The sequence below is a fragment of the Aphelocoma coerulescens genome, chromosome 4 (genome assembly GCF_041296385.1).
Source record: "Aphelocoma coerulescens isolate FSJ_1873_10779 chromosome 4, UR_Acoe_1.0, whole genome shotgun sequence".
Lineage (NCBI taxonomy): Eukaryota > Metazoa > Chordata > Aves > Passeriformes > Corvidae > Aphelocoma > Aphelocoma coerulescens.
Genome location: NC_091017.1, coordinates 15,381,909 through 15,453,997, shown reverse-complemented (window position 1 = coordinate 15,453,997; position 72,089 = coordinate 15,381,909).

Genomic DNA, 72,089 nt, shown 5'->3' with positions numbered 1-72,089 from the left:
CCTGCAGCATTGCAGTAGGTTGTTATATCAGATGAAATCATACAGACAGCTACACCCCATCATGTCAGGAGCAGGTTATCATCTGCTGTGAAGAATTTTAGCTCATTAAACCACATGGTGCAGTATTAATTTATTCAAGAATAGTTCTGAACATTTGAACCGTGGATCAGCACCTGAATTATTCAGCTGAGCTCACTCTTTTTCTCGTCCATAAAAGTGACAGAAGTCAAAAATGGTGCTTTTTGAAATAGGTCAAAATTGTAGCTCAATGCCAACTCAGTGTATTGGTTTTGATTTTTTAATTTTTTTGGGTGTGTGTGGGTTTTTAAAACATGAATAATATAGAACCACAAAGATCTAGCAGAATAAACAAAATAAAGTTGGAGGTTTTTTAGTAGAAAATTTCGTAGTGACGATTAGCAGGCTGTGGAACTTTTACTTTACAAAGGGACACTATAAAGGAAGTGGCTGTTTATTCAGTTCCTGGGAAAATAACTAAATGCTGGCTGGTATTTATTCAGCTGAATTATTAGAATAGCATTTGCTCCTATGCTTAAAGTTGTGTCAGCATTTCCATTATGAAGCTTAGCACTTAAGAAAATCAACCCAGAAGCAAATTGGTTAATAAATAAAAATAACCCAAATAAATCAAATTAGCTTTTTGTAAAGTTAAATTGCTTTTTAAAATTCTGACTATTTAAAAAAGATGTTGAAAAGAACAAAGAGAAGCTAGGAGCAAGCTGTACCAGAAAGCCTTCAGGATGGTTTCATTGTGCTAAATATATAAAATGTCCTTGGAGAAGCAATTAAATTTTCTCAGTACATATCAGAATAAAGACAAAATTGGGAACTATTTCATTAATAACTTTGTACATTTGAAGTTGTTTTCCTACGTAAGGACAGAAATTTACTTTTATTTTGAATTTCAGATAATTTCTGTATTTTTCATTATTTTAAAATTAGAGGCTGATTTCCCTTTTCAGAATTTCAGTGAACTGAATATATTGATAAGGATTTTGACTAATATGGTTAAAAAGCCTTTTTTCAATAATTAGAAAAGGACGGATTCACTTGAAAGATATTGACACTCTTCCAAATATTTAAAAAATCATAATTTTCAGTCACTATAAAAAATTGCAGGATGTTTCTACTCTGGCAATATGTGTGCAATCAGACTTTCAGTACTATTAAACTGAAGCTACTCTGGTGTGCAAAGTTACACACTTGAACAGGTTTTTGAAAAATTTTTGTCGATTTTGTTTTTTTTCAGGAAGCAACAGCTACAAATTCCGTGTACTGAAATTGCTAAATCTCAGTGTTCAGAAGGACCTTTGACAAGAGTTATACCCACAAAACAACTGCACCCCAACTAATCTGGGGCAGAAGGCTCAGCTTTACAAGTTGTAGAATTTTGTGGGAAGCAGAGCCCTGATAATTTGGTTCTTTTTTGGGATGCCAGTTTGTTCACTCCAGGCATCATCAACTAATCATGACATCTTCCCTCTCTTCCTCAGCCCCATGTCCCAGCACCTCATCCTCCTTAGTGGGAGGCACTGTCTTCTTTTCTAGTAATTAGTTAACTTGTAATACCCCTTATCATGAAATTCTTTCTATTATTGATGCCAGCACTCCTGCTCGGTCTGAACCGCCCAGAGGATGAGAGAGACAACCCATGGAGGTCCCTGTGTCAGCATTCCCCATCACTAGCTCCAAACAGAAATGTGGAAACCCTAACACTTGTACTTACAGCAAGGTTCACCCCCAGGACCAACTCATTGAGCTGCCACAATATACACCCTGTTATTATTGATAACATTATTATATTGCCTCAAGCAAAGCTCTCCCTCACCGCTCACAAAGCCGCCGTAACAAAAACGTCTGTGGCATTGGTCCTGACGTGCTCGGGATTGCATTTAATGTCTCTGCGACCTGAAGTAACCCCCTGATACCTGATCATGATGCTAAGCTGTTTATTTATTTATTCTTCCTTATTTCCGATGGTGAAGATGATTAATGCCGCTCCCTTTGCTGCGTTCACCTCTGCTTTCTGGGGGCTGTCCTTGAAGGACATCCGCTCACAGAAAACGCTGATAAATCTAATCTTTCCTTGTCAGGCTATGCAAATGATGACTTTATTGGAACCTGGGAACACCTACTTCATAAGCAAGAAAAGCCACTGGAAGAAACTCCAGTGGACAGCAATAATCCTTACAAGAGAAAGAAAAAAGAAAGGACTCCTATGGCCAGCACTAGTGATGTAAACCACTGCACCTTTGAAGAATACGGCACAGTTCAGATCATGTAATACAGAAGTAAAGCAAGCACAAGTGGGAACCTGGAAGTTTCAGGACATCGTCTTTAGGATGAGAGAGCATTTCTGGGGAATATTAGCAAGCACACACATTTTACACTGGCAGCCACTCCATATTTGGTAGTTGTTACTGCAAGATCCAGGAGAGCATTTTGTGTTAAACAAATGAGTCGGATTACCCCATTTCCTACCCCCACCCTCCAGTTCTCAAAGAGATTACGATTTTTCTTGGAGACTATTAATCCATCAGAATAATACAACACACAGTTCCTGTGAACAACCCCTGGTCTCTACAGATCTTCTCAGAAGCTTGGTTAAAGACAGTCTTGACTATACCCCATTTAAACGTTTGTGGAGAGCATGTCTGAACTTTCCCTTGGGATATTTTCTATCTTTACCAGCACCGTCTGCTCCAGACTCTGAACACACTTTCTGCAAAATCATATGCCAGCTGCAAAAGCACCCAGATCTTTACCAAATATCCATTTGCGAAATCATAATTTCGCTCTCAGTAAATTAATGGGATTGTATTTCAAGAAACTTGTATTAATTTCTGTTTTCCACATATGCCCACGTGGCTGAGCTTAGAGGAAAAATTTCCCTACAGTGTGCTGTCATTTTTATTTTGGGAAGGCTGTTTCAAATGAAGGAATTCAGTATAATCTCAAAAAGGGAACCGAGTAGATGAATTTGGTCATCTCTGGTAAACAGCAGCATGTGGTAAAGGCTATGGCAATACTATTGGCACCATGGTGGCACAAGCACATGAATGAGGTGAAGATAGCAAAATGCAATATCTTTTACAAGTATGACTGAAATTTGTCACTGTTTTTCAAGTGTGTCTGTTGTTCTCAGGAAAGAATCAAAAATAATCTCCCTATTGCAAGTCATGTGCTGCTTGTGGGGGAGACCACTCCTTGTACAGACAGGACATAAAATGCCTCATGCCTTTATTTCTCTCTGCAGAGAGCAAAGGGAATGGTGGGAAAGATGGGGCACAAGTTAATTGCTCCTCATCCACTGGCTCATGGTTACCTCTAATATATACTGTAGCTTAATCCAGCATACCAGTTAGGATACAATATAGAAGGAGCTAGAACTGCTAGCTGAATTTGTTCCAACCCAAACAAATTTGATGCTGGGTTGCATATTTGGTCAGCTAAATTGTGTCTGAGTTTAATTTTCACATGTCTGTGTGTTTCTCTGAGTCAGCTGGACTAAGAAGTGAGATTTTATAAGAAAACCTGCTCTTGTGGTATTGCCAGCTGAGGCAAGAGGTAGCATCCAGACCTTCAGAAAAATCCACTGGGTGAGATCTCCCACTCAATTTCTTTTGAGACTGTGAAGGTTCCAGATTTGTAGATCTTTAGGTGGAATGAGAAAGAGAACCTGACACCTGAGCAGAAAGTTCACTGACCCACAGGGAGGTAGTGGAGGTGACCCTAAGATACATGCCCACCTTCTCAGAAAGGACCTCTGCACAGGGCTGGATATCACCTTTCAACCCCTGTGACTCCTGTCAGAGACACTCACCAGCCTCCAGAGCAAGTGCTCTGCCTCTCTGTCCCTTACAGACATAGTTTCTGAGCAGCGGATTTCATGCATTTGGGGCTTTGACTTGTTATTTCAAAGAATGAAATTACCTGTCAGGGACATTTGCTATACAGTTTTACCACCACAGCAGAACCATTTTAAATACTACTAGATTATTAAAGTTCTCCTTCAGGAATACTTTACAAATAATTTTGCTGCCCTCTAGCCTACTGTTGAAATCTCTAGCACGCCAGCATTATCCTTCAGGAATGCTTCTGAAATAGCTTTACTCTTCTCTTTACTGTCCTTTTCATTACTATTGAAATCCTTCCAGAATGCTAAAGTTAACCTTCAGCGAGACGCCAGAATAACTTTCACATTCTGGAAGGGTTTCAATACTGATTTAAAGGATATCAAAATGCAGTTTTATGTCTTTTTTTGTTTTGTTTTGTTCCAGACTAAGGAATGTGGTGGCAAAAGATAGGTGTGTGAACTTCACTATGTTGTGTTTTGTGTTTATATAGACATGTATAACCACTGAGGCTGCAGTAATAGTGGTCCTGGAATCCAGAGAAAGTTATTTTTAAAAAAGAGCTTCTAAAAATTGCCAAAGCATGAACTGAGGTGACAGCAGGGAATGTGGTTTTGTTTGCTTAATGGACCTGCAAGTGAATTCTGCTGATCTTACTCTGACAATGAAAGTTTTGAGGGTGTGAGCCAACTCCTTTGATTAAAATGAGAAAGATCACAAACCTTTGCCCCAAACTCTGACTGAACCCAAATTAAATCTATTTTGAGGTGTGAAAAGTTCCTTTTGTTTTTTGTTGCTGTGCACGTCTGGTTTCAGCAGGGGGAAACATTCAGATACTGCAACAAAGACAGGGTCTGTAATGTTTTCCAGCTCAACAGAATCAGAAAATCCCAGTGTCTGGGAGACATTTTTAACAAACACATGAGCACCTGAGATAATTTAGCATTTCCCATGTACCTGATGCATAGCACTTTCCCTTCTTATTCATGCCCTTGATTCAAATCTCTGTATTAAATCTGACAAAAATATACAGCAACCTGGTTCTCATGGCTGACCTACAAGCAGAAAGCAAAATTTTATTGCTTTTGCAGTTAAAGGACTTCTACTGGTGTTTGGTGGGGTGAGTGAACCAAGAACCCACTACCCGTGCCATTTGAATTGAGAGCTAGTGAAACAAGGAGAGGATGAAATTCCAAATGGCCCTCAGGAAACTGAGGGGCATAAAGGCATCACACACTTCGGCACCTCCTCCTGGGTAGCATGCTGGTGCCTGACTCAGCCTTCTGTCTTTTATGAGACCTCTGCTCAGGCTCATCCCCTTACCCAGGCATTTTGGCCCGAGAGAGTGCCCTGTGGAAGCCTGAAAGGCAAAAGGCAGTTCGGCGCTCCTCCTGAATCCAGCAGGCTCCACAATAGAGTCATTATTTAGGAGCAAATAATTCTGATGGTTGCTGGCACTTTCATGCTTTGGCATGCAATCCTGGCCTGGCTCAAGTCTAGAGCTCTGACCAGAATCAACAGAATAAAAATTAAATTATTAATGCCTAAGCACTCACTTAGTGCCTCCTTCTCTCCATCACTGGATTTTTCCATTTCTGCCTGCAATTGCATCCACAACTAGTGGAGATCAGCTAGGACTGTAGGAGTCACTTACACTTCTCAGCAAGAAGCCCAAAGAGTTTTGATCTAAAAGAAAATCTTCTGAAAAGATTTCCTACTGTGTCAACAAGAAGTCTTATTAAACTTTCATAAGATATCCAATGATGTTTTTTAAATGGTTTGTCATGAATAGAAGCCTGTAGCTAAAGCAATATACAAATGCATTGATGTCATTTTTTGTGAACACCTTATATGAATATTTGTAACAATGCTACTATGTAGCTTAGAAATACAAATTTGAGGAACCTGATCACGTTTCTTCTTTCTGTCTTAGAATGAAACCAAGAGTGTACATTCTGCACAGAAGAGCTGACATGCTTTTGCCCTTCTAGAAACCTAAGGGCAACAAGGTTATACCCTTGTTTAAAGGTCAATCCCATGCACAAGGTTGCCTGCTGAACAGCCAAGCTGCTCTGGAAAAAAACCCCAACCAGCTGTGCAAATCTCCACCATGATTGTACTTCGAGGCGGTGAGCTCATTTTAACTGAGAGCATATCTGCACACGGGCAAAGGAAGAACCTACAGCAATGTCCGATAGCAGACGTTTCAGTACAGCTAACAAGGTCCTGCTCCTGCAAAACCCCTGAACAGGAGCTGAATTTCAAGCACATGACTGAGACCTGGGGATTAAAGTGAGAAAAAGTCTTATCATCATACAAATGCTTTGCAGGATTAAGGAACACTCAAACGATGTAACATGACATGTTATCATGACATGTTCTCCTCTTCAGATTGTGAAACTGCCTCTTGGATGCAAGCAGGACTTGGAACTGTTTGCTTTATTTCACTACAAGCTCATTTAAATACAGGAGGCAAAAGCATTTAACCTTTCCATTGTTCAGTATTGCATCCCTGATTTGGTTTTGGGCAGCACTATTGCTGGAAGACGTAGACTACAGTGGTAAAAGCAGTCTTGATCATATTCCCCACCCCACCACATATTTACACTCTCTCCCAAATTTCAAGTTGTGAACACCAGCTATTCCTCATCACAAGGGGACCTTTACTACAACAAAATATTATTTTAAAGCCATACTAACAGTAATTGGAGGCAATTGAGTTTTATCAACTAACACAAACTGTGGGATTTCAGAGTTGGATTTCAGCTGGTATTTTAATGAAGTGTGCGCTAACAGCACAAAATCTTCTGTCACTCCAGCAGCTGAGTTTCATATACAGACCTTTGATAGGGTGACCATGTGTTAACACTCACATGGTTCCAGCACATGAGTGTACACACCAGCAGTCCACAGATCCATCACCCAGGTCAATTTTCTCCCCTCCTCCCCCTTCCCCATCCCAGCAAATATTCCAATATGGTGGGTACAAGCTCTTGCTCAGGCACCGGAAAAGCCGATTGCAAAGCCCGAGCGTTCCTGCTTCACACCACAGGTCTGCATTCCTGGTGTGGCACCCAGTACTTCCTGCTAGTCTGTGCACCTTGCAAATGCTGTCCTTTGCTGGGGACATCAGTCCTGCTGGGGTCAGTCCTGTGTCCATCACAACAGAGGAAGGTTTTTCTGCTAACTGAAGTGGGGGACTGGATCTGTCCCTCATGTTGGCACTGCAGAGGAGACCAAGTTATGGACCTTCATCAGCCTTCAGTGTCTTTTAGATTTCAAGCTACTTGGACCAAATCTGTGAGTCAATCTGATTTTGGTCTCCTACATGTTTCATAACAAATTTAATACTGGCTATGAATATTTCATTAAATCTTTCAAAGCATGTAGACACCTTCATGGGAAGTGGATATTTAAACTCAAAGTACTTAGAGGAAAGGGTCACGAGCAGACCTGTTCTCTCAGTTCTCTCAGTTCTCTCAGTTCCCTCAGTTCTCTCAGTTCTCTCAGAAGGTTCTGGCACTGGCACTGCAGATGAAAAGAAAACATTCAAGGCTTCTGTGAAGACTATCTAGAATTTTGCACAAACATTTAAAGTTATACTCATGATGACTTTCCCTCCCTTTGATGATGATTTCACATCATGGTTTATACATTCACACAAAAATTCAGAGCATGTGTGATCATGTAACTTTTTTTTACTGGTTGGCAAAACAGCTGGTTAATATATTTAGTCTGGAAAGAATAATAGTAGAAGTATATTTCACTATAGCAAAAAGTTTATCTGAAGGTATCAGAAAGCACACAGGCTCCTTTAAATGGATCTTTTTTTCAGTCAGAATAAATTTTATCATTCTACTTTTAATTTCTGTGAGTTTCTCTCCTCCAAACTTCATCTTGACATATCACAAAAAACAGCTAGACTACAATTTTGATGAAGAGAAGACTTTCCTTTTTAAGCAGCTAACCATAAATGATCTTATGAACTTGAAACTGAAGATGAACTACCAAGCTCATCGGTACAACAATTTGATTAACTTGGAATTCATTATCTGTAGTATTGCTCTTTGGATAACTCTTTGGAAATTAAGCCAGAGAAAAGCAGTATGCCTTTGCTCAAGTTTAAGCTTTGCTCATTATAAATGTGAGAATGCTGTTCAAGATGAGCTACTCAATTGAACTATATTGTAACCTGATTAGTTTAGAACATACACCTACTATATCAGATTTCTGAATAAGCATAAATGAAACAAGAATTCCCATTAGTTTGTTTTGATGCCTACTGTCCCAACCAGCTTTACGCTGAAACATCTTTCTCTTACCTTTCATGAGAACAAAAATGAAAACAGACAAACCAGTAAAGACCAACAAAGTAAGTTTTCTAAGGCTGGAAGAACTTTTGACTTGGACACAAGAAATCTTGAGAATGCTTCAGGTATCAATTTATAGAAGTTGCAATCAAATATATTTTGAACCTTGCTAGTATGACATCTGTGCAGTAAGAGAACATTTCTAAGTCATTCCCCTGCTTTCTTTTCCAAATATACATAGGAAGAAGGAAAGTTATTCTCATGCAAATGCAGACATGTACAGGTCAAATCGGATGTCTGCTGTCCTACAAGAAGAATTTGGAAGATCAAAGAATTCAGATCAGTTTTTCCCAGGGAGAGGGAGATGTCCAAAGTTAAGTGGGTGGATAGAAAAATGAGGAAGCATGAACTTTTGCTCAGAAAATTTAACAGCTGAGGAATGGGTGGAGATATGGACATACAAATAGACTGAAAAACACAAATACTTGATGCAAACAAGCATTTCCGGCTGGAGGCTTGACTAGAGCACCACAATAGTCTCTTTTTGTATAGTAATCTGCAAGCTGTGTATATTCATGCAAATACAGGATTTGCATGTTGAAAGATGGTTACAGGACTACATAACAAATCATATAACAGCACATATTTTAGCACACTTAATTACAGCAAGTTGATTTCTAATGTTTCTATTTCCTATGTGGCCTTCACAAAAATATGACATGTGGCTAAATATTTCAGAAGTAGCCAGATGAAATTATTTTTGGACTATATGTTGGTCTTCTTAATACCTCTTATCCCACTAACCAGGAATCATTCAGGTTTGGTTATCTCAGTGGGATACAGCAGTCAGCTGTCCTCAGCTTTTTTCACTGTGACCGTATTCGCACCCAGAGGAACATATTAGATGATACTGAAATGATGACAATTATTACAGATCAAATCATCTCTTCTAGTAACTTGGTTTTCTTTGTCTTGTGATGAGTTTTTATAATTGGTCAAAATCAGTTGATGAAATTATTTCCTGAACATCAGTGACTATAATGAGGCATACAAGCAGCACTGGTAAAATGCAGTCAGCACTTTAAATCATGTCATCTCGTTTCTAGTCTTTTTCTGAACCACTGTAGCAGTTTTCAGTAGGATCTCCTGTGAGTTAGAGCCACCAGAAGAAAGGAAAATACTTCAGAAGGATTTCAAGATAACTGATTTTTCTTTTTGTTCTGAACTGGAAAGAATGACAAAATATTTCTAAGGTTCCACATAGGAAAACAGTAACTGAGAATCAGTTTAGGTCTGGCCAATGGGATTGTTATATTAAGTAAGCTACATTAACTTAATTTACTTCCTAAGCATGAAAAAATTAAACTTTTGTTCAGACTCATCCTCATCTGAAGAACAACAGGAGCAATACAGGAAGGATATTAGCTAGAACCTGCATGTGTCGCTCCAAATGAGTAAAATGCAAGAGATTTGATTTTAACAGAGATAAGCAAGGGACAGATACATATTAGAGACTGTCCTGCAAGAGGTACAGGTCAAAATAAGTCGACAGCAAGAAAATATTTTAAATTACAAGCTGTCCATGTTATTTCACATGGTGCAGCTTTTTGTTGCCTGGCTTTCTGCACAACAGCATCAGAAGCATGTAACATCTGTCAGCTGTAGGATGTGCTTCTTGGTGGTCTGCAGAAAGGCCTTTCAAACAAAAAGCAAACATGTTTCTCCATGGCTTCGAAACCTCTCCATTTCTTTTAGAAAATCATGCTATTCATTAATCACATGCTGAATTTTTATGGGAGGACACAAGTACCTGAACACAGGTGATAAATTTCTTAAAGGAACACTCTGAAAGATTGACAAGAGGAAAGGTTACAATGATTAGTGTCTCTGTAACTTCTTAGGTAGATATTATCTCCCAGTCTTTCTGAAGCAAATTACTACAGGACTTTACTCATAAAACAACTAAAGTCTCCAACAATAAATTGAGCAAGAGAAGAAAAGCAGAAGCAGGGAACAATTCTGTAAATATATATTATCAACTCTTACCCATAGGACATTTGGAAGATTTATAACAGCAAGAGCATCAAGTTCCTAATATCTTATTTGAGGTAATGGTAAGAAAGGGACAATAAGAGGAAAACCATGCATTTAGAAAATAAAATTATTTTGTAAAAATAAAGGAATAGTTTTGTTGTAAAAAAGAGGCAGAACTTAAGGAAACTAAAACAAAAAATACACTTAAAAGCAAAGATCATGATAAAAAGAAATATTCTACAGAATAGGCACAAAATGGTTATGATTGGTAGCCAATAAGCGTATGACAAAGTCATTCTTTTCCGTTGCAGAAGAAAATATTTGTTAATGAAGAATAATGCTTTGAAAATGTGATGTAAGTGCAGAAAAGCGGTGTTTATCTTTAGCTTGTGATGCTGACATCAACAATAGAGTGCTCATATTAACCCACTGCCCTTAAAAATAAACAGCAGTGCACTTTAATCTTGGTGTTTCTACTTTTATCTGAGATTAGTCCCTCTGCTTTGTCGAACTACAATTAAAGGGGGAGAAAACATGTAGAAATTAAGCAAAAATTATGAGTACTTTTTAGAGCACAAGAACTTTATTAAATCCTCATTTAGGCTGTTATGTCAAAACATTTCGAAGATGCATGAAGCCCTTGTGCCATTCCAGCTTTATGACCACAATCATTTATGTTAAACACTTAAAGAGTATTTATGTTCTCAGTGTTAAATATTAGTCCTTGCAAACACAGCTCTGGGTGCTTGCTCCTCTGCATTCCCTCTATATTTGCCCTTGTAGTTTCAAAGTGGGGCAGCCCCCAGAAATGCTGGCTTCTCCAGGCCTCCGTCCAGCACTATGGAAATTGGTTCGAGTCAGGACTTTGATTTCAACTGGAAGCAGACCAAGACCTGAATTTGGTGATTAGATGAGTGCTCAGTTTTTACAGAGCTCCCCCCAGAGTGAATTTCCCTGCAGGGCAAAGGGTCACAGGGAGGTCTGAGTGTGGCGGTGCAGGTTCCACACCAGCTCTCCCAGCAGCGCTTACGGGCTGTGTGAGGTGGCATTCCCATTTGGCACTGAGCAGTTCACATCTCAAAGGAAAAAATGCCTTCTTTCCTCTCGTGGCTCTCTTTTCTGAGCACCCACCTATGCTCTTGGTAGTCTCAAAGTTCCCCTCCTTCAACAGAAGCCAAGGAGACATTAGGTGGAGACTGAGATGACCCCCACATGTGGCATTGATGGAAACAAAGGAAAGCTGCAACACGGGCACCAGGCCTGGGCTACAAGGAGGATGACACAAACTCCTGGCTTGTCATTATTTCGCTGGCAGGCCTGAATCAAGTGGTTTGCTCATCTGCTTGTTCTGCCTGTGCGTGGTGCTTAGCATCTCTGCCTGTTGCAACAGAGGTTTACCCTGCCTGCCTGGCTGGTATGTGCTTTTCCCTGAGTGATGGTGGACAGAAGTTTGCTGTAAAAGGGTGCTGTGAGTCCTTCAGTTTAAGCACTTATAATTGCTTTTCTCTAACAAGACTCCTATGGAAGAAAGATCATTTTTTTGTGCAGAGCTGCTCAAGCACTAAATACATCACACACAGCACTAAAACACAAACAAGTCCCAATAAGTAAGAGTGAATTGATCAAGAAGGGATGACAATGTTGTGAAAAGTTTAAGACTGACATCTCCATTTAACACTCTAACTTCTATAAAAATGCTCCGCTGATATCTCTACTTATTGAAATGTTAAAAAAGGGAGAACAAAATGAAAGTATGATTTCTTTGGTTACACTCAACATTAATTAAAAAACCCCAACCCTTTCAATCTACAGAAAGGAATCTGAAAAACACGCATTTCAGTTAACAATCTGTTCATATCTGTTCACAACTTTTGGACCACCTTAAATGGAGCCTTTTCAAGCAAAAGTTTGTTCCTGTGCATCTGCTGCACTTTGGAGTGTCTAGGTGCTTTTGTAAAACAGTCTGCGCACCAGTTTGTGTGGAAGCAAGCAGTGAAAAAGAGAAGATGACCAATTTCTATCCTGCCAGATCATTATAACTGAAGACAGTCCCTTTCCTTTTTATCAAGTGCTCAGAACCTTTTTAAAAACCACTCTGCTTTCTTTTGCCAGAACACAAATGCCAAAACTCAGAATGACTGCTGTACCTGGGAGGCTTCGGAGCTGAGTGAGCAGTGAGCTGAACATTGGTTTGAAAGCATGTTGATTCTCTTTAGAGGACCAGGGTGGCAGAGAACACAGAAAGGAAAAAATCCTCTTAGCAGCGTGTGTGTCAAACCTAGAAGCATCTTTCTGGGATGCTCTGCCTTAACACAGATCAATTCATGGGGTAAGTTGCAATTTAAGAAAGTCAAGGACCAACTAAGAACACCATGTGCTCATCACAGTAACACAACCAGTAGGATGGAAATCAGAGATTAAATAACAAATGAGATGCTGAATGCAGACGACTATTTTAAGCCACCTGTTGGAAGAAAGGAAGAGAGAGAAAGAAAACGGAGGAAAAATTGTCTTTTCCCAGGTGCAGTGCAAATCTGGGACGTACCCAAAGGGAGAGACCTGCCATATATTATTGGGACTTCTCTTGAGGACTGGAATAAAAAGGTGCGATCTTCAACATCAAAAATCCAACTTATTTTTAGATGGATTTAACTGAATAATAGCCCAGATGTTTGTACTGTTATTGTACTCAGAATATCAAGAAAATTTGAGCAATATCCTCCCCCCAGACAAGGGTTGTGCATTGATCACTTTAAAGAGCTTCCTTCATTTTCTTCTGCTCTGCAAGACAAGCAGAGCAGAAGAAAATGCATGTTGTGCAGCACACATCAAACTCAGGCTTTTTGCAACCTGCAGCTTGTAAGCTCACTCCAGGACCCACCCTGGCAGGTCTGAGGAGCTGTGCTATATCCCTGCCCTGGGAAGCTGGCAGTCACCTGGGATCCACTTCTCTGGCTGTTCTAACATACCATCATTATATTTCCTTTCATTTGGCTGGCTTTACAGAAAAGGGTCTGGATTGTGTGAGGAGCACATTCCACACTCCTTGCTGGATGTGTCAGGAACCTTTCTTCACTGCTGGGCCGCCCATATCCTGGCAGGATTGTACGTCACTCCCTCACGTGGCATTAGCTCATGGGGGCTGTACAGAGATATATTATTCCCCAGATAGATGAGTTCGTGGCACACACTTATTTTTGGTAATTTCCTACTCCTCTTTGCATTTATCAGGAAACAGGTGAGGAGTGGGGCACCCTCTAAAAGACCTGTCTTTTCCTGTAAGCCTGAAAAACTCTTTGGAAGTGAAAATACAACAGAGAAAAATGTTTCATCTCCCATCAGCTAAAGCAGGAGGTTTACAGCTCACTAGTCATCTCCTGAGAGATCAGAAAGCTGTGCATGAATATGTAGGTATGAGCAAGACAACCAAAGCAGATGTTGTAGTAATCTCTGCTGGGGCATCTTAGATCACAGAAGATAACCTATGGCATCTTTTCCAGCTGCCAGTTTAACTGTACCCTCCTCCCCTTGAAAACACAGAGCTGCTGCAAGATTGAACTGCTTGAGCCTGAGGAGTGAGGTGTGCTGATAGGACCCAATGCTGTGGCTCTCCAGATATCTGTGCAATGGGCTCTGGACGTGCAGTTCTACATCCCCAGCCCGCCACAGACATCACCTGAGCATTCCCACCTCCAGAGCTCCAAAGCACATTCCTTCATCCATGAGCCTCTCAAATGAGCCTGCTACTACTAAGCCAGGTACCTTACTTGCCCCACACTTACTTTTCCAGTTAATTCTATGTACAGAGCATGGGGGAATCACAAGGGGCCAAAACCTTCTAAATTAATGAGTTACAGCTGTGAGACTTTCCCACTGCCAGACCCATACCTCTCTACCCACCACATCAGCGAGATTTCAGGAAATAGCTAACCCTTTCATATGCCTTTTTTGCTGGTAGGGAAGAGCCATCAGCTTTCCATGTTGGGTGCGGCAGAATGTGGCCACATTTCATATCAGCTCCCTCCCTGGCTTGATTACTAAGTGGGCAAGGCCAGGGCAGCTCAGAAGGGAACTACACAGTTGTGCTGGCAGGAAGAAACTGCTGTCAGAAGATTCCCTCAGCTTTCTACTGCTAGGGAAAATGCAGCTGAAGAAGGAAAGGATAGAAGTTGCTGGCTACAGAAAAGTCAACTCATGTCCCTGTCAGCTCCTACAGGTAGCATCCACTTCCCTGTAAAAACAGATTACATACTGTCAAAGCCAGAAGACACCTCAGTTTTTAATAAAATAGTTTCTCACAATACATCACTCCTTCCTCATTCCTGTTAATAAAAGCAGAAATACTTGCAATCAAACCAAAGCACAAATAGCCCATTGAAAGTGAGAAGCAATACTTAATGTCAGAAAGAACCACTGAGGTTGCACTGGGAAGGCAATGAGAATACAGCCTGATGAGGTCCTGCTTTATATTTAGCATCTTTTTAAGCTCTGAAATGAGGAGAATGACTCTGACACTTTGCTCCATAACACACACGCACGCACACACACAGAGCGTGTCTTTGATAGCGCAGTGAAGAAAAAGGTTTCATTCTTCTGTAATTAGGACAGTAAAAAGTCTGACAGCAGACAGCTGCTTGTGCAAACTGCTGCCCTGACTCTGTTCTCTGACTGATGATTCTGGCTAATGATAGCAGAGGAACTTAGGAAGGAGGAAATCTGTCAAGATGTAGAAACAACTGGAAACAAAATGAAAGGACAATAAGGGCTTTCACATATTTTTAATGTTTGTGTGAACATTATGTCCACTACACAACATGAATGAGCTCATGAGGGAAAGCATAGAGAATCAGACCTGGAAAACACTGGGAGTTAGCTGCAAATCCCTCCTGCTCAGAAGTGAGTGCTCAGCCCCCTCTGGCTCCTCTGAAAATCTCAGCTTTCATTTAGATATGTGCCAGGTTTCTGTTCTGTTTAACCAGCGTTACTAAGGAGATCATGTTTTAGGTTTCAGCCTAAGCTTTAGAAAAAAAGAACAGAATAAATGGAGAATGATATTATCTTGTTTCAGCACACAACACCAAGCAAACAGTTGAGTATCTTCAGCTAGCACAGTTTCCTCTGGCTCCTCCTTTGGGGACGTTCTTGCAGCAGAGATGACTGACCACATACAGCTATGCCAGACATTGTGGGTTTGTTCTTTTCTGCCTGGTTCATGTAAGAGCTTACAAATCTGTAGCTGATGACAAGCTAAGAGAAGCCATGGGAGCTCAAGATGGAAGACTTACATTTCCCAACGCAGAAGTCCCAGAGTTACTTCCCAAGAGTTATCAACATTACAAAACTACAACAGTCCCAACTGACATTATAGTAACCAGTGAAAAAGTCAGCACGCCACAACAATGCTTCCTCCTGTGCTTGCTCCTAATGGAAAGTTGAAGACTCTCAACATTTCTCTCTGCTGCACCTGCACAAACTCCATTGCTACTGCCCTGTGGCATTCAGTGAGCTTCCTCCAGGATGAGACTGTGAGGCTTCCTAGCTCCATCCTCCGGCCTGCCCTCACACCCTGCCAGCAGGATTCTTATCAAAGGAAACTGTGTGTCTACCTCCAGATCTGGCTGGCCTATGCAGTGCAGACACTGTACCCCCAGCTCTTTAAAAATACAATAAAATGTATTCCATTTCAGGCATAGCCCATGACCTGAGTGAGAGCTTTACTGCAATTATTTGCTGTGCTGTTGCTGGGATTTGACCAGAAGCCTCTCCTGCTCCCCTATGTCCCACGAACACAAGATGGTAAAAACTGCTTGAAATTTAATGTTGGTGAAATAAGAAGGAAGAACTCCAACAGCTTCAGCGCAGCAGACCATCTGCTCAGAAAAGTACCCACAGAAATAATTGCTTGCATGATTATGTTTTTCTTTGTAAAAAATACAGCAAGAGTCACAAGGCTGGGTTTCTCCACACAAAAAAAACCACATCAGTGTATCTGCAAGGACACGTCTGTTTGAGTCTGCAGTGTTTCTCTTGTGTCCAGAGTGTCCACTGAGAGTAACAAATAGATTATTCTGGCTTTCTTCTCCACCAGGACTAAGTCAGAGAAACTAATAATTTGAGATGCCGGCATTTTGTGACTCACTTAGCCCCACCGAGGCAAGCATAAACTGTCCACTAATGCAGAAGTTTGAAGGGGGAAAGAGCTGTATTTTCTCTGGAAGAGAACATGGAAGTGACAGCCATTGAGATTTAAATGACAGTGCATGGCATTAGGAGCCATAATTAAAACTCATTACAGGTTTCGCAGTAACAAATTATCATTGCACGCTACTTCATCAGAAAAACAGTTACAAATTACCACGTTGACCAGTGGCTAAGGTCTGGAAGGAGAAAAGACCAGAAGGAAGAAAAAATAAAACAAGACACAAACAACTCTCTGATCCTAAGAGATTTGACAACAAAGGAAAAGAAGAATCCTAGACATCTGACAAGTGCTACTTGGATATTGCTAATGTACCTAATCCAGTGCAGGCAGCTCCTGGCTGAGGAGGGGGCAAGTTCATCTGACATTCCATGCTCTTCTCCTAAGGCAAATTTGAGTTTGAAGCAGGAAGGCTGCCCTTTCTTTTGTGTCCTTCCCCCCGTTTTACAAACGGTGGATCACCTATGGTAGATCCTTTACAGCACCTTCCAGTACCTAAAGGGGTTACAAGAGTCCTGGAGAGGGACTATTTACAAGGGCCTGTAGTGACAGGAGAAGGGGCAATGGCTTCAAACTGACAGAGGATAAATTAGATGACAGGTTAGAAATTCTTTACAGTGAGGGTGGTGAGACACTGGCACAGGTTGCCCAGAGAAGTTGTGGATTCCCTGTCCCTGGGAGTGTTCAAGGCCAGGTTGGATGGGGCTTTGAGTAGTGGGAGATGTCCCTGCCTTTGACAGGGGCTTGGAACTAGAGGATTTTTAAGATCCCTTCCAACCCAAACCATATGAGTCAATGATTCTTTGATTCTACCTCCCTGTGTATCAAAACTTACTGCATCTGATCCATATTCATGGAAAACTTCTCCCCAAAACCTTCTTTCAAGGCATTTATACTGTAAAATTGATCAGGTCTGGGAGACAGCCTTGAGCTACTTCACTGTTTTTTGTACATGCGCTCTAGAGTGACTTTGTGCAAGGGCTTTACAGAAAACTCTGTGCAGCTCTGACCAGGGCAAAGCACCAAGAGACAGGTCACCGAATGTGGAAGATGTAGTTCTGGATATATTGATAGGTGTATTATAAAGCTCATAATAATGTAATTTAGCTAAGTGCTGTTCTCTCACATTGTGTTGTTTCCAGGTCTGGAAGCAAGTAATTCCAGAGAGAGAGAGCTCTCACTCCTTTACATGTGTCCAGCTACTTGACATAAAATATAATGAGAATGATACTAAAAATGATCATCAAGGCTCTGAGTAATTTAGTAATGAGTCATACTGGTTCCATATCCTTGTGAGGTTCCTAAAGGTGATCATGAGTTATTTTTACTGTCTGAAAATTACCCTTTAGTGAACAAGAAGAACACAGGTATGTCCCTGTAATGCTGGAGACGGAGACTGTGAGTCCCTGGATGGCTGACACCAGCCTATCATTCAATTCCATGTACACTGATCTGAAAGTTTGCACCTAGAATTCATGGCAAGTTACTCCTACTGTTGGCTGAGCTACATGGGTGGGCTTTGCTCAGTTCCTAAGTCTCTACTAATTCCCCCTGTGGACAGGGGAATAAATTAAAAAAATTGAAGGACTGAGCACATTCAGAGACTGAATGTCACCAAGACTAGGGCTATTCCATAAGGGCTGTGTCTGAATAGAGGCTCTCTTCATATATGGAGGTGGAAATCTTTTCCCCAGAGAGCAAAGAATGGTTTCAAAAGGAAAAGACAGAGTAGAAGAGCAGATAGAGTTTCTTGCTAATGGCTGGCATCCAATCTTTTTTCTTCTGCCAGTTGTTATGCACTCTTCTCCTCCACTGATCAATCTGAGTTAAGGCACTGTTAAAAACTGCTAAAAATGCTGCTTCAGAACCTGACACAAACTCCTCATGTGCCTTAAACAACTGCTGATACAAAGCATGATCCATATTTGTAAACAGACAAAAGCATGGATTAATCTGTTTCAAAATTAGAGATTTGAATTATTATTTTATATACCTGAAGATCTCCCAGCAGCTCCTTAAGAAAGTGGAGCTCTTTCACGACAGATGAGGCTGGATTCTCTCATCCAAATTTAAGAAGATTAAAGGTTTGATGTACAAAGAAGAGCTAACTGCAGTAGGTCACATTTCTATTCAGAACTGGAATTTCTAGGGAGCATGTTTATTATAGGACACTGAAAATAGGCCAGATGAACTTTACCCTGGAAAAGCCCAATTCTTTGTGTGCGCTGCCTATAAGCAAGACTCAAACAGCCACCTCAGGTGTAAAATAGCTCTGTGGCAGATGTCAGAAATCATCCAACCATATAGTCATGCAGCGCAATTCTTCTCTGAAGAATTCCTCCTTTACTAACACACATCCTCAGAATGAGAAAAGGAGCACTGTGCTTAGTCCAACCCACACACAACTGCCCTGCTCTGGTTCTCCAGGCCAAGCATCATGCCTGGGACCATACTTTTTAAACCATTGATGTGCCATCAACTAACTTGTCAGTAGGTAACCACACTGCAAAACCTTCCTTGGGAGAAAAAAACTCCAACAAACAAAAATCCTACTGGTCAAGATGCTAAGGAGCACATCCTTGAATTTCTCATGACTTAATGTACAAAAATCTTTCATTACATCCAGAATGGATGCTCAGAAGACTTCTTAGAAGAAAATGAACTCACAGCACTCACCATCCTTTCATACTCACATAACACTTGTCAAACAAGCATGTGCAAAAAATGGCAAAACATTGTTATGAGTGGCTCCTAATTTTTCTTCCATTTTTTTCCTACTGTTTGGCTGTTGTATTAATTGTGTCTTGCTTAAAAAAATCCTCGTGGCACCAAATCTATTCCACAGAACCAAGAGTTACTGTTTTCTTCAATATAAAATTAAAAACAATAAAGGTAATAAAAATGTATTGGTCTAACATGATACTTGTGTCATGATTGGGAAACAGAAATTTTAATAGAAAGGTAATTAAGTGTATTAAAAGGCATGAAGAAAATGAAAAGGACCTTAAAGCCAGATGACAGCAGCCGATATAATCAGAAATAATTATTAAAACATGGTTACATGATGCTTATAACATCTCCTAAAATCAGTAGAAAGAGACCAACCTAATGATGGGTGTTTTACCAGCAGGAGTAGCAAAAGTCCTGTATTGACTGAAAAGTGAGCTACAACATTATCAAAACAGGGTGTGCCGGTTTGGACAAGTTTGGAGGAAAATATCCTCTGAGAGAAGGCAGGTTACAACCAGCCCTCCTCCACCAGATTCGGGAAAAAAGAATTTTTTCCTTGGAGGAAAGTGAAAGAGATAAAACTATTTATTTAATAAACACACAGGAAAAGTATAATAATGCTAAATAATAAAACCTCTCGCTGTAGAGAGAAAACCTGGGAAAGTTTTAGAGTCCTTCCATAGGTAGTCTCTCCCCTCCTCCTCGGAGCTGGGATGGGGTGGGCCCTCCTCTGGGGCCTTGATGGAAAAAAATCCTCCTGATGTGTTCTGATGTTGAAACAGTCCAGAAAAAAGAAGGGAAAAAACCAAAGTCCCAGGAAAACAAAGTTCAACTCTCCATCTCCCTCCAGAGAAAAGTAGCAGAAAGCTGGCTGAAAAGCAAGGAGGGTGCTTCCCTCCGCTCTCGCTCTGCTGCTGCAGCTGAACGCAGAGAGCCGTCTCTATCTCTGTGTCCTTGAAACAAACTACTTTGAAAAGTTGTGCTCAGTTTTTTTCTCCTCTTCCCTCTCTCAGGCTCAGTTTAAAGGCACAGAAAGGCACAAATTAATTTCTGAGCATAGAGCGGCGATAGGGGATACACATCATAAAGTCACCTCAAGACAAAGGGAAATGATTAATCAAATTAAAATCATTAACTTCGTGTAGGGGAACACCTTTGCACATCACAGGGATGCAATCAACTTCATTTCTCTGATTAATGCATACCTTGCTTTTTTTATACTTCTTGTATTTATCAGACATAGACGGATGCAGAATGGTTGACTCATTTTCTGGGATCTAGCCTGCTTCTACAGAGGCAGCAGTGTCTTTGCACACAAGCAATTACATGTTCATACCACTGACATTCTTGTCTTTATTCATCTTGTCCTCACTGGAATAAAACAAGGTGTGCAGAGACCAAATGTAGCTTAGCAAAATGCTAAATAAGCTGGGCAAGGTTTGAGAAAAGCTGGCAGCTAGAACCTCATGATTTTCTGAGCTCTACTGCTGGATTTTGTACCTATGGGAACCTGAAGTACCTCCCCTTGTTAACTCATTTGTGAATGTACCATGAGCAGAATTCCTCCCATTCCCCCAGAGAATTTATGCTGCTGTTCGGTGTGAGAATATCTTCTCTCTCCCAGCTCAGGCAGTAAAACATAGTCTCCAAATCAGGGGGAAAGCCTCCAGCATAGCAACATCTGGAGAAGAAAAATAAATAAATAAAAATAATATCCCCCCCAGCCCCTGTGCCCTTGAAAGTTGTTTCATTCTCAGAAAACCAAACCTGGCAAAAACTCCTGTCCTCATCCCCTCTGAGTTTCTCCCCCTAGCTTCCATCATTCACACCCAATGTATTTATTCATTTTATCAGATCAGAGGGCAGCATTTGGATTATTTCAAACAGCTAACATTAATCATTAAGACAGAACCTGTAGTTTTACATGGTGGGTCTGTGCTGAGCTGTGAAGCCCTGCTGCAGGCTTCCAGTGGGAGCAAGAGGCTGAGTGAAAGCGAGATCATCAAAGTCCAGGCTAAGTGTCACAGAAACTGCTGCTCAGCCTGAGACTCCTATGGCCCTTCCTTTTCATCTTTGTTTAAAACAGAGATGCTGAGACAGAAACATCTCTCTTGACCCATTCAACACATCTTCAATCACACAATGGAATGTCAGTAAACACAAAATATATGTCCCTGCTATTCAAATGAAACCATTGCATTATAGTGACTACAGTTATGGATGCATCAGGCTATTTTCTGCATGCACATCTTTAACTGTAAACTTTGTCCTTTGGTAAGGGGCATTCCCTTTGTCAGTTTGAGATGGCTTTTCATTACTGAGTTATTCAGATATAGTGTGATCTCCTACAAAAACATTCCTCTCCCTTCCTTATTTTAAAAATAAAGGTTATGCTGACTGAAAGAGCATTTGTTTCCCGAGGAAAAAAAAACAACACAAACTGAAATCGGGCTCCCAGATAGAACTTCCCCTGACATGGAGCCAATTCATTTGCTCTTTGCAATACACACATCATTATATCTCCCTGTCTTTCAAGCTACTCTTCATTTTGAGCAGCTATCATTCAGAATCAAGCTTCAGAGCACCAGGTGGTCTGATATAATATTTATGGGTTTCAACCTTTTCACTAGCTGCTCTTCTATACCAAACTATATATAATAAATACAAGTTTGCTCAGGAAAACAAATTGAAACTTTAAACAAATGTAGCCTACATTATACAGGGGGTCAGAGGAGGTGTGCATAATAGTCCCTTCTGGCCTGAAAAATCTAGAAATCTATGAATTTTGAAATAACTGCATAAAATACTACACTCCTACCCTAAATTTTGCAGTAAACCTTTTCAAATATTAATGAGAAGCTGTGCAGCTGAAAGAGGATGATGCCCTTGGATCCTTGGCTAAGGGATGTTTGCCAATCTGTCCTGAAAAGGAACCCCTTGTAGTTTCTGAATGAAGAGAAGTAATTGCCTTACATGTTGGCGTAGTGAGTAATGAATGTATTAGCTCATTAAAAGATCACCATTATCATCATCTACAACACCGCCACAAAACCACAAGGACATGTTATGGTCTGAGTTACCTACAAGGAAATTAATTAAAAGGGATAGGTGAGACCTCTGTGGTTGCTGATGCCACTGGTTCTTTACTGTCCCAGTGTTTTTCCAGGTGTCAAGTGGATTGAAGATCTGTACCTTGGTAGCAGCAATGGTCCTCTTTTTTGCAAAACTCCAGGTTTTACTCGTAGTAAGAAGCCACATCAGCCCTGCTCTTACTGTCCAGCAGGCCTGGCAAAATACCTCCAGCAAAGACCAACAAAAGAACAGTCCAGCCATTCCTCTCAACTTTAAAGCCCTCCCCTAGACGTGCATGGATTGGAGTTGGGGATGCCGCCACAAGCAGGGAAGGCTGTAAGTCCTGCCTTGGTTGTGGTTGTGCTGGCCAAAGAAGGTACTGTTCCTCCACTGCATCTTCCCTAAGATGATAATATTTTGTCTCTAATCAGGCTTCTGTTAGTTAATTCACATCTTTGAGAAGTGCTGAAATGCTTCTGTTCTGTCTCCCAATATTCCTTGAAATTGAAACATGAAGAAAAACTCCCAGGCTGGCATGTGCATGTAGCTTAGGCACATCCTTCTCTTCAGAGCAGTCACAGAAACCTTTCAGACTGCATTCATTTTCTTTTCATTCTCAGATTTGAGGCCTCGTTCACTCATGGGGAATGACAAAAAGTCCTTTCACTGCCAGATATCAGTATCATAATGTTGGTATTAAATCCTGAAGAGTCAATTTGAAGAAGAATCCAGGAAAAAACATATGGTAATCTTCCTAGCCTAATTCAGGGCACCAAGTGGTTTAAAACATCGAGGGGAGCCAGAAACTGTATCATTGCCTAAGTGACAGTGGTGACTTGCTCTCAAGAAGGGAGAAGGAAGGAGGGACAGATGGTGAGAGCTTGCAGAGTAGCTTTTTCCTGCAACCCATGAACATCCCTCCTTCTAACCACAAGTGAAGGTGTCCATGACAGCAAACTGACAGGACCACGAGGAAGTAGACCGAGGTACATGCCACTCCTCAGGCCGCCTACTCTGCTGGGCTCTTTGTTCTAAAACAGCATGTTGTCCAGTTCCTACAGCTCAGCCAAGAGTGCACACGTGACAGATCTACACATGGCAATCTGTGCTTCCTCTCTGAAACACACCAGGGTGGTTTGTCATTGCACAAGTGGAGTCCGGGCAAATAAAATCTGCTGAGCTAAATTACACCTCTGGTCCCTCTGGCGACATGCTGGAGAGACTTGACTCGCTGGGGTTTGCTGAGGTTCTTTGTTCTTGGAGAGAAGGTTCGCTTTAGAAGTTGAGCATAAACAAACCAAAATTACAAAAATAGCAGCAGCAGCTGCCCCATCTAGAAGTTCCTTTGCGTTTGGCTCGACCACATTTGAGCCAGGCAAACATGGAGCAAAGTTTTGTAACATAAACCACCAAGAGAGCAACTCAGTCCGCTGAAGTTTACATGGTGGATTTGCTGAGCAGCTCCCAGAGAAGAAGGAAGGAATCCTGAAGGAGCCTGCCAATGTCAGAGAATCCCTGCCAGCTCAGAGAAGGCTGACCCAGGTAATTCCCTTTCGTAGAGACAAGGAGGTGTCTGCCTGGAGGGCTCCCAACTCAGGCACAGCCAGATCCAACAAGCGAAGTCCTTCCCCAGCTGCTCCTGCGCATTTGTTTTGTAGCCATGTACAAAGTGATGTGAGCTGTCAGACTGCTTGAGTGGGCTTGCTATTAAAAAGGCTTTAAAGAGGATAGCCAAGAAGCACGGGAACCTTAAAGGACTTTTACAATAAAGCCCTCCCACTTTCCTTTACTTTTGGCTAACACTCTCAGCTACAGAGAAAGAAGTACATCACATTTCTTGGTAAACACATCTTAGTAACTTTAAAATGTTAGGGAACAATGCCTCCCACTTCCTTGAAACAGTTAAGCACAAAAGTGAGATTAACATTTCTGAAGTGTGTGTGTATGCGGAACGAGATAAGGCCTTTAAAAATTGTATAACAATGGGGAAGCAATATCCCCCACAGTGAGCCTGAAACTGTCTTTATACTATGAAAGAATAGAAACTCTCCACAGATGAATCTCCAGAGCCTGGTTCTTCTTCCCACAGTTTGTCCCGTCGGGGTAGGGGCCACACACATCCAAGCTGCTGTGTCATCTGGGACAGAGCTGCTGCCACAGCCTTGCACTTCGGAAACCTCTGTGTACTCAATGTGTGGACTTAAAACTTCCTTGGGATTTTTCAAAGCAGCGAGCATTCACCTGTGTATTTCCACAAGATATTTTGGAAACTTTCTCAGCTAGTGGGGGAACCCCCTCACTCCCCAAACAAAAATGTTGCTGCAGGCAGATACTTTTACCTGCAAATCACATATTCAATCCTCAAGGCTTAATAAAGAGCAGTAGTGGATTATAGAAGGAAATAATCGTTTCACTTTGGCAGAAGTTGCAGAAAAAAGGTTTTTTCTCCTCTGTCAAGTCATCAGGTTATTCTCAGTGTGTTCAACCCACTTGTCCTTCTTCAGCACCATTTAGAAACAGAGAGAAGTCTCAGCTAACAGCAGTGACAAAGATCTTGCTGGCTTCACTGAGAAGAGAATTTTATCTACTCTTCTGGCAAACGACCATGGAAGCCCTCCCCACGCCACTCCAGCTCTGTCAATGAAAATGTGTTGCCTGAAGTTCTGGAAAGAAAGGAAGCAGCAAGAAGAAAGCTTGAGGTGACGCAGCACAGCCTTAGGAAATACAGAGATAGCATTGCTAGTAGCAGTCTCACCCTCCTCTTGTGAAAAATCATTTAAATGACAGAAAAATAAGATAAGAGCTGTCTGGACATAGTGCAAGCAAAGAGTGTTCACTGTAACAAAAAGTTACTTGAAGAGTGCTGAATGGTACTAAATGTGTGGAATGAATGTGTGTGAACAGCTGGAGGACTCCGTAATAAGTCAATAGCCTCCCCACCCCCCTACTCACCTGCCTGCAGGGATGGCTCCACCTAAAATGTCTGCGTTGTAATTAACAATTCTCAGAGGCTTTTGAGGACTCCAGTATTTTCACTATTATTTTTTCTTTGCATTGCCTAGTGCCCAGTACCCACCATAAGAGTTACCGTACAAATGCAGAAAAACCTTCACTGCCAAATGGCTCATAGCAGAACAGAGTTAACAATAATTTAAGCCCAGAAACCATCACAGACCAGTAGCTTCTATACTCAGAGTCTGAGGTGTTCTCAGGTTTGTAGAAGCAAAGCAATTTACTTGCTTAGAGCACCACTTAGAAATGTTTTTTTTCAATGCTTCCAGATTTCTGGAGAAAATCATTATCAAAACATTTCTCTTTTAAAATTCTGCATGAAAAATTTCAAAACAAGAGGCCTGCAATGGGATCTACCACAGTCAGATAGGTGCTAGAAACTGTATATGCTGAGACATAGAAAAGTACAAAATGATTGCTCATTTCTGAAAGGACAGAGTAAAAAGCCAAATCTTAGAACTTCAAAATAACAAGGAGGTGGGACAGTCATAGAATTTATTGGTTTAGAAGGGACATTAAAGATTATTTAGTTCCAACCCCCCCTGCCATGGGCAGGGACACCTTCCACTAGGTCAGGTTGCTAAAATCCCAACCAACCTGGCCTTGAATACTCCCAGGGATGTGGCAGCCGAAACTTTCCAGGGCAACCTGTGCCAATGCATCATCATGCTCACAGGGAAGATTTTCTTCCTAACACCTGATCAAAACTTATCTTCTTTCCATTTGAATCCATTCCCCTTTGTCCTGTCACTACCTGCTCTTGTAAATAGTCTCTCTCCATCCTTCCCGTGGCTCCCTTCAGGTACTGGACGGCTGCAATTAGGACACCCCAAAATCTTCTCTCCTCCAGGCTGAACAATCTCAATTCTCTCAACTTTTCCTCATAGGAGAGGTACTCCATTCCTCTGATCATCTTGGTGGTCCTCTAGACTCACTCCAACAGGTCCATGTCCTTCCTGTGCTGGACCCCCAGAGCTGGAGGCAGCCCTGCAGGTGGGGTCTCACCAGAGAGGAGCAGCGGGTCAGAATCCCCTCCCTCCCCTGCTGCCCACAGGGCTTTGGATGAGCCCAGGACACATGGCTGGGTCATGTCCAGCCTCTCCTCCACCAGCACCCCCAAGTCCTTTTGGGCAGGGCTGCTCTCCACCTGTTCATCCCCAGCTGACACCAGGAACTACCCTGATCCAGGTGCAGCACCTTGTACCAGATCTTGTTACACCTCTTGAGATCCCCATGGGCCACTTCTTGAGCTTGTCCAGGTCCCTCTGGATGCATCCCGTTCTTCAGGAGTGTCCACAGCACGACTCAGCTTGCAGATGTGCTGAGGGTGCCCTCGATCCCTCTGTCAGTGTCACTAATGAAGACACTAAATAACACTGGTCCCAGTACAGACCCCTGAGGGACAGCACTTGTCACTGATGTCCTCTGGGACTCTGAACCCTTGACCCTCTGCATGCGACCATCCAACCAATTCCTAATCCACCTAACAGTCCACCCACTGAACCCATCTCTCTCCAATTTGGAGAAAAGGATGTTGTGAGGGACCATGTCAAAGGCTTTACAGCAGTCCAGATAAATGACATGTGTAAGCCTTTCCTTGTCCACTGATAGAGTCACCCCATCACAGAAGGCCTCTGGGTTGGTCAGGCATGACTTACCCTTGGTGAAGCTGTGCTGGCTGTCCTGAATCACCTCCCTGTTCTCCATGTGCCTTAGCAGAGCTTCTGGGAGGGTCTGTTCCATGATCTCTCCAGGCACAGAGGAGAGGGTGTCAGGTCGGTAGTTCCCAGGGCCATCCTTTCTTCCCTATTTAAAGATGGGTGCAGTATTTCCCTTTTTGCAGTCATCCATGACTGCCATGACTTTCAAATATCATGGAGAGAGGCTTGGCAACTACATCCACCAATTCCTTCAGGACTCTGGGAAGCATCTCATTGGATCCCATAGACTTGGGTATGTTCAGCTTCCTCAGGTGGTCATGAACCTGATCTTTATTTACAGCCCCAATCCTGCTGTCCATTCACTTGAGAGGTGTAGGAAGAGAGGTTGCCATTGAAGACTGAGGCAAAAAGTTGTTGAGTACCTCAGCCTTCTCCTCATCTGTTATCAGTTTTCCATCACCTTTTTTTCAGTGGGGGAATATACTTTCTTTGACCTTCCTTTTCTGTATACCTGTAGAAGCCCTTCTTGTTATTATTTGCATCTATGTTCCCAAATGCATTAAAAAACCCCACAAAACCCACCAAACCAGAATGGTCATATTTTAGTCAATTGCAGTGCATTTCTACTTCTCTTTCATCCAGCATGGGTCCTAGCACCCAATTTATCCACTCTTCAAGTGCTTGCTGCAAAAATTAGAATTCATGGATGGTTGGAAAGATGGCTATTGGGATTTATGTGTGTGTCTCTAAGTCTCCCTCTCTAAATAGACACATAAACAGAGTAGTACAGAAAAGTCCATGAAAATACGTGCTAAAAGGACTTCAGGTGTCATGGGCTGGGGATAATGTCTTTAAACACCGATGGAAGGTTTCTCCTTCTCCCTCTTCCCCTGCCTCCAAAAATTGGTGTGTCATAGGTAAAGAGCAGGGCAGGCAAAAATGGATGAGGCATTGGTTTCTCGACTGGAACCATCAACCATGAATGTAATGAGAAAAGGGATGAAGAGTCAAGGTTACTGAAAGCCAGTCACACCTTCCTGTGGCTCTTAGCCTTCCCCCTCCAAAGGGACACAGCATGGGCTCTGTGTTATCTGCTCATTCAAAGGTTGGAAAAAGGGGAACATCTACTGTATTCAAATTTGAACACATCCTACAGCAGTGTATGATAGATTCTCCACTAACATCATCAGCTGCCCACACTGTTAATTGCAGAGGCTGCTAATCTGCCTGAGAAGGCAAAATGATATTAGCTTTCAACAGGATTTACATACATTCAGCCTTACTTCTGCATCAGCCAGCAATTACAGTTTGAACTGTTGAAGGTGCAGCTTGCTGTAGGCCTAAGTAATATTTAATGGCATTAACAATGCACTTCCCAATAACCCCCAAGATCTTTCACAGATTCGCCAGCCTTGCTGTTCAGCACCCACATTTGCCCTCATCCCAGCACCCCAAACACTGCCCCAGTGCCTGCTGCCTCAGCCCAGGTAGAAAATATTGGGCTGAGTTCTCTAGCAAAAGGGTCTTCTTCTCTTTGTCACTGCAAAGTGAACTCACTGGAGGGAAAAAAAGCACTAAGAGCATGACAAACACCACTGTTCAGAAGATGGTGGTGGAAAAAGCCTGGAGAAGACAGTGAGCTGTGCACTGGAGAGTGGAGTATCTGCATTCGGGGCACATTGCCTGAGACCAGCCTATGTCCTTCTCTCTGACCCTTCCTGACCTTTGTAAATCTGGGCTATGTAATCGCAGCTGGCAATGAGATTCCCCTACCAGAGTCCACCCTCCAAATGATGCACCAGAGGAGGAATAAGGTATCCTCTGCTCCTGAGAAACATGCTTTTTTCCTGCCCAGCACTGTTGTGTGGCAAGCTTCTAGCACTGATGGGCTAAACACACCCCTCCTCTGGTGGTGTCTCCATGGCACACAGCACTTTATTTACATTCAGAAACGGCTAAATTAGTGATGGGAATGCCTCTGGAGTGCATGGATGATATGTTCATATCTACTGTCATCAAAAGGAGTGGCAAAGTTTTTGTTTTCTTGACATGGAACAAAATTGATGTGACTCAAAAAGGTAGGCTTAAAACTAGGGAAAACCACAAGTGCTTCTCTGAAGAAGAGCCAGAGCTGGGCTGCCCATACAAGCCATATATACAAACACAAAATATAATTTTTATGAGTTTTCTGTGAGTTACATATGAGTATTCCTGCCCATAAACCTTTTTGCTAGCATTTTCATAGAAAGACAGCATGAAAGGTTACATGTTTGTTCACAGGAAGCCATTATGAGTAGATGAATCAGATGACTCAATATTTGTTAATTCTTGTGCAATTCAGTCTGCTCTATCAAATAGTTGTTTTCATTACCAGAAGGAATCTACACAGTTGATTTGCAGTAATAGATATCCATTATTATGTCATTTGCACTTCTTTTTCATAGTCTTGGCAGCAAAAGACAGACCTCTCTCCTTTCTTTTAAGCCTTTTATACCTTTATAGGTAATTATATAAACTACTGGAAGAGAAAAAAGTCCAACTTTAAAATAGGGCTGCCAGTGGTGCTTTACCTTGGTTTTCTACCTCTGTGTTTTACTTAATTGACATCAAGTAAAATCAAGTCAATTCAATTACTTGAGATTAAGGAATCAGTTAGGGAGACAGACAAGTAACAGGCATATATACATACATCCAGGTAAATATGGAGAGGTGGTAAGGAAGCCCTCAATCAAATAAAAAAAAAAACCAACCCAGAGAATTCAACATGTACAGATTTGCTGTAATAAATAGCAGTACTTGGATATCACAAGAACATTTTCCAGCCAAAAATCTTGCCAAATTTTTTACCTCTTTGATGGATCCCCAGCCTTACCCAGTGTGGCTGAGAACATTTGCCCTACAGTTCACGACAGGTAAGTCTAGCATACAACTGTAAACTGGTCTGTCTTGACACTGTAGGTCTGTTCCTGACTCTGTTCCTGACAACTGTCTGTTTTCTGGCAGGTCTTGTGACCAGGTGAAAACCACACCCGCGCCTGGGCTAGTACTGGAGCTACCACAAGTTGTAGATGCCAGTGCTCCAGCTCCCAAAGAGCAAACCTCCCTTCTCAGCCCGTGTGCCTAGGCAAAAGCAGATGGATAAGTGGTTTTGGGCAGTGCAAACTAGATACCAGCTGACCTTGGAATTGAAGAGAAATAAAAAGCAAGTGAATGCCGTTCTCCATATTTCTTCTTGGCTGTATTAAGTCAGGCTCCAAGAGCAGATGAAGCTTGTCACTCCTGTACAAAGATGACTTAATAAGCTGATTGGCACCTTATCACTGCCTCAAAGTCATTCTACTGTTTTAGGGATGTCCAAACAGATTAAATATCAAAAACAAACATGAAGGGCGGTTCAGGGAGCTGCAGCTTATGTCAAGATCACAGAGAGGGTTTACAGACAGTCCTTGGGTTCACCTGATGACACAACAGAGGGAGGAGCTAGGAAAACAAAAGCTGATTAAAAAAACCCCAGCAATCATGAGCCATGAGAAGCAAATATTTTTCTGCAACAGAAAGACAACAGGCATCTGCAACTCAACATAAACCATTCCTGCAACTGCACCACGTCATTAAGGAAAACTGAATGCATTTAAGTGATGGGGGGGAAAAAAAGTCTATTACAAACAAGAGGAAAAGGTTGGAAATCTGAGAAAATGGCAGGCTTGTATTTTACAGCAATAGACATGTGAAGCCAAGGGTTATAAGGTGTAGGTACATAAAATAAAACTATATATGTTTGAGTGAATAAGGTAAGAAAGGCATCAAATTACAGCACTACCTAGCCTTGCAAATCCATACTGGGGCCAGTAGCTACAGCAATCCCTTATAAAACCAGTATTATCACAGCTGTGCTTGCCCTCAGTTCTTTTTGCCTCCTCAGGATTTTCATTGAGCTGGTGCATCTACCACTTACTAAAGCCACAGATATTAAATACATCAGAGTGATATTTTGCATATCACAGGGCTTGGTCCCACAAGGCAGCAAACATTCTAGCCCCAGATGGGCTCTAGTGATGACAGAGGAGGCAACAAAGAACAGGAATTTTCCCCTCTTATGTGAGTGATACATCAGACAACCAGATTAGCTCTGGGCTTGAATCTGTGCATGCGCCTCAAACTCCCTGGTCACCCATATTGCCTGGGCTTTGCGTGTGACTGGCTCTTGCCACTGACTCCACCCGTGTTAAGGTGATCCAGGTTTCAGCTGGGCTGGTTTCCACTCCATCCCTGTAAGAACAATGGGCATAACTGGTGTAAGCTCCCAGCCCTGATACCTCCTGCACAATGACCCAAGGCATAGAAGGTGTAGATACTCCACCAACATGCACCATATCAAACATACTCTCTAGAGCCAGTCTGGGCCAGTGCTAGAGAACACAGCTTCTAGAGCAGAAAGGACACAGCAGAGCTTCAGAGCCCCTGAGCTGCTACTAGCTTCAGTAGCAATGGTTTTTGCATGCTCAGAAGTTTATTAAAATCAGAGATGCCTATCCTTCAGGCACCCACTGGTGAAACATGTCCTAGGTCTTTAGGAAAATTATCCATTAGTCCTTAAAACGTCCTGAAATCCAGCCAGTAAAACTCCAAAGTCTGCCCTTGTTCCAATTTAAAAATGATGGGATGCACTGGGATCAGCTTAGTCTCTGAGTCTTCCTTGGGGTGGAAAAGGGTGTGTGAGGGAAGAAAATGTTACTGAAAGAATCACAATTGCTCAAAGCTGCGCTCAAGTTTGCATTTTATAAAATAAATCAGTAAAATTTATATGGAAGTGCATTGGTAGCAACTACGTGCTGCATACAGTGAAATTCTATAGCTACCTGTTTTTTCTATGGACATCTCCATTTATAGAAGCAGACACTGACTTGGAGCCCCTGTGCTAAAGGTTGGATCATTTGGGTGAGGCACAGAAAAGCCTCTCTAAGCTTTATTAAAAACCAGACACGGTTTGAGGCACTGTGCTATTAAACACATACCCTTCCCAGAACTGGTGCTCGTGGTCTGGCAAGGATTTGTCCCTTACAATAGCTCTGGCAGACAGCAATATACGGGATTCTCATACAAACTCTGGAGGATACTACAGGACAGGAGGTCAGCACATCTGGCACAGGACAAAAAGATTCTTCGTCACAGGTCAGTGGAAATCCACCAAGTTATTTCGAAAGGGTCTGTGTAAAGCCCAGTGTAGACTGCCAGATGTGCAAGTCAGACTTGCATCCATTCAGGTCTTCCAAACTGGTGTTTAATAGCCCCAGACTGGGAAAGCTGACTCTCACTGGACTGATGTTAAAGACTCTAATCCTAGGAAATAATTCATACGTCAAAAATTAGGACAGATGCTGATTTGCTTTTAAAAGCACGCTGTACAGTACATGCTAAAACATTCTGAATGATGGTAATTTATACACAGAGATAATGATTACTTTTAAGTGATGAGTGCTAAAGCAATCCATGGCAGAAAACCTGATTTAATGTCAGTGGGGAAAAAAAACCCAAACAAAATGAAAAAAAAAAAAAATCACATTATTTGGGATATCTTCATCTGGTATTTACTGCAAAATGACTGTAACACTTTGTACTGAGTGTCTGAAACAGGGTGTGCTGGAGAGAGTACAGCAAGTTTGGCTTGGAAAAGCAAAGAGTTGAGAAAGCCATCCCAGGTCATCTGCCTTTCTGAGCTGTAAACCTTCCTGACTGTCGATGTAGACGCTGAACTGCTTCAGCAAGGTGACTGAATTCAGGGCTGCTATGAGGCTCATGAAAGCACAGAAACCCATCAAGGGAATCCAGGGCTGCCTTTCACTTGGCAGCAGTTCAGTTATTTTGTCATCATCTGACTGGGCACCTGTCTCATCTGATTAATTTTCTCTTTTTTTGCACAAAACTAACTCTCTATCCTCATCTGTGAAATTTGAGGAAGTTTCTGCTGTGTATCCTGCCTACCACTAAATGCCTGTGACACCTGCCTGTGACCTCTGGCGAGGCTGTCTGTACTACAGCAGCTGCAGTGGTGCCAGGAGACTGCCACGAGACGGCAATGTTTCAGAAGCCTTGTGTTCTGTCTGGACAGACTGCACCACAGCTTTCAGGGATACACGCTCTTTTATGCTAAAGCCTGGGAATAATTCATCACCACAGAAAGAACACCTCCAGAGAACTAGAAAAAAAAGGACAGGCAGTGCAATTTTCTGTTATTTAAATTTGGTTGTTCAAGCGAAATGGTGTCATCTGCCTCACATTGGTCATTGTAATGGTCACTTCATTTTCATTCCTTCCTTTTGCAGCACTGGTGTCAGTGAGCCTTGCCTGAAGCTGTTATATTGCAAGCATGTTTGAGGTGATTTGGGCTGCTGTTCTCTCTAGATAACATTGTCAGAGCTGAACATGTTCATCCCTAAAGGTGAACAACAAAGCTTTTGTAACAGCATATTTTTACAACTGTAAATGATCCCAAGTAATTTAGAGAACATGGGCAAATGCCTGTGTTTAATCAAGTGGGTGAGAGTGCAGGCAATTGAACTATGCCAGCTCTTCACCTGGCATCAGAGCTTTCCTGCAGCTGCACAGCTGATGTGTAAGGAAAAATCCAGCCTGAGGGGAGCTATTTTCCCCGTGCATTTGCAGATTTTGCTCTGCCCTCCGAGTAGCTGATACTCGTCACTGGTTACTGCAACAGTGACAAGACCTTTGGGCTTTACCACTGCAGTACTGCCATGCCTGAATCCAAGTGTCCAAAAGCCTGTCCTTTTCATCCACAATGCACTGTATGAGGGACAAAAAAATATGCAAACAAGGCCTGGTTGCAAGCCCTTTTCTAAGTATTTATCAATAAAATGTTTTATTTTGGACCTCTCAATTCGGATGAAACAAGATAGTCCAGATAGCCCTTTAGGGGGGATTATGAAGTTCTGGGGACCTCATGGCACTGCTGGGTTTCAGTGCTGATGACAGTCAACTTATCTGCTCTGCTTCATCTGGAGCCATTTTTTGTTCCCTGGAAAGGGGTGAAATGAGAGACTGCTGTTTCTTCTACCTTTAGTCATGCCAGAGAAGACAGCCTGAGGTGTCCGAGGTCTGAAGGATACCAACAGGTCCAAAGATGAAATAAATTAAACAACAACATGAAAAACAACTCCTAAAAAGGGCCAAGCTCTGAAATAGAAGGGGACTGAAGAAATACCCTCTGAAGTCCACAGACAGGGTAATAGATCATGCTGTAGCTTCTAATGGTCCAATCCCTACTGTTGCTGAAGTGTGAGCTAAAAGCAACACAGTTTGACTTCCAGCTTCCAGGGAGACTGTGCACTGCTGACAGCTAGGAAAACCATTGGATTGCTTGTAGATAAGCACTTTTGATATGAAACTGCTGGACGATTCACACTGCTGTTTTTAAAGTTACTTTTTGGAGCTAGACCTGCATTGCTAAACACGCAGGATTCTGCTCTATCTCTGTGTATAAGTTAAAAAATGTGCAGTTATTCTGCTTTCAGCTTTCAATAAGATAAGCATATTTTCTTGTGTCAGGTGTACCAGCTAACTGATATACCTGTACTGATCTTCAAAACTGCCCTTTCATCACAATGGCTGTTGGGGAGCTTGCTTTTAAAAACAAGTATAAACAGCATAATCAGAGCTCTTACTTCCTACCTATATTTCTGCCAAGCCCTTTTGCATTCAAAAGCTTTAGATTCTTTCCATTATTACCCAACTTTTCCATTTATGCTTGAATTGTTTAGTAGAATGCATGACATACATATTAAACTCATAGCAAACACAGAGCATGTATATTCAATAACTATAAACCAGACTTTTTTCTGTGTATGAGCTCATTGCTTATTCTTGTCTGGTATATTAAAACATGCATTTCTGGGAAGCTGCAGTAAAATAAAGTTTAGTAAAACATGCTTAATCACAGAGATAAAGAAATAAAGTTGCATCTGGACTGAAAGACCGTTCTTAGTAGTTATGAAGAATGTTATATCTCGCCTGCTGGAACAGCCTGGAAAGTTTGAACACAATATTTATCCTGAGTATTTGCATAGAATTTAAGAAAAATTATGTCCAAGTTCTTTTTGCAAGACAAGAACCATTTTGGCAAAATTATTTTTGCTTTCTGCCTCTTCTGCCCCTCCCCATGAAGCAAAACACAAGCACCCTCATAGCTGTATGGCCTTTTTGGAGGGATGCCCATAAGGTCTTGGCCAATCAAAATGTAAATCCTGGCCCTTTACTAACATATCATACCATCCTATATGTAAAACCACTGTATTTCCTAAACCCCTGCCTTTTCCCTGTCCCCACCAGTGTAGAAGTGACAAAGCTGCAGCACTCCTCCTAACCTTGCCACAACGCTGCTCTGAGGTAGCATCTGTCCTTTGCCCTGGCAAAGCTGGAGATGTTGAGGAAGAAACCACTTTCTAAAACGAGCTCTTCAATCCAGCCCTTGACTGAGCCACCACAAGTTAAGGCAAAACTGATTGAATATTCAAGTGGAATGTTTCCCATTACCAGTCATGTGCTCTAAGTCCTGCAATTTTCCTTGAATGGCAGTCCTCAAACTGCAGGATATAGGCAGTAATAAGGTGATACGTTTGAGGCATCAGCACAAGAGTCCTTTATAAATATTTTGGCTAAAGTTACAGCCATGCTTTAGCAAGCCTTAATGTTAGTACATCCTTGCAAATCCTTGCTTGTAAGTACTCTTTCTGAAGTTCGACTGTGCCCCTGCATTTAGCTTTCAAAAACCTATTCAAAGTGGCAAGTGCTTATTTGTGGCTTTGTGGTTTATTTACACATGAGCATAAGAAATCCCCAGCTAGAAATCTGAAGAATTACTCTAAATGTTTATAGATACTAGTAAATGGAAAAACAAAGATACATCTATCAACAAAAATGCCTTTTTTCCTGTTTTCATAATGAGAATTCTAAAAACCTTATTAAATTAGAAAATTTTCTCTGAACACACTTGGAGTTTATGTGAAAACCCACTAAAAAAGAAGAGCCCAACAAAATATGTCTTTTGAGGTAACTTGAAACAAAAATTCCATTCCCAGACCTGGCACACTGCACTTATATTAGACCTTTAAATTGCCCCACAAGTAGGATGCCTGGGCACCAGATTACAGCCACATGTAAATTCACCAAAAGAAAAAGAAGGAAAGTAAGAATTAAAGACAACCTCGGAAAGCTGCTGGTGTTGACTTACCAAAAGCCAGGCCACGATGCAAGAGAAGCAAATTTGCCTCTGTACCCACAGTACCAACAGCACAAATACATGGAGACATGTTGGAAGATTATTCCTTTGGATGTTTCTTTTGGAAATAAGATGTATTTGGTGTTCTTTGAGACTAAACAAGGCAGATGAATGGCCTCTGAGGTAACTGCTTAAAACCAATTCTGGGGATTTTTTTGTTTTAGATTACTCATGTGCTTCACAGGAAAACTTTATGAAATTGTTGTTCCTGCTCTGTTTTTGAAAGATGTCCTTTACCCTGGCTTTGGGAAAGTGTTCCCCTGAAAGCATTCCCCAAATATCAACACACTTGGGTTCACAGGGTTCTTTGCAATTAACAGATCATCCAAACAAACGTTGTTGCAGAGCACAGAATGGCACCTTTCATCATCCCTCTTCTGCAGAAAGATAGCCCTGAGGTTTAGATGGAAAGATGCAGACAAGCAGCAGAGTGGAAACATCAGGAACTCCTTAAAACATCATTGCTGTAGGACACTACTGTGAGATTTCAGAGTAGTAAACATATTTTAATTTTCATACTTGAAATACTGAAAATTATTATTTCCTACCATCCCCAACCACGCATACACAAAGTCTCCTTCTCTAAGGAAGAAGATCAGGAAGGAAATATTTTGATATAACTTCAGGTGGAAGGACCTCATTCCCAGCACAACTATTGAAACTGGATGTTCCATTTCATGTTTCCTTTAGCATTTTCTGGACATCATAAATGTCTTCATCTCTGTTTTTACCATGAGGAAACTGTAAAGCTGGGTTCTCAACCATTTGTGCTTACTTTTTTTCCCCTCCAACAGAAGATTTTTCAGCTTGCTGTCAATATTTACGATTAAGCTGGTGTCTTCCTGCCACCACTGAATAGAAATAATGAGTGCCTGACAGCATGGACACCACACTGCTTATTGAGGCTGCTTCCACTGGACAGCAGTTTGGAGAAGTGTATTTTATAATTTTTAATGCATTAGTATTCCAACAAAAGATAGTCATTGTGCTTTCAGAGTACACAGCAATAACACCATCACCATAATAGTTAAAACATTACCCTGCCCTGCCAGAATCACTTGCTCACAATCTGCAAGCCTGAATTAAAATGTTCCTTCAGCTTCCACATACTTTACAGGTTATTTATGTTTCATTTAGCTTTAGATTCATAAACCTCAACCACACTGACACTACCCCTTCCTTCCTCACCTCCTCCTTGCACCTCTGTGGGCATGAGCCTTGATTGCCAGCCTCCTACCCTAACCACAGCTGGGCTTTAAAGCATCTTTTGTGCCATCACTGCTGTAGCCATCTCTCATGTTTGCTAGACAGGAGACTATGGACTTCAGCTTCCACTGCTCCCAGCAGGCACTTGCTGGTGCATGAAATCTCACAGGAACATGGATCATGTGAGGATAACCTTGCTGTTAAGCCTGCTTAACAAGTTGCTTTGTCATTCCATTTTTATGAGCAAAAAGATGACAGCCCTGGGTGCAATTGTTTCATCCCATTCTGTGGCCTTGGGTGGGTGATTTATTACAGCCCAAATACATCAAGGAAATCACAGTCCTGCCTTTCATTTTGGAGGTGCCACAGCACTGAGGAAAGGCAGAATGGGGAAGGGACTGCAGGGGATCTGAGCCTGGCTGCCACAGCTACTTCATTTTCCTCAGCACTGCTCGATGGGCTGGTCAGTGCTGAGGGCCAGCATCCACCCATTCACTGACACTTGCAAAGTTTCTGTGTTTAGACTAAAAGCCTCAGCTACCCTCTGTGCATAAGTGAAGTCCCTAGTACAAAAGAGGCTTTGATCCTGTGATCCAAATGAGACTCTGATCTTGGTTGGGGCTCATAGGTGCAAATGCTGGAGAAATAATAACAGATGGAATATCACAGTGATATATTAATTACCATATAGAGCCATATAGAGTTAATAGGGGAACATTTCTGGGCAAAGATCTCATAAATAAACCAAATGCGAATGCATAAATAAGTAGAATACAAACACATAGGGCTATTATAAGGGCAGATGTGTGAAACTTTTTTTTGTCTGTATGTTAAGCAGTCCTTGACATCTCTTTTAAAATGTATATATTTACACTGGCAGAAGAACAATCCTTTCTACCTAAACTACAGAGAGAAACCTAAAACATGCTGGATAGCTTTACCATCAGATCTATTTTGTCTTTCTTTTCAAGTATAATCAAGTTCTTTCCCATGCCTACCTGCCCCTTACCCTTCTGAAGAACTATGTGTTGGAGTCTGAGGAAGGTATTGGAAATCATGTGCCTGCACTGAAGGTAAAAAACCCCAAATCAAGTAATGCCTTCCTGGAAGAAGAAAATCATAATGGAACGTAAAGAAAGATAAGAAATCATACTGGAACATAAAGATATACTGGAACATAAAGATAAGAAATCGTACTGGAACAAAACCCCAGAGAACAGGAAAATCTTGGCCCCTTGAGAGACACTGGGTTTTCTAACACTTGTGTATTTTTCTCACTCTCTGTTTCATATCAGAGGCTCAGGGGACACTATTTAAGGGTCAGCTGGAGAAACAGAAGCACGTGGAACCCACCGTAAATGTTGCAAGGATGGCCCAGGTGCCATCAAGCTTCTGTGTCATGATGGCACAGGGTGCAAGATGGGGCCAGAATAATTTCAAGCTCCCTCTCAGTCAAGAATGTACTAGGTAAGCAGTGGTGCAAATATGAATGTTAAAAATTTCTTCTAAAACAAACAAAAAAAAATGCTCACGGTTATAAAGACACAGGGACTAGGGCTAATGTATTTAAGTGAAGGACATTTCTCAAGACAGGGTTTTCCCTGATACTTTGGAGGAATAAGCTCCTTCAATTAGTTGCAAAGTATATTAAATAACTTTTTTTTTGTTAAAGAGAACTTCCTTTAAACTGTGTAAAATAGCTGGCTACTATCAGTGGCAAAGTATTTCCATTATATCTCTTTGTACTTCATTGCTTGTAATTTTCCTTAAGTTTCACCTCTCAGGCTGACATTTTCCAAGCTTGAAGTCTGCCCAAAAAGAAAATTTTTTGGAAAGCCGAAGAAACTTTCCCTTCGGCTCAGCAGTGCAGTTTTAACAAGGGTCTCTCACACAAGCCTGGTAAAACCTGCCTCACTGGAACCAAAACCAACACACATTTTGGTGCCTATTGCTGCAATCGGGATGCAGAGAAGGGACAAAAGAATTATTCAGCCTGAGTAAGGCCGTTGGACCCAGCAGACTAAATTCTTCCATGGTGTAAGCCCTTGCAACATCCCCGAAGCCAATGGGATTACACAGTTTTCCACCCAGGCTGAGTGAGGCCGGCTCGCTTCCTGAGAGCGAGCGGCTCTGACTTTTTCTCATCGCTCTCCCTGTTATTTAAAGATTTGTTTCTCGTAGCTGGCAGGCTCTCTCTTTGAAGCCTTCAATCCACAGAGAGTTCCCCTGTTGTGAGTTTAAAATCTTTTTGTGCCACACAGGCTGCTGGTCCCTCCACACCATGAATACTCCCTGTCCCCCTACATCTCTTCCCTCCCACATGCACATCTCAGCTAAGGTCTTGCCTCTCCTTTTCTCCATTCCAACCATTTCACAACCTCAGGCAGAGAAGCCAGCTGTCTCTATGTCTGCAGTGCAGACAATGAAGTGTAATTTTGGGAAGGAACAAAGAGGTTCAGGTGGAAGGTAGTATATACGCTCCTTAGAAAACTACACTGATATGAAATAAAGGTTGAAGAAAGAGGAACACCTTCCTCATCCTCACAGAACAAGCCTTAGCTGCTCTGAGAGCTAGGTGAAAGCCAAGTGTCATAAGTGAAATGAGCAGTGAAAAAGGAAGATTTAAAAGGCAGGTCACTAGAGGTCTGGGCAGAAGTGGACAGAGCACCCAAACCCAGAGGTGCTCTGGGGGTCTCCCAGAGGAATCACAAGCCTGTCCTGCAGACCTGTCCCAGCTGAGCCGGCCCGCAAAGCCCTGGTCCTGCCAGCCTTCTCCTCATCCTGCTGCAGCTCTTCCCATTCACTCCCCAGCGCTGCACAAAGCCGGCTAAAGAGAAACCCAAGCCCTTACTGGGCTCACTGCTGTGGAGGAGTCAGGACCAAGGAGAAGCACTGTCAGGGGCATCTCTCATCCCTGGCAGACTTTTGGGGAGCACTGCTCTGTTGTAGTGGAGCAGAAAGAGAACTGCTCTCTGATACCACAGCTCAGTGCACAAGTACCTGTAAACAAAGGAGAGCTGCTCCCAGTTTGCAGTACTGGAGAGTACTGGACTGACAGCAAGTCCTCAAATCTGACAGGGTCTTGAAAGACAACTAGGAAGGTGACACTGTCACATGAGCAATGAAAATGCAACACTGAAATAATGCTGTCAGGAGGAAAACCCTGTACTGGGAGAGTATGACCCTCCCACAAAGATTCAAGGGGGTCATTAAAAAGTGGTTGAGCTTTTATTTCTACTCCCTTGCACCTTTTTGTCAATGAATCATGCTTCAAAAGAAGCAGTCCTTCTTCCCTCACAGACCTCTGTGCTCTTCGCTTGTCAGAGACGGCCTGCAGAAAGAGCCATTAAAGTTCTATCTGCTCAGTGTTGGGGGCTCTGTTTCTGGGGGTCTCAAGGGCCCCTCTGAAGCACTCTGTCCATGGAGAAGAGGCTACATGTCCTCCATAGGATCTAGTGGCCAGCTGGCCTTCCCTGTCCCCAGGCCTACAAGGTCATGTCCTGGCTACTACTTCTGTCTTTTGTCTCATGAAAAGAGAACAAGTGCCCTTCTTGTGCCAGCTGCAACTTTGATGGACTTTTATCAAGAGTGGCTGTGTGCTTGCACGCCCCACTCCCATCCTCCACCCCCCAGATAAGACATTTCAGTCATCCCTCCAGAGATCCTCTCAAACAGATTGATAGAAATACCTGAAAGAGGTAAGAGGACATACCTTATTGGCTCTGAACAGGACTCCTGACCTCAAATTCCTGAGCAAATATTTTCTTTTTTTCTCTTTTGTAAAATGTTCCCCCCGGCAGTACTTGTTCAAGTGAAATTGACCACCTTGCTATGTTTAGAGGAGCAGGCTCTTTACAGCTATTAATTATGTGCCCTTTAAACACAAACCCTCACCCAAACGTGTGTTTGCCCTGTGGGAAAAGTGTGCCTTTTTCACACCTCTTACTGTAAACCAGGCTGACGACAGACAAGGGTGAAAACCACCTGTCCTTATTCAACAAGATATATCACCACAGCACCCGCCTCTAACAACCATGCTGGGCCAAAAAGGAATCAGGATCCTATGGATGAATTTACTGGAATTATAAAAAACCTAAACCATGAAACAACACACCAAAAACTAAACACAAAGCAAAACCATCACTCTACGAGCTTCAGGATTAATAAAAATGCTTACTCACACTTTTCCAGCCAATTCAACCCACATTGGCAAATAAAATCCCTCTTTGTCACAGGATGAAAATGGTTCCCTCCTTTATGCATATGGGATAGCGTTCCCTCTTGATCCTTTTCAAAGAAAATAAGAAATTACTGACACTAGGCCTGCTGCAGAGTAATTTTTACTCAGTATTCTGCTTTGAACTGTCCCCAGTTTGGGTGAAGAGCAGGATGAACACTGTTGAAAATAATTACCTTGCTCTTTCTGGACTCAGTCAATTTACTTATTGATGCAGCTGTGCAGAGGAGGTTGTTAATGAAGAATCAAGTATTTTCCCACACTAAAGGCCTGATTCTCACTTCAAACTATCAAGAGGAATTATGTGTAAATAGCAGGAGTTAACTCAAAATGAGAGTATTTATCCCAGTTCTTTCTCCTTTTCCATGGAAAAGTAATGACTGTTTTGCTCACAGAAATATTATGGCATCAGACTCCATCACTAGGAATTAAGAAAAAAAATACGACCATAAATCCATATCTTCAATCTCCTGGGACTGAAACGGAGGTCTCTGCTGCTCCCAGGAGCGAGTGGCACCTTCTGAGCTGCAGAAGGGCTCAGCAGCCACCAGGTGACATGAGAAGGGAATTGCAGCAATCGGAAAGCTCAGAGAAACAAGGAAATAACTCCATCACACCGGAGGCCTGGGGTTTTTATTATGAAGATGCCCTATGGCTACATAAGAGGGAGTGTATTTGTGAAAAACACTGAAGTACAGTGCCCTTATCAGAGACAGTGTACATGCTAGAGAAATTGGTGAAAAGTGAAAAATACAATTGTGCTGAAAAGTATGTTTAATGATTGTGTAATGAGACTAGGTTTAATGACAACCTATTCTATTCTAGTCCTGCTTTTTCATAGAACAATTTGGGTTGGAAGGGACCTTCAAAGGTCATCTAAGTTGAACGCCCCTGAAAGGAGCTTCAACTAGATCAGATTGTTCAGAGCCCTGTTCAACCTGACCAAGAATGTTTCCAGGGATGGGGCACCCCCATCTGTGGACTGCCTGTTCCAGTGTTTCACCATCCTCATTCTAGAAAAAAATCTTCTTCTTTTAGGAACAAATCCCTTAAAATTATTGAGGGTCCTAGAAATCCCTGGAGAAAAAAAAAGTCGTTTTTATGTGTGCGGTCCTTTCATTTTAGATAATGCCACTGATGGTCTCTTTGGAAACTCTTCCACAATCTTCTGCACTTGCATGTTCTCCCTATATCATGACTCCAAAGCAGAGATTCTTCCAATTGAGATGTTTTTTCTTTTTACTTTCTGTCATGGTTTTCATGCCAATGTGCAAGGCTAAGATTTTGACTGAAGGAATTACATCTAGGGAGCCTGGAAAGCAAACACACAATGAAGGATTGAACAGTCTGGAACTCTTTAGCCTGGAAAAGAGATGACTGAGGCACATGACAAGGCTGACAAACATGAGGAAGTAGTTTGGAGCAGGCATACAGGAATCAACAGTTTCTTCTTATACTTAAAAGGTACAAAAAGTGAAGGTATGAGTCAAGCTCAAACCAGACAGAAAGAAATGGCTCTCCACGCAGGAGAAATATGTTAGAAACATTAGGAACTCCTGGGCAAAGAACAACATGGATGCAGAAATTCTGAAAATATGCCAGATAGGCAGTTAAAAAATATTTACTAGAAGTTAGTGAACAAGAAAACAAGAGGGGGATCATGAAATCTCTTTACTGAGCAAGGGTGGGAGACTTTTAAGGGATGCTCTCACACCTGTGCTTGCCTCTTTTAATTATTTTAACTCTTCTGGAGTGCCTGTTTGTGGTGCATTGTTATGACTGTCAAGCTCAAATTCCTCCCTGGCACATGACATATCTTTAAGTACACCCAAAACCAAGAGTGGGACAAGGCTGCCCTCCATAGCAGAGTTGCATAAGGAAAACTACAGACCATTCATATTTCTAGAGAAGAAGCCAGCTCTAATGGGACGAAGGCATTAAGTTTGCATGAACTGATGTGTCCCTCTGGTTCAAATGTCCTGTGGTCAGTAAAATGTGAGATCTTTGAGAAGATGTAATATTCATTTGTGACTGAAATGTCTCTGCATTTAGCTCCACTTATCCCTCTTCCCAGACAGAGAGGTCATCTGGATGATTTTTCCCCCCTCTTGTATATATTGTGAAATGGACACTCAAAATATTGCATCACCTATATGGCATTATCATTGTTCTTTTTGGACAAGAGCCACCACACACTTTCCAGTTCTGCCTGGCATTTGGTAGATTCTTATGCTGGGGTCAGCAGCCTCAGGCTTGCAAATTCCTGACTGTTAACTCCATGATGTAACTATAGATCTCTTCTCCCACCCTTCTGAGTATCAGAGATCACAACAAAGACAAAAACTTACAGAAGTGTAAGAAGATGGCTCAAAAAAAGCTTTCTCTTTTTCTTCTTTTTTTTTCTTTCCTCCTCCCCCTAAGCAGTGGAAGAGACAGAAGTGCCAAGGTTTTCCCTTCTTCCCTTGTCAGCCTTTCAGAAGCACACTACATGGAACATTAACTTGAGAGGAACTCAGACAGATGCTTTGCTTAAGCAGGTTCTCTTGATCCTGAACCTGGGAACATTTGAGTTAATGGGAAGTAGTTAACACTTAGGCTTGATGAAGTGAACGCAGCAGTTTATGCTGCTGGTGAAGAGGAAGCTCGAGCAATCTCCGGGACAGTTACTCCACTATCAAGGTGGAATAATGTATGGGCTCAGACTGCTCAGATTTTCTCCATAGAAAGAAAGAAATCTATGTTATATTTCCAGGAACAACAGCAAAAGTATAACCAGTTTAATCTTCTTGATTGACCCCAGTACTTTGTTTAACCACTCCCTGTCAGCAGAAACACCCAGTGCACAGGATATGTGCCTTGGTAGCAGTGTGAGGAATGCTTAGCCAAGTACATTGATGCCCTCTTCCTTACACTAACACTGCCTTATCCAACTTTCAACAGGTCTCACAGCCTTTATGTGCCTCATTCGTCAGTCTAAGACAAATAATACCAGGCTGAATTCAGAAGATCTCATGGGGCTTAAGAGTAGTTTGTAAAAACATGCTAGAAAAACTTAACCAAGAGACCTTTACAGCTACAAATTCTATTAATTCATCTCTTACACCGTAAAAATGCTGAAGTGATTGCTACTATTGTTTTTTCTACTTAAAATGCAAGAAGAAAAGCGAGATGTCTAAATTTGCTTGTGAAGACAGGGTAAAGAAGTGATAATTTAATTCAATTTATGAAGAAAGTGGGAGATGCGTCGCCAGTGAAAGAGCTGAGATCAAGTAACTCTGCATGCCTGCTAAATAAAGTGCCTGAAATTCTGCACCACAGCATTATACTATTGATTTGAAAGAATTTGGTTCAAGTACTGCAGAAATTGCTAAACAGGGTAGGAATACACTACTGGCTCTGAAAGGCATAATTTCAGCTGAGGTGTTTTTGGAGGTGCAGCACTATGTATCAACAATGCACAAATAAAGGAGTAGAGTCACAACATTTATGGGGTTGACAGAAAAACTGAATCCTCAAATTCATCATGGCATTGAAGTTCCAGTACAGTCACAGCTCCAAAGGAGTTTTTAAGTGACAATTAGACACATTCTTTCTTAATGAGTTTCCCTGAACAGAACATAAAAAGCAAAAGCATTTCAAAGGCGAATACTCACTGGAGGCAGGAAATTTTCCTCCAGCTGTGTTACAAAGATTTACCAAGATGATTTTATGTACATTTTGCAACTTGCATGGCAAGTGCAGGCAATTTTCTTCTGAGATGCTGTCAAGCCAGAGGATCTGTGAATAAAAGTGATGACAGATGTGGAACTGCCCTTCCTGATTCTCTTCCCTCAGGAAATCTGAGGCAATTTACAATGAGGTTTAAAAAAAAGCAACCCTCTAGTAGCCCTCTGTCTTGTATATGACACCTTCTGTAGACCACTGGGTTTTTGTTTTCACATAGGCACTATGGATTGGTTGGGGACCAAAGGAAGGTGGATCTCATAAGGTTAGAACCAAGCAGCTGCCATCTCTGAACTGGCTCACCAATGGATAGAAATGAGGGCCAAAAATAACTTCAGGCTGTGTTTGTTGGTCTCCTGATACTGGAAGAATTAATAGCCACTGACATGGTTCAAAGCATAAGATAAATTCATTTTTGTCTTTCTATCTATAAAGTCCAAAGCTCTTCCTGCCTTTCAGACTGCCGGGAAGTAGCAGTATCTGCCAGAGATGCTGCTCATGGTATGCTACTCAATATTTTTCTTCAAACACATATAATACAGGGGAAAAAGGCAAAAAGAACTGGGATGGGAAGGAGAAATCCTCTATCAGCCTTGGCTGGTAATTCCTTTCCAATAAAAATCAGCCACACTCAGCTTGGTAAATGACTGCTTTCTAGCAAAGCATTGGGCCAAACACAGAGAATTCAAATGACCAAAGTGCTGTCTGGCTTTGGACTGAGAGACAGTAAATGTTCATGATTTCTGGAAAAGAAAGGAAATAACCAAGCAGTCTGCACCATGCTTCCTTCTTACACAGTGGAAGAAGACAGCAGACCATGGAAAGACACTTTCCTGAGCATTAAGCCCACCATTTTGCTGACTGCTTTTTACATGATTCTTGTCCATCCTGTGCTTAAAAAAGTCTGCCTGCACCATAAGCCATTCATCTTTACTTTCTGTTCAGCATATGATACCATCTCGTGCATGTCTTTCTTCAAGTGCTTCGAACAACTTTGAGAAGAATTTGCTTTTCTTGTTATAGAAAAGGTCAGTACTTAATATTCTTATTTTGTTATTGGTGGTTGGCATATACAATGTCCCTTCTGTGATAAAAGAAGGTCTTGATGGCCATTTATATCCATAAAACTCTCACAAACTTTTCCAGACAGGAGAATGGGACAATGAGGAGTTGTGGGAAGGGACTGAATTATCCTCTCAAACAAGTCTGCAAAAACCTGGTCACCAGCTACACACTGGATGCCCAAGACAACATCGTTTAATAAGAGCACTCAACCCCAAACACCTGGAAGCTTGCAATATCCACAGTTAATTTAAAATTGTAACTTGAATTAAGTAATGGTCAGCTGTTCCATAGGACAGCAAAGACAGTATGTGTGGCCAATCCTCACTACCCAATTGAGCCCGATGAAATTAATTAGATTGTCTTCTTCTCTTGGGAAGTCAGCTCTAAGAAGACTTCACTGATGCAATTTGTTGGCACTCTGTGGGGAGCAAATATGCTTTTGTTGTTTGTCACTAGTACTGATTTTTTCTCAATGACAAAGTACTGTCCTCTAACTTGGGTGAGCTCTAACTCTTCTTCAGTAACAATCCTATAGAAAAATCGAATTCTTTAAGATCTTATTCCATATCATATTTTTCCCTTCTTCCCTCCTTCCCATGTATCAAACAACAAATACTCACTCATATTCAGCTAGAGCCACACAAAGATGCAGACAGATTTGAAAGAGCAAGGAGCAAGAATGGGAAGGAAACAAGAGCAGGAATTAAGTGAAAGCAGTTGAAGCAGTGACATTGTTTCTGATTTGGAAGATGATGATAAAGTTTTGGTAGGACTCACAAAGTAAGGGGAGGTATAGAGGAGTGGGAAGGTCAATTATCCTGACCTGTGGAACCAGAAGCCTATTTTAGCAAGCATGTTTCGGTAGATGGAAGGGGACAATATGACAAGGTATGGTGGTAAAGAGATTATTTTAGTCTGGTAAGCAAGACCTTGGCATGGACACAGAGTTTAACAGTAAATGAGTAGGAGGCCAGAGGATGTGTCAAACTGAAATTTTTAAGACTGTTCCTGCAGAGACATCAATGTTGCAGCTAAAGTGTCTTCCTGCAGTTTAGTCCTTCACTTCCTGAGGGAAGCACAGCCATGTACTCCTCTAGTTGCCAGTGTCTGTGCTTCCCTCACAACTCTCTTGCTTTGAGTCCTGACTTATTGCTGTCTGTACCTCTGAGCACAATTCTGGGCAGGAAATATTCTGACTCTGAGAGCACAGACACAATAGGTGCTTGTCTGTACTTGCTGTCCAAGGTAGGACTCGTGTACTTCTCCTGAATGGATTTGCCTGATCAGAGTTTCTGCATTAAGTTCCCAGCAAAGGCTCTCTCAGTAGAGGTTATTATAAACTAGGCTCAGTCAAGTATGCAATCAGCCAATGATTTTTGAAACAAATCTGAGAGCTGCTCATCACTCTGAATGTTCCTTTGGCATAAAGGCTTTCTAGAACTGTGTTTAGTGAACACATGGAAACAGAGATCAGAAGAATACTTTAATGCCGTTACAGGCAGTTGAGCAAGTCAGAAAAACAGAAAATGAAACTAAATCAACAGGGGAGCCGATGCCACACAGGCTGTGTTCTGTGAAGCCTGTGAGCCTCTTTGCCTGCACACACCAAAAAAGCCAGTTACACCAAGCCCCAGCAGGGTGTCAGAAACATCAAGCATATCAGCAGTGCTGCTAATTCTTAGATATAGCATGGCTTATTCTCTTGTAGCTAATGAAAAGAAAGCCTGAGAAACCACCACATCTTGTCTAGTAACATGTGCACCATCCTGTTGCTGCCAGCAGAAATTCGTGACTGAACTTCAAACCTCCATCCCCCTTCCCTCAAGAAAGAGGAAAACATCTGAATAAGGGTGATTATATCAGAAATTAATAGCAAAATACTTGTCTGTGATAGTTCCTGGCTGTGTTTTTATAGTTATATCATATATCTACGCCTTGTGTACACTAGAACCTCTCCCTAATACTTTAGCAACCCATGCTAGCAAATATCCAGGTGCTGCAGAGTTCATCTCAGCTCCCTAGCAAACCATTCTATTAGAAAGCTAAAAGGATTTCTACAATTCCCTCAGCTTGTTCATGTATGTTTAGTTCTTCAGCTTTGTATTATGTTAAAATAATTTGGTCAATATTTTTCTTACATTGACTTCATTCACAAAGCAGAAACTGGAAGACAGTTCAATAACATGCTAAATAAATCCTGAACTTCCGTAATTCAGTTTGGTTGCAGCATTTTTCTTTAAGCATGTATTTAACAAGATGAACAGGTGATGTCTTAGTCCACTTCCCCACCAATAAATCTATTTAAGGAAAACAATCAAGGTGATTCTTCAGAGCATCTGAAGCTAACTGCTAGGTACATTATATGCTTTTCTAGAATCCCTGTGAAGATTTAAACTACATATGATTCTTCTCACAGCACTTATCTTCCCCACATGGAATTCAGCAGGTTTGGAAGTAGTTGTGAGGACCATCTCTGCTGTGGAGTTGCCTCTAGAAGAACTGCTTTGTGATGTGCATTCAAAGGACTCCTGACTCAGGTGTGCCACGATGCAGGAAAAGTTATCAACAAGGGTCTTGTACAGAAGTGCTTAGTTTTTAGACTAAAACTTCACATAACTTTTAAGTCCCCATAAGGCAGATTGAGGGGAGAGTTTATCTGGGCATGATTCAGTTGCCTTAAAGATGACATATAACACCATTTAAGATAGTAAAGATGTCCACACCAGGCTACATGAAGCAGTAAAAATTGGAAAACCTTGTCCTTTGAGAAGATCAGCTTGAGCCAGACAGCACACCCTGTCCATCTTTAGGAGGGAGGCAAAATCTTAAGCTTTTGGTACTGGAAGATTTAATTTGCTTTTGCAGCTACACTGCACTGCACATTATTCATTTCCTGCATTAAAGGCAGTTCTACTTTCCCTTCTGTCTGCCTTCCTATACTGCTCTAAGTTCCTTACACCCTCACCATCTATTGCAAGGGAAAGGCTAGAAGTGAATGTTTCTAGGAAGGGAGGATATCAGATGGTGACTTACCAAGTCGGCCATTTAACAGAGAACTGTGACATCCTATTGCTATCAGAGCCTCAAATGTTGCTAAAATCTCAATGCCAATGGCAAGGTCATCAGGAAGATCTGTCCATGACCAAAACTGCCTTTTGGCAATGCCCAAATAGGAGTCTTGGTTGTGATGGTGATGGTAAGAGGCAGTCAGCACATTGCCAGCCTGTGATAGCGTGTTATTGACAACTGGTTTTTCCAGGTCTTTGGTGAAAGCTGTGTAACATATAAATGACTTGCAAAAAAGGCTGGTGTTCTATCAGCTCATTTTTCCTCTATAGTAAATATAAAGAAATCAAATAGCATGTGGGGAAAAAACACACAAAAGATGACCTAAGGGAAGGTGCCAAATAACCTGTTACTGAATATGTGTTGCCATGCAGATATCCCATGGCATTGCAGCCTGGACCATCAGAGCCCAAAGCCCACATCATCATTCTCCAGGCAAGATGTGTAGTGCTGAACTCAGGGTTTGCATTTCAGTTTAAAGATTTACACGTGTTATATGGCAAAGAAAAACAAGAGCAACCTGGGATCTCTCAAGAGGCAGAGAACACACACGAAAAAGAGGAGATACAACTGGCTGTATTCTTAAAAACCAACCAAGAAACTGCTCAATGTGAAGAGACAATCAGTTCGGTTTTTGCAGATTTCTTAATGGAGTAGCAGGTCATGCTCTGCAATGCCCAGAGCACTACAGAGAAAACAACAGTTGCTTTTACATTTGACCTGTGGACATGCAGGAAAGAACATCAGCAGAAATGCTGCACTCCTGCTGAGCCACAAAAAGCAGGAGATACAAGGTGATTGCCTTGTATCAACTGCAGCCACTGCAGTGAAGTAGCTTCTCTCACCCTTTAAATAGTCCCTGTCAAATTAGTATGATTATTGGATATTATGCTACTACAAATAACAGAATGACATCACATGTAACACAGGAAATAGAAAATTGGATAAATGGAGTTTTTCAAAGCTGAAGAATGAAGTAATAACAGACTGTACAGACTAGATCCTGTGTGACAAGGCAATGAAAAACAAAGCCTGAAATAAAGGAGGGCCCAAACTGAAAAAATATTGCTAGGAGACTAATCTGAAAACTTTTAGCAAATTAGCACAAATCATTTATTCAAAGCACAATACTTTATTCAAAAATCAACTAATTGCATCTATCTGGATCAAAGCTGATCAGAAGTGTGTCTCTTAGGCACTTTCATGAGAAAATTGCACTTCTGTTAAAAGCAAAGCTTGAAAAACACATAGATTGTGACAAACCCCAAAGCTTTAAGGGTAATCAGTTTTTAAGTCACAAATGGTATTTCAGCATTTTTGTTTGTGTATTTCCTTATGATCTCATAATTTTGCATTTGGCTTGCTGAGTTCTCCTGCAGATGTAGTTGTAATAGCTGTTCACATTCCCTGCTAAGGATGTTGTTTTGCCTACACTTGCCCAAAACGTAAGCATGTATGTTTGTGCTGTAAATAAGAACTGGGCAATGATTTTCAGCTCTATCCACTCACTTTCCCCCCCTCAATGTTCCCCCACCTCCACCCAATATTAATGCTCCCTGGAAAGACAAGAATTTGCCAGGTCTAATGCATCTCCCATCTCTAACAATGGTACACATAAGATACCACTCTCAGTAGCATCCTAGTAATGCCCTTAAGAAGTTAATGGCCCTACATTGGCCTTTCCAGGATATTTAGCAACTGAGGTACAAAGAAGGAGTGGTTGCTTTGCACCATCCTTCCCACTGTATGATCGAGATGTGAATCGAGAACTAACCTGGGCTTGGGAGGGTGGCAGCAGCCACTCATACCACAATCATAGGTATTTCATGTTTGCATGAAGGAGCAGAATTAAGTAAGTTATCTTAATGACACCGTGCCTGTTTTGAATGTTTCATTTTGCAGGACTGCTTATAAGCTACGGAAGGAACAGCCATCCATGAGTGATGCATTCAGCTGATATAGCCAGTAGAAAAGATAGGGAGATATGGACTGTCAATGATCCGGAAAGACTTTCAGGCCAGGTACAATCTCATACAGCTGCAGTGATAAACATCATATTCCACCACAAAAGAGTGTGCCAAGAGACTGCCAGAGGTGAGTGTCATGCAGTAAAATCACAAAACCCCAAATGAATCCATGCCAGTGACAACAAAGTCTATGGCAGCCAGGTTTTCTTCACAGGAGGTGCCAGCTATATTCTGTAATGCAATCCACTCCTAGCTGGCAAGTCCAGTTTTCAATCCTTCCAGTCTAGTCAACTTATCACTAGGTGATGTCACCCAAAAAGAATACAAAAAACCACAATCAGCATTTATTTTGGTGTGCTTCTCATTCCTTGATCTCTTCCCTTTCGCCCCTTCCAGAAATTGCCAGCAAAAGTGAATACATGCAGTGTTTCTGTTCTGTAAATGGTTTCATGCTTAGCAGCAGGCACCAAAAAGGTTCAGTTCTTGCTCTGATCCTGTGTTTATACTGAGCTGGAGGTGGTTTTAAACCATCTTCCATATTTGGGGTCTACTCAAAGCTGAGTGACCTAAGGGCAATCTACTGATGGTCCATCTCTGACGTTTACAGAGAGGCCCTTTTGAGCCTTGAACAAGTAAAGAACAGCCATAATATTCTCCCCCTCCACCTCACAAGATTTAGTGCAGAAATTCTGTCCCGCCCAGAAAGTCACAAAGTGGCCTCACTGCAACTGACAGGCCTGGAAAACAGGAATATGGACAGGGAGAAATCCCATTTTCCTTTTCAGGCTCTTTGGATAATGGACTGAATTGCCTGAAACAGTAAAACGAGACACATCACCACACTAAAGGAACACCCTGATTCCTCGTGCCTCAAGAGGCTGTGCCAATGAGCAGCACTACGAAAGAAATGACAAATTGGGAAAAGCCTTCCTTAATGGATCTTAAAAAAAAAGAAAAGAAAAAAAAAAAGAGAGAGGGGCCACTTGAGGCACCTATAGCTGTTAATAGTGACAAGAGAAGAAGGGATTTCTGGTTAATCAACATCGAGGTCAGAGTCTTGCGGAATAAATTTCATATACAGTGAATAACTCACACAGAGTGATGGCATGTTTAGCATCAACTCTTGGCAAAGATTTGTTTGCTTAATGACTTTTCTCTTTTTTTTCCAGGCCAGCAACCTTTGACTGAAGAGAGTTTGTTAAAAGAGCTAAATGTCACTGAAAATGTGCTGTTAATCCTACTCATCAACAAATGTTAACCACGAAGTGATAATAAAGAGAAAAAAGAAAAGATGTGGCTCCAACCAGGATTACGCTGGGTGAGTGCAGAGCCCCCCACGACTCTGTAACAGGCGGGTCTCATACTGGTTCTCCAAATACATGTCACCAACCCTGATTTTGCAAAGGGGCTTTGATGTTCGTTTGCAGACGGATACACTGTACTTTTCCTTTGGCTTGTACAAACAAAGAGAGGCATTTTGGTTTTCTCGGCAAATACTGTCAGATGTTTTATGCGCAGCAATAAAAATTAAGTAAATCTTTGATATAACAAGTCTTCCTTGCTTGAGACAAGCTTGGCTCAGCTACTGGTGGATGTAAAGAAAAAACACGTAATTTTTTTTCTAGATAAAGAAGTTTGCAGATGTCCGTATTGTTTTGAAGATCTCAGCGTTCGTTGACTTTAATGATCTCTGTGGAAGCTATTGGGAAGCAAGAGTTGGGGAAATGAGCACATTAAACTGGCCTTGAGCTCTTCCCAGATTCTGACCTTTGCTGTGCACATCCCCCCGAACTCTAAATCATCTTATTGATCAACGTAATTAAGTTGTGAGCAACTATTCTTCTCAAGCAAAGTTTGCTTCTCTGATTTCATGCTGGAGGAACGCTTGAGCCTTCAAAGGCTTGCCTGTTCATCCTAGTTCAGGTTAAAAGCAACAAAACCTCACATCTAAGAAAAGTTACTGCTCTCCCATCGGTGCTAAACACCCTCAGGCTCTGTTGTTCTACTTTTTCCCAAGGAAAAGCACAATATAGCTACACGTATGTTTGTGCAAGCTTTTAGATTTTGGTTTTTTTAAATCAGTGTTGGAGTAATTTTGAGACACCTTTACAGATCTGCTAACACTTGGTTTTAGTTTTGGTTTTATACCAGCTCCTGTTTACTGCAGCAGTTAACAGCAGTGCAGCAAATACACCAATTTCTTTCCAGGGGAGAGCAACAGCTTCTCATGTTCCACGATTCAAAATACTTGGGAGAAACCTGTGCAAGGTTTGTGGACCTCATGGAGCATTGCCACTGACATGAAATGGAAGGCATGAAGCTCCAGCTCCCTCTTTCCAAATCTCTCAGATCTTCCACTGCTCCTTCCTGGAAAGCCTACAAAATAGTTCCTGGTTTTACAAGCACTGCACAAGGTGTAACAGACTTTCTACACAACCATTTCAAAGGTATTGCTTCTGATCTCATGAAAGCATGGAAAAGTCCATTGTTTAACCTTCCTGTTGCAGCTCAAATCAAGCTGAGATTTCAGTTGTGTGCTGTAGGTGGTTTTGAGCATTTTCTACAAGCATCCATCATTACCACATAACTATAGCTGGCACTATTTGAAATTAATTACATCTTAAGGGTCCAGCAACACAATCTGGAAAGTCTGTGACCCACAGTAATTCTGTATGTTCTAACATTGCTTCTTAGAGTTTCACCATTCATGAAACCATTCAAAATTCTTGAAAATATAATACATGACCTCATTCATCACCACTGTATCATCTCATCATCTCTTCTTAAATAAAACTACACATATATGTGTACATGCCCCCCAAATGTACATTTTCACAGGAGTACACAGTCACCCATATTGTTTTACATTTAAATATATATTGCTTTTAAATTCTTAACATAGATGTGACTGAGAGCATCTCTGGTAGCAAAGAAATTAGATTGTGAAGTCAAGTGAGAAAACCAGAAAATACAAAACCATTAAAATAGCATTTTCTATTCAAGGAGGGCAGAGTCTGATCTTCTCTTTTCCAGCATTAACTTGAGGCAACTCTACTTCAGCTGATGAAGCTTAAGGAGTTAAAAAACAAAGCAGCCAGAACCACATGCCTCTCCTTCCTAGAAACCAAGAATCAACCTTTTAAAGCATGTGTCTCTTCTCAGTGGTTTTGAGCATTTGTAGGTCTCTTGAATCCAGACTGCCAAAGGCTAATAGTCATGATAACTTTAAAAAAATATGCTTAAAGTAGGCTAAATCATCCTTTCACGAACTTGAAATGTGCTGCATGCTCCTGGTTCCTGCAGAAATTTGTGGCAGCTCCAAGGTAACTATCACCATTCTTTACTCAGGTACCCACTAGGAGGGGTACTCTTCAGTTTATTCTACAACTTCTTGTTTTTCCCAAGAGTTACAAGGTAGTAAAGGACATGTGGAATCTGCACACCACATTAGTTGTTCTTACAAAGAGATCACTCAATGCTGTCAGATATTCAGAGGGCACATTTCCTTTTTACAGATTAGAACCAGGATGGATAAAATTCTTTCCTGTGTTTTCCACGTGCTTCCCCAAAATATCCAGCCGTATTTTGGTATGCAACACAAAGAAGCTAAACTGAGGAAATGATGAAAACTTCTCCTCTGCTGTTTAGAGACATAATTAAGGACTTGATTTTTATGTTGCAACTCTTTATGCAGAATAATTAAACTAAATTCTCTGTACCTTGACAGAAACACCAAACATAAAGTTCTCAGTTAACCCTGTATGGACACAGTAAGCAGGGTGGGCTTTATCACCACACACTGTTCAACAGGAATAAAGCAAATTGTTCTCCCTGTTCATCCACCCTCTCTCATTAGACGCCAGGAAATACTTAAAGAAGGAACAGCTATGCTTGTCATGAGCTCTAAGCAAGCAATTACACAAGCTAATTTTTGCATGTAACAGGTTGTGTTATTTCCATAGCTACTGAAACCTACACACAGGCAAATCTCACAGGTATTTTGCTGCTTGTGCCTTTCCTACTGTTGCCAGTGTTGCTCAGATGACAAGGCAGAAACTCTGGATAATTGGTGAGCAAGTTAGCATTTGATACTGGGGAGTCATAGTCACTGTATGACAAAGCTGGGTCCCTCCAAAACAGAGAGTTAGAAAGTAATTTGCAATCCACTGCAACACCAGGACTCAAAGGGCTGTGCTGTCCTGCTCTCACTACCCTTCGTATCATTAAATCAAACATTCATGTAAGGTATTTAGGACCTGCTTGCCAGATTGCAAAGGTAGATGTTTTTTTTGGCTCTCCCAACAGAGTTGAGCCCTGAAGTGAAGCCAAGACCTGTAATCATTTGCCTTGGCTGAAACAAAAATAAACATAGCCTGTACTGTATGCACTTCTGAGGTAATTACTGCCATTAGATCACAGCCTGGAAATGAATTTTAAACCATGCAAAGAGACAGAATACAAAAAACCCCTATGTTAAAATCACGTTAAATGTCCAGTTATAACATGTCAAAGCAAGGAAGGCTCAGCTGAAAGAAGGAACTTGAGGTCCAGCCCACCTTGTCAGACCCAGCCACTGCAACCCACGTGATGAAGTTAAACTGTCTCTTGGTAGGGGCTGACCCACAGGCCCAGCAGGAATGGGTCAGGAACCCCATTTGAGGTACTATTGCTTCTAGAAAAATAGGCATTGTGTTTCTTTAGCACAGCTCATGTGTTACATCTACGATGTGTTTCCTCCACTGCATTCTTTAATTGGTCTCTGACTGCCTGTCTCCCCTGACACACATGCACTCACCAGCTGGGCATCACCCAGTCCAGCCTCATTCCACCCAGTTAACTCCTCCCAGGCCTCAACAGCCTAAAAAGGGAGACTTTCATTTCTTTGTAAGGATCACTGGAAAAGGACAGAATATATCAAGAGGGCAACCTGATTCCAAGTTCTCAATCAGCTTGGTAGCCCAGCACAGCAGCTTCCCTGGAATGTCATATCACCTCCCTATTTCAATCCACTTTCACTCCTCACAGCTGTCAAAGAGACAAAAGCCATCCTGCACTCCTTCAAACACCAAGGCATGGAATACCCGCAGGAGATCATGGGAGCTCTCGACCCTGACTGCCCCAGGAGGGAGCTGTCCTGCACCAGGACTTCCCTCTGCGTCTCCTGCTGACCACATCTCATACTGGTGCAGCACTCAGCATTTCCCACCAGCCCGCCATCAGGATCACATGTAGCCCTGGCTCCTCAAGCCTCACTTCCTGTAACAACTCTCTAGTCCCAGAGTCAGATTTAAGAATTGTTGCACCATTCCAGCCTTGAAGGGTAATAAACAAAGGAACCTGCTCCAGGGTTGTGTGTGATGCACTAGGAAGGGATTCATGCTCCCAGCCTGGCTAACAAAAACACTCTGTGTGGCCACACTGGTGAGATTGGGACACTGTTAGGTGTGTTTGCCTTTTCTTTGACCTTGCTGTTACTTTGAAGCCATCAGAGGCTGCTGCTCAGAGTGGCTTCAAGGTCCTTTGTTAGACTTACAGCCATTGACTCGGTGACAACAACACGGTGTCTTTAACTTCTGATTCAGAAAACAGTCATTCAAATAAAGGATACACTGACAGCCCATTAACTACAGCAAAGATTGTCGTTGCTGCTACAGTTTCAGAGAGACCTATTTAAAAATAGATTAGGGTCTTGGAAACCACTCAGCTTATTCTGCCTTTTTTCCCCTCTTCTCTGCAAGACAAGTTATCAAACCAAACCTGGCATTTGCTTCCTCTCTGATCTAGTTACAACTTCATTATAGCAATATTGGCCAGCAGCAAGTAACTTATTAAATAAATGCCCTTTAAGTGCTTCTACCTGGATAGTTGATTCAGATAACAGAGAGATAGAGGGAAGGAAGGGCCTGGCTTGGCTCTGCCCATTTTCCACCTTCCCTGGCAGTAGCAGGGCCAGGAGGCCATTCCAGCTTTCCAGGCACGGGTGAGCAGCATCTCCCAGTGCTGCAACAAGAGGAGAACAGATGCAGCCCTTTAAACATCAGCCTTCATAACAGTCTTAGAATAACCTTCTCACTCCAATCACCCAGTCTTGGTCCTGTGCATTCTGTCAGACGTAGCTTTGTAGGAAATTTATCTATTTCTTTTTACTTTCTCAGCAAAAACAGCTTTCTATCTCTGCAAATAATTTTTCAATGAAAATGGTTTTGATATATTTTTACCCCCCCAGCAAAGCTGACAGTGGCACCCAGGAAGCCATTGTCTTTCTCTACCAAGAGACAAGAGCCCTGCCTGCAGAAGAAGGGAGCAAAAGGCTCAGGACAGACAGCTTGACACAGTGAGTCACCAGAAGGGTGGTGCTGGCTTGGTGATGAACAGCATAGATACATCTTTTAGAAAAAGTAGAAAAAAATCCCAATCTTCTGAAAGAAATGTTCCACTTCAGGTGCTTAAAATAAAAAAGATCAGCCATAACCACTACACTACAGGCTTCTGGGCATGGCTGGGTCTTGATCTCACCTCTTGATGTGTTTCCAACAGCATTTAAAGAATAGCTAAATATTTAATGAACATACAAAAGAGTGATTAGGACCTCCACAAAACACCAAGAGACTTAATACCTCTCACCATGATCATTAACCACACAAATCACCACCACCACCCTTTTCCCCCATTCTTGCTGTGGGAAGCCCCCACCAGCAGAAATGTCCAACACAAATAAAGTTTGCAGAGAGCAGGTGACTGTTTCTCTCTTTCTGGCTATTTCACAACGAGGTGGCCAGAGATGACTCAGCTAGACAGGATGTGTTTGTTTGTTTGTTTGTTTGATTGAGGTGTTTTGTTGTTTGAGTTCTTTTTAAACTTTGAGGGATAGAGAAGCTTTACAAAGGGATTTGAAAGAAAATCGTGGTGAATATTTGGCTCAACCTAAATGTGTATGTATAAGTATATTCAGAAACTGACATATACACATTTATGTTTACCATTTCTTTAGTACTTTTTGATGTGAACAAATGCTTAAATTCAAACACAGTATGAGATGAATGCTCAAAGTTCATGACACAAACTACCAGAACTTACAAATATGCATGGGCCAGATGAATCAGCATGCTGTTTATGGCATTTCAGAAGATCCCATCTTGGTTTCTCGTTAGTATTTATTTCTCTGCCCAAGATCACAAACCTTAAACATGTAGTCATCCAAAGCAGAACACTTGCATCTGTCATTAGATCTGGGAGATGTGAAGTTTATTAAATCCATGATTCGTCATCAGCCCTCCCCCTTTTCTTTCCTCTAAAAATTCAAAAGTACAATAAAAACTTCAGGGTTTTTTGTATTTTATAAAGATCATTTGAGGTAGTCTTGCACTAACTTTGATGTTTGCCTCCTTCAATGATGTAATATACTGAACATCTACTTCCTAGACCAGGAATTTTGCAAAAATCACTGTATTATTACAAGAATGTTTACTTGCCATCTAACCTCACTTTAAACTAAACATACAGTGGGGTTTTTCGCCTTACAAAGAGAAATTGTTAAACAACCTTTTCCAAAGGCCTATAATCAACCCTTTAAATCAAACATGAATAACAGACTTTCATTTATCAATTGATCCACTGTTTTTTGGTGGTTTTTCTCCCCCTTCACTTTTTTGGGTGCAGCAGATAAAAGACCCAGTTGTACTATCATAGCCCATTGCTTTGTAACCAAACTCTGCATGGAAGAAACATTCCTCTTTTTTTGTGATGGGGAAAGAAGGAACAGAAAGATGGAGAGTTAAGGTTTTTTCCTCCCTTATTTTCCTCCTTGGCTTAAGCTTTGTTGTTGTCATCATTTTGAGGCTTTGGGAGGAGGGAAACTGGAGGTTGTTGTTCCTATAAAAATCTTTGAAAGCCATTGTGTAGGTGGGTCAAAGAGAAACCAAATTAAAAACTAACAACTTTTGAATTTCAGCAGCCAAAGTTAATGTTGACTAAGAACCAAAAAAGAAGGGGGAGGAGGTAGAAAAAAAAAGTGGTCCTATGGAAAGCAAGGGCCAGCTGAGAGATCTAGAGGACAGCAGGCTCTGAAGGGGCAAAGCTGCTCCTTTTGATGTGGGAGGTCTGAAAGTAACCTACTGGGACACTCCCTGGGCTATCTCATTAACCATGTCACCAAAGCCCCCCAAGGTCCAGAGAATCATAACATTATCTCTGACATTACCACACAGATACAAGGTTCCTTAGGCAGTCTATAAACATGCCTGTACTAACCAATTCATCGTGGCTTGACACCCCTGCAAGAGCTGGATGCCCTTTAGTGCGCCACATGAATTGCCCCAGTCATTCATCAAAGTTTCTCAGAGTGCATTTCACACAGCATTAAATTTAATTAAAGCAACATTGACTGCATTGTAATCCTCTGGAGGCTCTTTGTCAGAAGGAGCTGGAACACTTTCTACTTAAACATCTATTGTTTAGGTGAGATTTTTTTTCCCCTCTTCCGTTGTCTGAACCCAAGTGATTTGCTGCCTCTCCCTGTTTTTTATTTAAAAACTCATATGTCATGAAAAAGTTCTGTCATGCAAACAGAAACCCCAGCCTGATATGACAAACAGTTCAGCCTCTATGCACTGCAGATACTGGAGAATATGGAGGATTGCTTTAAAGCTGACAGACATATAAAAAAACAACCCTTGACACACACAAATGAAGGCTAGTAGCAGAAAGGAAGTGTGGAGCAAAAGCCACCTGTTTGTCAGCACACATCCCTGTGCAGGTCTTCCTGCTTTGGTGCACCAGCCAGGGGCCACTGTCACCTGCCCTTGGTGCTGTAAGGAATGGTGGCTCCAGAAGCACCGAGTGCTCCATAGTCCAGGCGACCTTTGCCAAGACCAGTGGCTGCACCAGATCCCACACCAGTGCAGGGCTCTAGCAGTGTGCATTCACCTTGGTGGAGGAAGCACCAGGCAGAACCCAAATCTTTAAGTCTCTCTTTTGCTGGGTCTGCTCATCCACACTGGAATCCCACTGGCTTCATTTACCTTGCATTTTGTTGACCCCTTCTGGATAAGCATCAAAAGACAGCTTTTTTCTCCATCCAGCCAGCTTTTGTCTTAGTCCTTTCTGCCAGACACCAGCAGTACAAAAGCCCCAGTCTTCTGTTTGACACTAGCCTGGGAGGAGGCACCACACAATTCTCAGGAAAATAAAGATTATTCCAACACTGCACTGAAAACTGACAGTCTTGTCCAAGTGAGGTAGTTGTTGCACTCACTTTTCCTCCTCATGATCAGGAGCAGTTTTTGAGGGCTCTCTCTCTGCATGCAGTAGGCTGAGTGAGATCACAAACCTTCATGAACAACAAAAGTGAAAAGTACTTTGCTGTTACAAAATCAAATTGCAGAATGGACTAAGGAAAATCTATCTGCAATAAGATTTTGTGGCTAAACCACTGATTTTGCTACCCTACTGTCTCCTCACTCCCCTATAACTTAGTTTACTTCAGTGTACAGTGTGGTGTTCCATTTTTCCTCTTCCCAAATCCTTTGAGATGGCAAAGGCAACTTCTCAGTCTGTCTACTATGGATGCAAGGAGTAGCATCCTTCTTGCTTTTTTCTCCAGCATGTGATCCTGAAAAATCAACCTCATTATTATTATTATTACTGCAGTGGCCTGGAAGCTTCAGATCTTTCTATTTCTTTGTGGTTTTGATGAGGAGAGTAGAATAGAAGGCACTCACATTGCTGTCATTCACAGTTATTAGTAGAGGATAAAAAAAAAAAGTATAGTTTTGTATTTCTGCAAAGAAAAGCAACTAAGCAGTTCTGCCCAAAAATGGACCTGCTTAGGCTTCGAGGTTTCAAAGGACCCGACAGGGGGGTCTTGGGAGAAATTCTGTTATGCTGGGCCAAGATCAATGTTATTGTTTATCTCAGAGGAGTATTTATTTCCAGTTCTCAGTACTTCTCATGGCTCCTCATGTGAGATCCTCTGCTGCCATGCCGTCATGGAAATGGTTCCATAAAATAACAGGCGGTGCTGAAGAACCAGATCATTTTCTTCACAGGATGCACCCATCTATGTCACAGGCTCAGTGCACTGCCACAATGCCTACCAGCTCAGAACTAGTTTCTTATTGCTGGCCAGGTCTGAGATTTAAGAGAAGACCCAAAAGAGATCCAAGCCCTGCACAAGTCCCAAGCCTCAGGGCACACCTCTGATCCAGGTAAAAGTATATTTACAGTTAAGCAGAAGTGATATGAATTAGAAACCACAATTGCTTTTTCAAAGCTGTAGGCTGAAAGTTTATGCAAGTCCTCAGCAGACGAGAACTGAAGAAGGTTTACAGGAGGTATGGAGAAGTGGCAATTGGCAGCTCTGGAAGAAAGAGCCTCTGCTTTTTACCTCCCTATAACTCTGCCCTAGTGCTAAAGGAAGGAGAGCAATTTGTGTATACATAACCAGATTAATTCAAGCAACCCAGCCTCACTGCAGTGCAAACACCACCTTTCCATTCTTCCTACACACTCACTAACTGAGAAGAGAACCTTATTAATGCAACAAACTAAATTCCCCCCAGAAAACCTCAGCACTTACACTCAACATTTTTGCTTTAGAGAAAAGCACAGCTGAGGAAAAAAAAAAAAAAGCCTTTATTCTTTAACAGCTTTCACAGGAATTTTGCCTTGTGCTGCTTGAGTGCAACAGAGCTAAATGCAAAGCTGAAATAAAGGTACAAGTTCTCCATGTCTTGCACACACGGAGGCCATCAGATAGCTGTTAATGCTGCTCTGGGGTGCTGCCATCTGCAGAGGCTGCATTAGTTATGCATGGCATGCTGATTTTACTACTGTAATTGCACACATATTCACACCCCCCATCACAGCCTCGACGGTAAAACTTGTGCATAACATTATACTTTAGACGACCTCCTGCTGGCTTAGAAAGAAAAACTCTAACTTTATTCTATTCTCCCTTGGTATTTACTTCAGTTTCCCTTTCAAGCTTCTCAAACACACAATAAGCTTTTGATTATCAGGGGTTTAAGTGCTCCACTGGACACCCAGTGTGTATTTATGAATGGAATTAATAAAGAAGCAATCTGACTCCATCAAGGGAGCATTTTCAGCTACTCTTAAGCGTCACTGAGCAACACAAGTAGAAATTGAGACGAGCTAGAGGCCTCCAGCCTTCATTTTTTACATTTATTTAGTCACACCCAGTAAAAGTCTTAGAAATTAACATTTGTCATATTGGGATCTCTGTACAGCCAATTCATTTAATGAGCTGAAAAATATGTTAGGGTCTGCATAAGCAAGCAATCCAAACGATAAAACTACTTGTCTTGCTAAAGAAAGGCAGCAATATTACCACTCTTTAAGACAAATCATTTTGGTTTAGGTTTTCTCCCTCCTCCACACAGATTTTTCAAGTCACATTTTCACCTTTTTTTGCAATTTTCAGTGAATTCTCATAGAAATTATTTAAGTCCAGATTGCAGGTTCCTTATAAATAAATCATGAACTCAAGTGAGTTGTCCCAAATAAAAAGAAAGGAAGAAGTGGGGCAGGTGCGTTAAACCTTGCCTTGACAATATACACTATTGTTCTTAACGTTAAGGACAAGTATTTTGTCCTTAACATTAAATATTAAATGCTCATTAATGTTTCAATGGGTGTATTTATAAACATATCTAAAATCAAGCTAGTTGTGTTGCAAGACCCTGTCTACTGTCCTGAGAACAGCAGCCTACCCTCTGCTGAATTAAGTTTTTTGATGCATCAGAAATGAGGAAAAAAAAAAACAGAAAAGCAAATGGGATGTTGGGACATTTCAGGCACAAAAGGAATCAAGGACTAGTTTAAATCTCTCTAAAGAAAAGTGTTGAGAAGAAAGACCTTCCAGGGTAGGTAAGGAAAAGTATATAAGCCTTCCAAGGACTTAGATACTGCTGCAGGACCAGGGGTACAGGTGAGCCACACTCTGCCAGGCAGCAGCTTCCAGTGGAAGCCAAAGCAGGGCAGGTATGGCAAACCTTTCACAACATCAAACTTCCTCAGGATTTAGACAGAGCCCCTTTCTTTATCGCTTTATAGGTGAGGTCATCTCTGCAAGAAGTGGTGATCTCTTTTACATCTGTCAATGTCAAGGCACCCTCATCCTTTGAGACATGCAGATAAAAAAATTTAATATTTCTTTGCATTAATTTCAATGTTACAGCTAAATAATAATCATGTCTTAGAAATGATGACCCAGAATATGATGTGGGAAAGACTAATAAAACTGTGGTATTTTTATGCATGTATTTATATGTGTATCTTTAATACTCAAACGAAGGAGGATGTTCTCCCACATGAGAACCAAACTGAGGCCTTCCTCTACTTTTTCCACCTAGGGAAGTCCCACTCAGTTTGCGAAGCATACCTTGACTGAGGAAGGAAATTGTGCGTCCTGCCAGTGTGTCCTGTGCACCAAACCCCTGAAAACACACGGGATGGTCTCCCTGACAAAACCCCCATGCTGTGCAGCCACAGCAACACGGCCACCTCCTGCCTCATTGTAAATGCCCAGACTAGGCAAACAAGACAACTCATGGTTATTCAGGCAAATTTGGGCCACCATGATGGGAAAGGTGCAGAGGGAAAACATTATGACCCGAGCTCTTTTGAAACAACCTGACAGTTGATAGATGAGCATCCATAAAATGACAAAGGATCCCTGTGTAAAGCCCCTTGCTACCAACATCTTCTCCCTGGGAAACTAATTACCCTGTACTGTCAGTGAAAATATTATTTTTCCGGTAATTATTTTCCCTTTTCAATGACAAAATGACCATGAAAAGTCACCTCACCTCTAATTTTTGGCCATACTTGAATTAAAAACATCATGCAATGCTGTTCATGCAATTTTAGCTCATTTAGCTCCATAAATCCGTGGAAATAAGTAACACTAAGCAAATTCTGAAACACCAGGAATGTGTTTTTATGATGCTGATTTCCAATTGCTGTTTGCAGTGTGTCTACTCTGAAAGGCAGCAGAGACAGCAGAGTTTATCTCCAGGCTGCCATAGCAGTAGTGAGAGAGGAATAACAGCTGTTGGATGGAAGTTGCTACAGACAAAGTGTTACCTATCAAAATGTGTTTTTAACAAATATTGGGTGGCGCAGTTTTCTTCCTCAAGTGCTGGGTTCGATTCCCTTTGGTTAAACTTACAATGTAAATTTGTCTTTACAATGCACATGTGTAAAAAAGCAGAGAGGGTCCTAATCCAGCCCACGGGTGTAGTTAATCCCAACCCTTGGGAGGTTCAAGACTCAGAATCATGACAAAATTTCAAGTGTTACTCGGCTTGTATATATTATCTAATTTACCTGCTGAAAGATTTACAGACCTTGAAAACTGAATTTGGCTCTAAAAACTGTTTTTAGGACACAGGGAATCAAATTCAGGTGGGTTATTTGTTTAATTTTGGTTTTTTCTTTTATTCCAAATCATTGCAGGGTCTGCCATATTCTACAGATCTATAGAAATAAATAGCACTAATTCTGAAACTTAAGCCTCAGATCACTTTTTACATTCATTAGTGCTAGAAGAAAATAAAGGGGTTTTTTCTGCAGAAGAAAACAATTTATTTGATTACTCAAAATTATCTGCTCAACTCAAAGTTTTAGTGCTACTCATGAGGTTATCACAAGAAAAATGGTTAAGTATAATAACCCAGCATCTAACCACAAAGGCATGTGGGCAAAAGTTCAACCAAATTAAATTGACTATCCATTAGGCATCACCTCTCTTGAAAAAGAAAAATTTTTAAAGAAATAAAAAGGAGAAACAAGGTTCCTCAGCTGAGTGTAGAGAGGGATTATACTCAGCCACAGAATGCCACATTCAAGGTTTACACAAACTGTCATGGACTAACTCAAACTGTGTGTGTTATCCAGAGCTGGGAACTCTGAGCAGCCAGGCAGGCAGGACAGGAAAACTGGAGTGATTGACCGAACCAGAAAGAGCTGCTGAGATGAGGAGCATCTTTTACCTGCTGATCCAGTCACTGTGGCCACAAGGATCCCAGTCCACAATATTAATTATTACTCCAACTAATAACTGATAAATGCTGTTGCAAAACTTGCTTTGATATGAAAATACACACACGGGGCTATTTGAAGAGGCAATTAAATTAGCAGTGTCAGCCAGCAGTTCAGTGTGGTTAAAACCAGACAGGGTCAGAGGGAGCCTTCTGATGATTGAGTTCAATTCAAAATTTAGCTCTCAAACAGTAGGAATGAAGCTTTCATGTTGTTAGCATAATGTGACAGTCTGGGATCTCCCAATTGCTGCATTTCATGTTCAAGTTGTTGTCGGCTTCCCCTGGGTAACATTATCATCTCCAGTAAATATTTTCACATGATCTACTAAAGACAAAAGCCTCTGTTTCCCTGTATAATTTCTTCTACATTGCAGAGCACATTGAAAAATCACCATTCTTACCACCACTGGGAAAAAGCCTTGTTTCTTGCTGGAGCTTCTTTCTGCAGAGAACAATAAGCAAGAAAAAGAAAGGAGCTTTTCTGTTCATTTCATTCTGTGCCATCTTTGCACGAGTCAGGATGCAAAGTAACTCAGTAAATGTCACACAGCTATGCAACACAGCAAGTGAAATAATCAGCTCTGATATTGTTTGGACAGACTTATTTTTAGTGGAAGAAATATCAGCTTTTTGGTTTATTATGAAATGCTATTACTCAAGTATAAGGATCAACTCTGTGTTGCTTATGAATAGTTAAAAATATAACAAGAAATGCTCTTTTGAAACATCTCACCCATAAAAGTAAACTTGGAAAAAACACAAGTTACTTAAGCAAATATGCAATATAGTGTCTGTAAGAACATTCATCCTAGGAAAGGGAACCTGTTTACACAGCCAAATCAATCCCCCAAAAAAGTCTAATTTGTTCTTCGCTTCTCCAGTTACAGCTTCTCCTTAGGAGGAAACTTCAGTGGTCTCTAACCTCATGTTACAGCCCTGCTCACCAAGACCTCACGCCTGTGTGGGACAATCCGCTCTTTTAACTCAGCACTCGTCGAGGGTTCTGGTCTGACAGCACCAGTCTTGCTTAAGCAAGAGTCAGGTGATGGACATTGCTAGTAGGGAAATTATTATAAATTAAGTTTCACATGGACCTTGCTCTGTTAAAGAAAGACCACCCAGATAACTACAGTGTGAAAACCAAATTTGATTCTCTGCTTATACCTATGAGCCAAGAGAGTGGGGTGAAGCCACTAAGTCAATCAACTGCAGAGTTGGTTTGAAGCCCTCTTACAGATTTCAAGTGGTGAAGAAAACTGCCAGGTCCTGAAGGATTCATTCAGGTTCCAAGGACAGGTTTGTCTTTCTTCAATAAAAATACTTTGGCATTTATTCAAAAGGGGTACAGAGCAATTCAACACAAGAGCAATAAAAGTTTTCAGCCACACAATACCATATCTACTGCAACAAGAATTATTCAAGTGGAAAGAGTGCCTAATTTCCTCTTATTTTGTATGCACAAACACAGAAATCCAGAAATACATCTTTGAGCTTCACATAGGTAAATCAAAATACTTCCTACAATTATTCATGAGTTTAAAGCAAAAAAAAAAACAAACAACATGTTGCAGACATTCTTTTTGGTTTGTTTCAACCAAAAAAAAACCCAAACCCACAAAGTCAGGTTTTACACCTTTTCTCATAACTGAAAGATTAATTTAAAATTTATTTTCATTGAGAATTGAATGAGAAACTGAATTTTAGGGCTTACGTTTCTTCATTTGCCAAAGACAAACAGTACAAAACCAATAAAAAGAAGGTCAGATTGCATAAGGTTTTTAACATGAGAGATCATGTTGCACTGCACCTCTGCTCAAGCCAGACAGTAATTTAGTTCCAACTTTAGTAAAATTTTTCACTTCAGTCGCGTAAGCATTTCACACCTTTCTTAAAGTATCCATAACTTTCAAAGGAAAAAAAATCAACGGAGACTTATTTCCTGCTGCCTGAACTGTAAAAAAGAGGTGCCTTTTCTTAGCCTGGTTGTTTGCCACCCTGGTAGAAAGCACTACAAATTGCTTTTTACAAAGCATTTGATATAACTACCATCAAGACCAGTCAAAGCAAGTACAATGCAGAGCCCCCTAATCAGCCATATTATACTTTGTTTAAGCAGCAACACACACTTAAGTGGGGGTTAAGAGTGTACACTTGGAAGTATAACATGATACTGTTTTATCTTCTGTGTCAATGAAAATAAATAAAAGCCCAGTGAATGAAGAAATGTGTTTCCTTTTAAGGAGTGCTGTTTTTAGCTAGAAATTGGTTATTGGTTAATCCCAGATTCTACTATGCTTCACAGTAGTACATTGGAGCTCAGATGACTGAACATAAAGAAGAAAAATGCCATCTGCATAACACCGATTGTGATATAGTTATCAGGGGATGGAAACGCCTTCAAAGTAGAGAGGAACTGCTCTCACACCTTGAAAAACTAAAAATCTTACCTGCAAACATTACGAAGTCTATTGCAGAAAACACTACACCAATTTTAGTGACTATTCATCAGCACATTTTGCCAGTGTCACCTACAGTGATTAGAGTCAGGCTCAAGGTTCCAGCATTAAAGAATACAGTTTTTGCCTTCTCATAAATATCAAATCCGTATTTTACTCAATTTTCAATGAATCTTCACCGCATTAGAATTACAATTTATTAGAATAAAGCTCTTCAGGGAGTAACAGACATTAAACTTGAGCCAAGGCAAGGCTTAAAGCTCTCTCCACTCAACAGTGTGGCATGATATGGGGTATAGTTAAGTTTTGCAAAAAGTCACAAAATGTTTCTTTTTGTCAGAAAGTCAAACCTGTTCAAAATACACATCCCATTTACACTAAACTGATTTCAAACCTTACAGCTATAGAGATCCCAGTGACTAGGAAACATAAAACTATTTTTTTTCCGATTATGGGGGGGAAAAAAAGAGGCTTACATATCATATCATTCATGAAAATGCAATGGGAAATGAAAATGAAGGGAATAGTTTACCAGACTGGAAATTTAACAACTGGGCAGTGTAGTTCTGCGACAGGTCATGATCTCCAGAAAATCAACTAATTAACTTACTTGGTCGAGGGCCAAAGAAAATAACTTTAATCCTTTGGAACTTGATAATCTGATCTATAATCACAAGGGCAAAATCTGCATGTGGACTTTCCACAATTCTAGCTACATGGACTATTATCCTAGCACAACGGGGAACTACAAAAGGCTGATCCACAGCCCAAAGCTAAATGTTTAAATATGCCTTCAATACACGTCTGGGAGATGGGATCTATTCCAAGAAAAAGTGACCCTCTCTCTGGGAGGAAAAAGAAAAATGAATCTCTAAGCTTTGGCAGGACTTACATGTATTTCTGAAAGGTGCCACAGCAAGATTTGGAAACTCTTTGAAACCTTTTTAAATACCATCTGTGGCCTAGAAGTTGGCCTCTCCAAAGCAGATGGTTCTCAGTAGTCCTTGCACAATAAATAAAACTGGGGTTTTTTTGTTGGGTTGTTTTTTGACTGGGTTTGCTGTTATTTTTTACAATAAAGTCTGTATTACGTAAGTACTTATTCTAAAATTCACATTCTAGAAAAAACCAAACAACTCAATCTGTGCACATTTTGTTGAATGAAACATTGAGTCAACTTTAGTTCTGAAGTTTAACTCCCTTGCATGGCAGATGATGGAAAGAACCCTCTCCGAGTTTACAGCCCTTATAAAAGGCACATTTCAGAGATCAGAACAAACAGGGGAAAAAAAGCACAAAATGAACTGGTGGTGGTCCTGAAGAAGCTATTTCTATGTCCTTTGCTATTGTAAACTCCAGAAAGCAAGTGGAGCTCACAGCATCTATGAATGGGATACTTCTACATTCGTAGCTGCTGCAATCCCCACAGAGACAGACTGAGATTATATTACAAAGGGCAATGAACTACTGTAGTAATTGCTCTTACAAACTCAACAGAGAAGACAGAGTGCATAATGCTGATGAACTGGTGCCCTCTGAAAGTCACACTCTTAATACCAGTATTATTTAGTAAATGTTAACTATATCCAAGTGGTAGAAATCTCTTTCAATGCAAATCATAAAATCATAGCAGCTATTTAAGACCTCAACTGTATAGTCTCTGGCCTTTCTTCCATAAAACACACTTCCATATACTTTAAACACTCTTTTAAAAAATTCAGGGTGTGTTTCCTCTTTTATGTCCCTTGATCTAAATTTTAGATTCTGCTCTTGCTACGTTAATAGACATCACCTACCCAAAATATTGAAGTCACACATTCACGATATCACTGGCTATAAAGAGACTCAGGTGGGACCTCAAAGACAAGTCCTGGTATGCAGGTAATGAAGGTGACAGTGGTTTTCACATACAATATCTTTAAATGGAGAAACCAACATTTCATTTCCCAGGCAATGAACTGTTTGTATTTACTCATTAACAGCCTCTCCCAAAGGTAACTCAACTCCCCCGCCTCTCTATATAAGTATTAACAGAAACTGGATGGATTTGAAAGCATTTATACATGTTGGGGATGCATGTATATCCCTGTCCAGCATGCATTTTTGTGACATTAGCAGTAATAGACCCTTTGTCCAAAAGTCAGTTGTGCCCACCCCAATGCTGACTCAAAAGCACATGGAAAAAATTAACTGGAACCCTAGAATCCAAATAGTGTGAATGAGAGACAAGAAGATGTCCTGTGACCATCTGAGCCCCCAGTTAAACACCACAAGCCTATTTCAGGTACCCAGGTGAAAGCTGTTCTCATCATCCGATCCCATCATTTGACATAACCTGCTTTATTTCATTTAACCTGCTGAAGAATTTCCTATGTCTTGTCCTTCAGCACTTCCAAGTGGAGCTATGATCCATCTTAAGCATTATCAGAAGATCTAAGACAAGAGCTGTTATGACTTCCTGGTCTTTTTCAAAGGCTACCTTGTTGCTAACTGAAGTTTGAATTTCTTACAGGTCAAATTCTGCAAACAAGCATTTCCACTGCAATGAGACTGGAATTGCAGTTTCACAGAGCAAACCCACATTTCTCTGTCTCTGAGCACACACAAAATACAGTTTTTCCAGGAACAGATGTACTGCATCAGACCCCAAGTCACATTTGGTCCAGCACCCTGTCTTCCCCAGCAGCCAACAGCACAAAACTAAGGGAAGAGTAAAGAACACAGAAGTGTTGAATTATTTTGCACACACAGGCATCAACAATTTGGGTCTTAACAACTTCTTAAGCTAGGGGTTACTATACTGCTCTTAAAAGCTGTGGAAAAATACACTCTGGACTTTGTCTAAACACTTTGGTACATTCATTGTTTTACATCCACTGAAACACAGATGAGTTCAAAGACGTAAGCACGCATAACTTTTTCTTAATTTTTTTTAAAAAAATCACATCCACCAAAATCTTGCTATCAGTTCATCTTCCTCAGGTGACATGGCAAACAGCTCTTCTCTCTTTGCCTTCCTCACCTCAGACTGCACTCTACACATCTCTCTGATAAACCCCTCTAAATAATGGGACAAAACCTACATACTCTGATTTACAAAGAGGAAAAAGAAATTTAAAAACAACAACAACAACATCAAAAATCCCAGGAAAAAATTCTTTTTGCCCAACCAGGTTGCTCCCCATATAATATCCTCTGAAGGAAGGCTGCATATTTATTTTTCATAGAATCATTTGAACAGGTTGAGCTGTGAGACGGGGATCTGGGTGTAGGACAAGGTGTAGATTTGGGGGGTTTTTGTTTGCTTTTTTTATAAGACAAAGGTAAATAGGGAGACAAGACTTTCCTTCCATTAGGAGACCTGAGAAAGAAAATCCTTGGGTATTAGGTAATTTATCTCAGGGTTGTCCACCATCATTTTCCCTCTCTAGACCTCACAAGAAAAAAGGCATCTCAGAGCAAAAGAGAAATGCTGGAGGATGTCAAACATTTAGAGGAGAAGATCACAGGCTGCAGTGGAGATGGCAGGGCTGTGAGCAGTGCCAAGAGCAAGTGATGCATAAAATCATTAAATGTGAAGGGCCGAGCAAGAGTGCCTAGACTTATCTGGAAGTTTAATCAGAGAGAAGAATTGCAAAAGAAAAGAATAGAGATGGCTGAAAGCTGCAAAGTTATGTGTTTGACCTTTTTATAACAAACTCCCCGTTCTCCCCCCAGCCACAGAGAGGGGAAAAAAGAACAAAAGACAAGAAAGGCCAGGTAATCTCAGTGCATTCTTGTGCTTATTATCAAATGAGTATGCACTTATTTGCAGCTGGCTTTCTCAAGAATGCAGTTGTGACTAGGGCACTGGCTGACAGCTGTTTACTCAACGCTGTCTCCACTAAGGGAAACCAGCTTTCAATTTTTAGCTTATAGAAGATGCAGATAGCTTGCCAGGAATGTTTGGACCAAACAACACGTATGTGAGTCATTACAGTGCTGGGCAGGCTTTAGATATCAAAATTCTGCAGTGAGATGGAGTGATTTCATGCTGCAGGACCTGTATGTCAGACAGGCTGTATCCCTTCCCCCCACAGCCAGTAGCTACTCTGGGTCACTGAATCTCACCAAATGCT